The sequence below is a fragment of the Glycine soja genome, chromosome 9 (genome assembly GCF_004193775.1).
Source record: "Glycine soja cultivar W05 chromosome 9, ASM419377v2, whole genome shotgun sequence".
NCBI classification, from domain to species: Eukaryota; Viridiplantae; Streptophyta; class Magnoliopsida; order Fabales; family Fabaceae; genus Glycine; species Glycine soja.
The window spans coordinates 28102241-28169856 of NC_041010.1; the positions used below are offsets into that span (position 1 = coordinate 28102241).

General features: G+C 34.0%; 2 protein-coding genes, 1 long non-coding RNA gene and 1 pseudogene across 3 annotated transcripts; 3 read left to right on the forward strand and 1 right to left on the reverse strand.

Moving 5' to 3' along the window:
• Positions 1 to 17901: 17901 nt before the first annotated feature.
• LOC114368309 (scarecrow-like protein 5) lies at positions 17902 to 18991 on the reverse strand. The gene has a single exon (XM_028325620.1). The coding sequence runs from the start codon at positions 18961 to 18963 to the stop codon at positions 17902 to 17904; it is 1062 nt and encodes a 353-aa protein (XP_028181421.1). The 5' UTR covers positions 18964 to 18991.
• Positions 18992 to 21135: 2144 nt separating this feature from the next.
• Positions 21136 to 23269, forward strand: LOC114368310. The gene is made up of 3 exons (XM_028325621.1): positions 21136 to 21875; positions 21955 to 22588; positions 23048 to 23269. Exons 1-3 carry the CDS (start codon positions 21136 to 21138, stop codon positions 23267 to 23269), a joined length of 1596 nt encoding a protein of 531 aa, XP_028181422.1.
• Positions 23270 to 34323: 11054 nt separating this feature from the next.
• LOC114367449 lies at positions 34324 to 38078 on the forward strand. Its single transcript, XR_003657205.1, has 8 exons — positions 34324 to 34394; positions 35338 to 35392; positions 35474 to 35543; positions 35778 to 35862; positions 35941 to 36064; positions 36938 to 37012; positions 37088 to 37701; positions 37788 to 38078. It is a non-coding gene; the product is annotated as an uncharacterized LOC114367449 (long non-coding RNA).
• Positions 38079 to 40966: 2888 nt separating this feature from the next.
• LOC114367560 lies at positions 40967 to 43481 on the forward strand (annotated as a pseudogene).
• The last annotated feature ends 24135 nt before the right edge of the window (positions 43482 to 67616 follow it).

Here is a 67616-nt window from a genome sequence, read left to right on the forward strand (position 1 = left end):
TTTGGATGCTGCTCAAGCAAATTACACTACCACAGAGAAGGAGCTATTAGCAATAATTTTTTCTCTTGAGAAATTTTGTTCATATTTTCTTGGTACTCGTGTTATTGTTTATACTGACCATGCAGCTCTGAAGTACCGGTTGAAGAAGGCTGAATCAAAGCTCAGATTGATCAGGTGTATGCTTTGGCTCCAAGAGTTTGATTTGGAGATCCGTGATCAGAGTGTTGCACAGAACCTCATGGCTGACCACTTGAGTAGGATTGAGCGTGCGTCTGGGGACTCACCCATTCGGGATGATTTTTCGGATGACCATTTGTACATTCTGTATAGTATTTCTGATTCTTTCCCCACTCCTTTGTTTGCTAATATTGTGAATTATTTGGTTGCCTCTGTTTTTCCTCCCTTAGCATCTAAAGCTCAAACTGATAAAATTAAGAGCGATGCTAAGCATTATATTTGGGATAACCCCTATTTGTGGAAGTTGTGCAGTGACCAGGTTATTAGGAGATGCATTCCAGACCATGAGATCGACTCAATCCTGCAATTCTGTCATTCTTCCGCACCAGGTGGCCATCTTAGCATATAGAGGACAGCTCGCAAGGTGCTTGACTGCGGTTTCTATTGGCCCACCATCTTCAAGGATGCGTGGAGAATCTGTAGCACTTGTGAGCCTTGTCAAAGAGCAGGCGGCTCACTTTCATGGAGACAACAAATGCCTCAACAACCCATGTTTTTCTATGAGGTGTTTGATGTCTGGGGTACAAATTTTATGGGGCCTTTCCCTGTCTCTTTTGGTTTTGTTTATATTCTCCTTGCTGTTGATTATGTTTCAAAATGGGTGGAAGCCAAACCCACAAGAACTAACGATGCTAAGGTTGTTGTGGATTTTGTTAAATCTAATTTGTTTTGCAGGTTTGGAGTCCCTAGAGCCATCGTTAGTGATCTAGGCACCCATTTCTGTAACAGATCCATGTATGCCTTGCTCAAAAAGTATGGGGTCGTGCACAGAATTCCCACACCTTACCACCCCCAAACTAATGGGCAGGCTGAGATTTCAAACAAAGAGATAAAAAGGATCTTGGAGAAGATTGTGCAGCCAAACATAAAGGATTGGAGCACCAGGCTGGATGATGCTCTTTGGGCGCATAGGACTGCCTACAAAGCACCCATATTAATGTCTCCTTATCGGGTTGTCTTTGACAAAGCATGTCATCTTCCTATAGAGATAGATCATAAAGCCTATTGGGCTATAAAGACCTGTAACTTCTCTATTGATCAGGATGGAGAGGAAAGGAAGTTGCAACTAAGTGAGCTAGATGAGATCCGTTTAGAATCCTATGAGAATTCCAAATTCTACAAGGAGAAGACCAAGAAGTTCCATGATAGTTTGATAGCTAAGAAGGAGAATGTGCATGTATTTGTGGTGTGGTTGTCAATTTTACAGTCTTGCCAAGTCTACGTGGTGTTTGTTTTCATGGGTGCTCTGAGAGTAAACAGCAGCCTAGACACTTGAGAGATAGAGTGCATATCTTATGAGGCTTTATCACTTTTCATTCTTGAGCTGATTGACTATCTTGCCATGTTTGAGATGCTTGGATGATTTTCATGACTGTCTTGATTCTTTAACTCTCTACATGTTGGATGTTGCCCATTCCTTTCATTCCTTGAGATTCATTGAGAAATATGTAATTGTTTTTGTGTTTGTTTGTTTCTCTTTAATGTCTCTGGATTTGTTCCTTGCTTTGCTTTTTAATTTTTCCCAGGAGTGCAAAAAGCTAAGTGTGGGGGGATTTGATGTGTCATTATTTTCTCCTATTTCTTAAACCTTTTTGTCACCATTTTAATTACTTATTAGCCTTAATTGTCAAATTAATTATGCAGTTTTATCATTTGGGCCTACTGGACTAATTTTGTGTTTTTAATTTAATTTCAAGAGAATTATAAGCAATTGGGCTTGAATCCGGAATTGGGCTTGAACTTGAAGAGAGCAGACAATTTAATTTTATCAAATCTTATCTTATCCAGATTTTATTTCATCTAGATATTATTTCATCCAATCTTATCTTATCTTATTTAGATTTTATTTCATCTAGATTTTATTTCATCCAATCTTATCTTATCTTGTCCAGATTTTATTTTATTTATGGGCTTGGACTTAAAACATATTTGTAAGCTTTGGGGCTGAGGACCTATATAACAGCACCAGAGTTTTAGTTTAAGAGTTTTTCGAAGAGGAGAATAATTCTAGGATTTTAGAATTCTAGTTTTTACTGTTCATGCGCATTGTTCATGTAGAATAAAATTCGTTTTCTGCAATTTCGTTTCTGCTTCAATCTACAATTTCATTTTCTACTGATTAATGGAAGGCTAAGTCTCTAGCGTTGTTTTCTCTTGAGGATCAAGCACAGCTCTCTTTGGGGTTTTGTTATTACTATTGAATTCTGATCAGTTTTTCCTCTTCACCAATTGCTTTTTATTTGTTGTTATTAATCCATGCATGCTTAGTGCTTGATTAATTGTCTCTGCGCTTAATTTACGTTCATGCTTAATGATCAGTTTCGTTCATGATCAATTGGTGTATGTATTGCTTAATCACATAATGACATCCTTATATTAATTTTCGCTTAGTAATTTAATTTTGGGTTGGATTAAGTGGTTGAACTGAGTAAGGATAAATTCTCGTAACCTAGGATAAGAGACTTGCTTGTGAATCAAGGGGGAACAACATGTTTTAATTCTGGCATAATCTTCATGTTGAACTGAATGGAAATGCCTTCATCTTCACATAATCTTCATGAATGCCATATGGTCGCATGGTGGAACACACTACATAAAACTCTTTCAGATGCTTGTGTCGATCTTCACCTGCAAGACCATGAAACTTTGGCAGCAAATGGATTAGTCCAGATTTTACCTCATAACTAAACTCAATCTCAGGATATTGAATACACCAAGGTTGATACACAACATCTAGTGTAGCCAATTCCTTGAGAGTTCGATTGTTATCAGCCATTATATCAACACTATTGTTTTCAAAACTAGAAGCAATAAAAACAGGCTCAAAAATAGAATTAGCAATGAATTATGTATGCACTACACTACTTTCCAAAGCTACACTATCATGCACATCTACACTATTATGCACAACCACACTATCATGCACAACTACAATTCTACTCCTGTTATTTCTACTCAACCTATGAAATGTATTATCTATCTTAGGATCATATGGATGCAAGTCACCTGATTTGGACCTAGTCATTCATAGATAAGCTCATTAATGATAGCACGAACAAAAATAATAGTCAGCTACTCTACTAGGACACTATTCACAATATATGCTTAAATGCTACAAAAAATGAAAAAGTGCCTCAAATTTTTTTAAAAAAATTCCAAAACACTACAGTAAATGTCTAAAAATAATTTTTGATATTTGGCAAATTTTTGGTGATTTTTAAAAATCATGAAAATAGAAAAAAAAATTCCAAAAGTGGTTCAGATCAATGAATTTGGAAAAAATGACTCCTAATGCTCGTGTTCGTCCTTGATAGAACACCTTGATGCATCAATTTTTTTTACATTTTGGCAAAGTTTAAGCCCATTATGATATAGTAGTGTGTGAAATGACCAATATGCCTCTACCGCTAAAACTCATATTTAGAGGCAGAATTTGGCAATTTCGACCCAAACCAAATCCCAAGGGGTTGTTTTTGCTCTAATAATAGGGGATAAACTTTGGACATCAAGCTACGCAAACAAACTTCACAGGACAACTCACTTTCACGACACACAGTGAACACACTACTCTGTTTTCTCTACACTACTCCTTTGTTTTCTACTACCATGTTCTACTGCTAACACTTATTCTATATAACAAAATTAACAAGACCAATGCAATATGTCAAATAGTTAGTGTGTGAAGAATGATAATGCAAAATGCATAAAATGCAGAACCTACTATAGAATGCAGAACAACATGTAGAACATTCACAAATGTGTATTATTTTTTCTTTTTCCAATAGATAGATGCAAGCCTATACTACCATACTAATGTCAATTATGAGTGAATCAAGTTTGGCACACAATGAATCATATCCCCGACAATGACATCAATTTTGATAACAACTGTTGAATCATTCCAAAAACAAATAAAACTAGGAAATTCTGCATTACAGGATTAACCTACGTCGACTAAGAAATATGATTCAATTTGTTTCCTACGTTCATTCACTTATAAGCAACAAGGGTGGATTTCATCAAATAGTTTGTATTTGATTGTGAAGGAATGCAAAAACACAAAAACAGAGATGAAGAAACAGAACATAACAAAAACATAATACAAATCAAGTTTAATAGCATCAATCCAATTCACCAAACCAATGCAAATCAAATTATCACAGTTACTATGAATGATGTTGTTTAGCGTAAAAGTTTAGTCAAATGCATTAGAGATAGTTCAATCGAATCAATCCCTAAATTGTTTGAGATCACAAATTAGGTTGAAAAATCATCCAAACAATTTGTGAATAAATTTTGGAATTAGGAAATGAATCCATAACCTAATCTATTTTCAATCCTAAGCATAATCATAATCATAATCATAATCATAATCATAATCATGAAAATCGAAAATAGGATTGAAGAAAAAGATGAATTCACAAAGATTAGAAATACTAAACAGGAACTCAAATTCAGCCTTGCTTGGAGTGGATCCTTGGATTGATTAAGTGTTCAGTCTTCCATGATAATCTCAAATGGAAAAGCCATAAATTTTGTGCAAGAAAATGGAAGAACAAAAGTGAAAGAAGAAGAAGAATGAAGAACAGTTGAGAGAAAAAGAGAGTTAAGAGTTTGATCCTAAAACTTGAAAGTAACTAATTTTGTGTTTTTTACAAAATGAAGTAACTAACTAACTAACACTAATATATATAATGACTACTCAAAAGGAAGGAATGAGCCTTGATTAGGCCCATCTAATCTACCTAATGAAACTAATTACACAAAATAAAGCCAAAACTCGCAGCCCAATTATTCAAGTGCAAAGATTCTCACTTTGAAGCTTAATTTGACCCTTTAAATGGCAGAATTGACCAAAGCTTATTTTGACAAAATTGAATATCTTTTCCTTAGCTTTCCAGGGACTACTCACATGCTCCATTTGGGTTTCTGTAGTGTCCTCTAGGCCCTGCATAAGGCTGATAGGTCAAGTAAGCACAAAATCTGAAAATTAGCTACAATTCTCAATTAAGCTCAATGCCTAAGACCAAAACTGAGTTAAGGTGAGAAAATAAGGGTCAAAGAGATGTCAATTGACCTAAGAAAAATATAAAAATATTAAACTACAAATATTTAATCAAGAACCATGTACATTGAAATAGAAATATATATATATATAAATGTAATCAGCTTGTTTCTATTTTCACTTCATTACTTCAAATCTCAAAAATTAAAAACAATAAATAGAAGAAAATTAAATATGATCCATGTTAAGAACATACCTCTAAATCTATCAAAATGAACTGAATATAAGATATTTATGTTTCCCATTGATAATTTGGTACACTGGCAAATATCTAATAATTTGACATTTTAAAAACCATTGCACTTGATCTGGATTGATGTCTTTAACTTTGATTTCTCTTAAAGTATTTGAAGACATAATTGAATATCAATGAGAACAAACAGAATAATAGTTAAATCTTATAAAATGAGATGTGCTTGTAGGCAAAAGTAGGAAAATATGAAAGAGGGAAAACTTCAAACCAAACTTACAACCAGAAGTAGCAAAATGCGAAAGAGGCCACAAAGAAACACTTCAAAACCAGTCTCCAATAATTCAACAGGAAAAATAGCAAACTCAACCTCTATCCAAAAGCAACAAAATATCAAAGCATCCACATAGAAAACTTCAAACAGGTATTTCAAAATAGGTTTCAAATAGAATAATCACTAAACATCAATTAGGATTTTTTAAAAAGGAAAAACAATCAACCCAACCTCAACGAAACCATGTGACTCCTCAACCTCAAGGGAAAATATTTTAAATAGTAGTATCTAAGATGAAGTGACAAAATAAAGGCCGATGGATTTTACAAATGATAAGGCTATAAAGGCCAAATAAATCAAACAACTTCAAAGGCATTAAATCATTGTTCACCCAACCCTTAATTGAAGAGACTAAAACAAAAACCTATAACCAAATCAACACCTAAAACTAACCCTAATAAAAACTTCAAACTCCTAACATGAAATAAGGAGTGTAAATAGTGCATAAACTATTTACCTGGACTGAATCGAACATTCATACATGTCTAATCAATTTTAAAAAAGACACCTCACTTACCAAATGAACCTTCGGAGCCAAGCTATGGCAGCCCCAACAATAGACTCTAAATTTTTTTTTTTAAAAAAAAAAACCTCACTTACAAATGAACCTTTGAAGTAGTAGATTGGAGAACAAAAACAGTAGGTTGAAATGAAGAAGTAAAGAAGAGATGAAGAATGAAGAAAAATGTCGATGAAGAATGAAGACGTAAAGAAGAAATGAAAGATGAACTGAAGAAGCTCGGGAGCTTGAGCGTGAAGTATGCTTCAAATTTTAAAAATTCCCATTTTGCCGAGGACAATTGTTGAACATAGGAATGAGGGCAAAAGTATAATTTCAAGGCCTAAACTCTTCCTAAATTATAATAGATTGGGGTATTCCTTCAATTTCACATGTTTTGGTTAAAGTGTTGTTGATCTCACTTAACTTATTCCTATTTTCTTATATCTAAGCAACTTGCTAATATATTTACCAATTTTTTAATGAACTTAGTACAAAAATCATTTTACTATTATCTCGCACTAGATATGTTGTTTTAGTTTAACCATTAATTTTGATTCCAAATCCTGAGAATATAGAATTTTGATATAAAAAATTCCATTGTCCATTGTAGTTCTACGTGTTCCAAATATAAATAAGGAGAGCAAAAACCAAATTATGTTAGAAAAATTAAAAACTTCAAACCAAATTAAATCCTATTTTAAACCAATTTATTTTTATACAAATATTGGAACAAAGTCAACAACTGCATATGTCTACTGCTAGTTGTTTCTGCATTGTTGCACATCATGGGCAACCTTGTTTTTTATTTTTGAATTCTCTTTATCTTCTATTGTTGTTACTCGTGACAACAATTTTAATTTGATTATTGAATTATTTTTTATCTTCTATTAATATTACTCATTAGAGCTTTTTTTAGGGAATACTCATTACAACTATATATATTTGTAAATGTACCATGGTGAAAATCAATAAATCACACCTTTTTGTAACCTTTACAACAAACATGTATAACTACCCCGATCTAATGTCATTTTAGAATAGCTTTAAAATTCCAAAACATATTTTATTGTATATTGTCTAGTACCAAGAGTATTAGCTAAATGTATACTCATATGCATATATCAATTTTTATTTTGTCATTATTTAAATGAATTTTAGTTTTATTTTAGTATTCAAAATAACATATTTTTAATTTCATTATTCAAAAATTATTTAATCCTACATTATAAACCAAAATACACAACTTGAAGAATAAGAATCAATTAGATATTCTCAATATTATCTCTCTTCTTTTTTTTTTTATGCATTTTGTAACACCCTGATACTTCATCTTAATTTTATTTCCTAGGCCTTGTAAAGTTACACTGTGAAAGACTAGACAATGTAAGTTCACACTATGTAAATTTACTATGTGAATGTATGAATTTAATTTATAAATTGTATAATTCTAAGCCTTGAATTCCGTGCTATACATAGATATATAACAAGGTGTATGTGTTTTGTTTGATATAGAGATATGAAAATTGTCTAAGCTGAATTTCTATCTATCAAAGAATTGCATTGTGCATTGAGTGACTATGTAATTTAACTTTGTGAGAGTGGACTTTGTGCAAGGTTCACTCTGATTACACATCCAAGGAAGGTTAGCACATCCATCTACAGGATTATGATAGGGTTTACCAGTTTTAACAAAAGCAAAATTTTCCATTTTTGGTTTAAACCTACTTTAGCCATTTTTGGTTTAAACCTACTTTAGCCATTTTTGGTTTAAACCTACTTTAGCCATTTTTGGTTTAAACCTACTTTAGTCATTTTTGGTTAAAATTTCAAAAGCAACAATAACCCCAAAAGGCATAGCTTGGCACATTAAACTTCGGCTGCCAAGGGGTCAATCATGTTGTCAATGAAGCTTGTCAACTTAAGCCAAATCAAGTTTCCTTTAGACAAAGCCTTAAACTTCATCTTCATGTTTCTTTAAAAACCAATTTGGAATCTTTTTCTTCCTTGTTTGCACGAGTTCACCAAGAGGGAGAGGAAGCCATTCTTCTTCATTTTTCAAGCTTCATACAAGTGCTCCTGAGGTTTCTTCCATCAAAGCTTTGGTAAGGGGTTATTACACTACTACAATAAAAGCATTCTACATCGGTTATTTGTGACTTACTATATCGGTTATCGACTGTTATTATATCAGGCGTCATAAAAAGTGTAAATGTCTACGACGACAGTTGTATTGAACAGTCATAGAATGTAAAACATTCTAAGACAGGTTCTTGTCCATGACCGTCTTAAAATGTGATACATTCTAAGACTGTTAAGACCGTCTTAGAAAGTATTTTTTTAAAAAAAATTAATTTCTTTTTTTGTAGTCATTTTTCTTTCTGATTTTTTGTGCCCCAAACTAACTTTAAAAGTATTACGTGTTTGAAATTAACATTTTGTGTGAGCTAGGTTCTTCAAAAAGATAACAAAAAAATACACAAACTAAAGTTTATGGATTGCACTTACTAAAATATAATGAAATAAAAGGGTGTGTGGGTGATAACCATAAGCATGACAGTTATTATAACACATTGTTCAACCATAATATCTAGATTATTTGTTGATTGATAAAACATTTCACAAGCCAAAGCATGAAGATTGCAAAATGATATAGTCAAAAGCATATTAGTTATTTCCCTCCTAATAATGTTAATAGTTATGTTAGAAACTAACTAGTGATGGCTGGCACAAATGAACTGTTTATAAGGAAAACCGATAATGATTGGAAACAATATGTACCTGGACCTACAATTCAAAGTAGCAAATTCCAGCAAGCCACCGATGTGTCTTCTCTTAAATGTAGGTAAGATTCTTCATGTCTTCAATACATGAACCAACACTACTACAAAAGCAGTTTTTTAAGTCACGAGACCTACGACGGTTGTGAAGAACCGCCTTAGTATAAGGCACGGTGGCAATTTTGTAATTAGGGGGAGAAATTCTATTTTTTAAGTCGTACGTTCTAAGGCGGTTACGAATAACCGACTTATAATGATGTGTTATTGTAAGACAACGACGGTCATACGGTAAGCCCGTCTTTGTTCCTCACCTAGCCCGTACTTCAACTTTTCGAATTAAACTCCTAACCCTTCTCTCCCTCAACCTTTGTTGCCTCCACCATTGTTCTGCCTAGGTCTAACCCCTCTCTCCCTCAACCATTGTTGCCTCAAACCTCGAGCTCTCCCTCAAACCTCGTTGTCCCTCAAACCCCTCTCTCCCTCAAACCCTTCTCTCCCTCAAACCTCGTTGCCCCTCAAACCTCGAGGCCTCCCTCAAACCTTGTTGTCCCTCAAACCTCGAGGCCTCCCTCAAACCTTGTTGTCCCTCAAACCTCGCTCTCCCTCAAACCCCTCTCTCCCTCAAACCTCATTGTCCCTCAAACCTCGAGGTCTCCCTCAAACCTCGTGGTCCTTCGCCAACGTCCATTATGTGCAGTGGAGCTCGCGCCTGCCGTGACCTGTCTGCCATCTCGAGGAAGTGTATCTACTGTGCGCCTTAGGTCATCGTATCGGTAAGTACCCATATTCATGGTCCAAACATGCTCACATGGGATAGTAAACAATTATTTAACGTTTGCTTAGGGCACATCTTCTGTGCTCCATTGGTTTTGGTTTTGGTTTGTTGCTTGACCTGAGAAGTCATGTGATTGCTTCTGTTTATGTCTCTAGTTCAATGATGCTCGATTTTTGGGCTTAGCTTCCTTAGCTTGTTTGGCGTTATCTTTTACCACTTTTCTCTCTTGTAATTAAGAAACATTTTACTGATTCTACATGAATCTGTGCACATGTTGAACTAGACAAATACTTAGCTGATTTGATTTCTCACTAATTGGGGCAATCAAATTCTCCTTTCTCTGTTAAGTCGTTTACTAATTGAGTATTATTGTTCATTGTTGAAAATGTCAGTTTTTTCACTAATTGGGGCAATCAAATTCTCTTTGTCTGTAAGTATAACTTTAACATAAATACTAAATTATGGAATTTTTAAAACATATTCCATTGATTTTTTTAATCAATGGCTGTAAGTATAACTTTACACTTTATCCTCTAAACATATCATTAGTCACATTACAGGAACTAAATCCAAGTTTAATCATAACCTCAGGAGAACATTCTCACAGCTAGGTAAGAGAGCATATTACATCATATATAATTGTTAATGCATGTAGCATTCTTACAAACTGCGTTGTCCCTTTTCATGATGGCAGTGCAAGGATAAAATGAATAGTGAAACCCATTTATTTATACTTGAGGCTAAACAAAACATATTATTAATTTAGTGTGAAGAATAAGATTAATGGATTATTGACTAAGTGAAGAATGAAGAAAGGTAGTAAAAAATAGCTTTATTGATATGGTTCATGCACATGACAGGATAGTATGGTCTAGGTGTTGTTGAATTTTTTTAACAAAAACAAAGTGTAATATAAAGGTGATTTAAAAAATTTTTAGAGAAAAGTTATTTCCCCTTTTCTTTTAAGTTATTTCCCCGGTTTAAATTCCCCATTGATATGACATTTTGTGTTACAAATCATACCATTGTCTGAGAATCATTAAGCACATGAAGCTTGCTACATGCTACCATTTTTGTTAACTTTGATCAACTCCATATTCTTAAGCTTTTGTTTAGACACCAGTTTACTAGTTTTACATAGTAGACATTGGTTTCTGAAGAAATTTGTTATCTCATGTAGTCATATTCTAGTTTAGGATAGGAAATTAATTTGTTTATGTAAAATAGGATAAACTGAGGGATATTTGTGTGTAAACTGTGACTCAGAGAACACAACAGATGCTCGTTTATATAGATTGATAATAATAATCACACATAATTAGAGGAGTTAAGTTTCTCCTAAATGGGATATGTTTCCTACAAATCACATCCTAATCAAATCTATACATTAAATGGGATATGTTTCCTACAAATCATATCCTCATCATGTTCTTAGCATAACCCAATATCTCAACTTTGGCTTCAATTTCTTCTTCCCTTACCATCCATCAAAGGATGAATCATCATTTCAATCAGTATTAGGTGCAACAAGTTTTTCAAAAATCATCCCCTGCCTTGGATGGTTGAGGCTGAGGGTGAGTTACCACAACTGGAGCTGCTGTTTTATTTTCTTTGACCTTTTTGGCAATGGATAGCTTCTCCTTGGGCTCATCTATATCCATTTCAACTTTACTCTAATCCTTATTAAAGTCTCCTTCCTCTGCAGCTTCAGCAAAGACATCCTCAATAAACCACTTATTCATGATCTCCTCCTGGGTGAGCTCTGCCTAATCATTAAGTAGCACCAACAATGGATGTGCTTCTTAATCACCCTAATCTTCATCCGAATCATACTTGGATTGAACAATATCATCATCCTGACCACCCTGAACAACCAAAAGGTGATAATATAAGTGTAACAAAATTATTTTGCACCCACTCAGCAAAAGAAAAAGAAAAATAAAATAATAATGGTGTTTCTTCCCTTCGAATGTTTAAATATTGAAATCTTTGCATTTTTCTATTCAAAGGTTTTGTAAGTTTCTTGCTATCTGTTATGTTGATCCTTTGAATTAGTCTAACAGGTGTTTGCATAGGTTCTGTATTTCATTTGTCATTACTTCCATTTTGTCTTTTGTTTTGCTTATTGGCAACTTCAATTCCTGATTCTTCTCCAAAACAAAATTTGTACCTCTTCTTGCAATGGCATGAACTCCTTATGAACAAAATCTGTTTGTGTCAAAATTGTTTCCGCCTTCTGCTGAATCAAGGGACCAGTATTACTGCCCAAAGTATTAGCTAAATCTCCAAGCACGACAATTGTTGTCTTAGCAAACAACATCATCCCTAGAAGGACAAGAGGCACCAATAAATTAAAATAACAAAAGAATGATCAAAACGAATGCATGTGATCTACATGTCCAGTTCTATCTAAAATAGTAGGACTAAATTAAAAAAGTCCAGCAGACAAACCTTCCCTTGCTAGTTGTTATAGCATGGTGTTGTACATACCAATGTTATTGAATATTAGAATTTTTTTTGAGTTTGGACGATTAGTGAATTTAGTTCTATAAAAAAATGAGTTGAATTGATAATTTTTATATTTTTCTTGAAGTTCATATAATTATGTTTATTTTTGTTTAAAATTATCACATATATTATTATATCGAGGATAAAATATATTTTTAATACCTCAAAATATCTCAAGATTCAGTTTTAGTTTTTATAATAATTAATACACTTTAAAGCTCTCTTTGTTTGCTGATTGGAAATTTAGGAGGAATTGAATAGGTGGAGAAATGAGACAATAAGGTCGATTAAGTCTCATTTATAAGTGGAGTCATAAATCTTTATTATATGAAGGGGTTGACTGAAGAAGAAGGATCATCCTTACCAAAGTAAGAGAAGAGAGTCATCCCTTTGTATTTTTTTAACAGCATTTTGATATTAGGGAATCGTGCTCTTAATATATATTGAGCCTCTACGGGATCCATTCTAAGTGGCTGGTCTTACCTAATTATAGATTTATATAGTGCTGATTATCTGGTTTCCGTTTCCATTTATGTCCCTCGATGCATTGTTCTCTCATTTTCTCTCTTTTGGTTGAATATATTTTTAAGGATGCTGGTTTGATTGTTGATTGGTTATTCAAGTGTGAAACATAATTAAGATGTCAGTAATTTTCTCAGTCATTCCTCTTTTTGGCTAAAAAAATCAAATTAAGACAATTGTCAACTTTTCAATGATAAGAATTATATATATATATATATATATATATATATATATATATATATATATATATATATATATATATATATTTGAGATCCGTAGTGCATTACATGGTTGCATTGTGGGTAGTACTAGGTGTGAAAAGATTGGAAGTGATAACAGCCATGCTAGTATAGATTTGACCTTTAAATTTGCCACGGCCCCACTGAATCTTTATTTTCACATGATCATGAATTCTAGGTGTGAAAAGATTGGAAGTGATAACAGCCATGCTAGTATAGATTTGACCTTTAAATTTGCCACGGCCCCACTGAATCTTTATTTTCACATGATCATGAATTGTTTTTTTTAAAGATCAAAAGTATTTCATTTATAAAAAACAATATTACTGAAACTAGATATTATTATTATGAGTAATAAAATTCTCTTTATATATTTAGGCAGTATTTGGTTTAATTAGACTTTAATACATTTGAGATGAAACTATATTTTAAAAATTAATGTGTCTTATATTTTCATATTCAACTTTAATTTAAACATTTCACATTTTTTATCTCAATTTAGTTTCACACCTTTTATTCTTTTAAATCAAACAATCATTAATGTTGTTATATATTCAAAATTTAATCTCAAAATCACATTAAATTATAATAATTTTAACTCAATTAATCTATGTGCATGTATTGTTGTTCATCAATCATGGTTTGATTGAATAAAGATGCACTCATGTTTAGCTTGCCAACATATTTCAGCTTTCTTCCTAAATCTGCTATTTTTTTCTCACATTCAGTTTATTGCTTACGATTTGGAATAGTGACAAGTAAAGACAAATCACAACTCACGGTCATCCAATTCCAAGAATAGAGGTTTGTTCCTTTCTTTATAGCTAATTATATTGGCTACTTCTTTTGTTCATTTATTCAAGATTTAAAGAGAAATAACATATCTAGAGTCTCACTTGTAACACACCAACAAAAAATGATAGAGATATGTCTGCTAGTTTTTCCACTGCAAGGACAGACGAAGAAAGTGCACATAATGCCTACTCTAAGACAAATAAAAATGACCTAGTTAAAGTATTAACAATATTTCTATTATCCAAAAAAGTGTTCAATATTAATAAACTAAATTTAGTTTTTCTATCATGTAATATAAATAATTGTACGTTCTTGATTGATGCTCATAAGAAAACTCTGCTCCTTGGGCTCATTGTTGTGGAGAAAGAGATAGAAAAGAGAATCATATGCTGAAAATGTGTTAATGGACACTATGGAAGTACGGACAAAAATTTATATATGAATCTAATAATGAATATGCAGGTCCTGATTTCCTTCATGAAAATATATGCGATGACTTGGACCTAAAATTGTATGCATAATGAACCTGTAAGCTATATTAATAGATTACTATTGTTAGATATATAACATAAAACCATGTGTGTCTTCACCTAACAGGCTAACAGCTTAATCTTTTGACAGAGTTGGTTCATGACAATTCAACTTTATAACAAGCCCCCTTAAATGAGAGCATATAAATCATATGCACCAAGCTTGCTACACAAATAACCTTTGATTGTGTCAATCTCCTGTGATTGTGTGTAGGAACTAGGAAGTAGGAACCATTAGCCTAGGTGACATCTGGTAAATAACCAGATTGAGATAGTTTGGTGTGGCCATGACTATAGTTCTAATAGCAGCCATGATATTAAAAGTCCCTTTTTGTCAACCTAAATTCAGTTTAGTTAAAAAAAATTCAGTTCCCTTCTCCCTAAATTTTATCTCCTGTTTCCCACTTTTTTCTCCAATCTCTCTTCATTATCTGATTTTATTTCAATGATTCAACTCTCTCCATAACTTTTCCTGACATGTTGGAATTTTCTTTAACCTAGTTAGATTGAAGACGAGGAATATCAATAATGAGGCATAATATTTTGCCTAAATATAGTTCATTCTATACTTCAAATTAAAATTTGCAAACCTTTGTTGCTGCTAGTTAGAGCACAGGAGAAAATGATCGAAAGCACTGGAAAAACTAGATTGGTAATTTGGTATTACCACCTACTGTATTATTCAATCATAAGAGCCAACACTTAAGAAAATTGAACACAATACCACACTCCAGAGCCTTCAGCTCCTTAGTAGAAGATCCCCTTCTAATTGGCTCTCAAAAACCATGCTTCCATCCCCTGTACACAGCCAATATTCCTACTACCTGTACAGTAACTAATTGCCACCTCACTATTAACTCCTAACAGCCCCTTATTTCTTTCTTTTGGAATATCCTTTATGTACAGTTCAGTGGTTTTCCTAGGACCCAGGTCCAACCCTTGGTCCACAGTGTTGGATCAAGTGGCCTCAGAATAATTAAGAAGGGGGAGTTGAATTAATTATTCCTAAACCTTTACTAATTAAAAATTACTCTTTTAAGGCTTTTACTAAATTGTTAAGAAAAAGAGGAGTAGAAGAGAAACTTAACAGAAAGTAAAAGCGGAAATTAAATGCACAGCGGAAAGTAAAAGAGTAGGGAAGAAGGAAACAAACACACAAGGATTTTTATACTGGTTCAGCACAAACCCGTGCCTACCTCCAGTCCCCAAGCAACCTGTGGTCCTTGGGATTTCTTTCAACCTTGTAAAAAAACCTTTTACAAGCAAAGATCCACAAGGGATGTACCCTCCCTTGTTCTCTTTGAACCTAGTGGATGTACCCTCCACTAGAACTGATCCACAAGAGATGTACCCTCTCTTGTTCTCAGTCAAACCCAAGTAGATGTACCCTCTAGTTGTGCCACAAAGGATGTACCCTCCAATGTGTTAAGACAAAGATCTTAGGTTGTTACACCTTTGATACTTTGTGAATGGGGATACAAAAGAATTCTCAGGCGGTTAAACCTTTGAACGCTTTTGTATTAGGAAATGGGAAGAATCAAAAGAATTCTCAGACTGTGTCATTTTGAATTCTTTGACAAGGGAGAAGGGAGACACAAAAGAATTCAGGCGGTTAGTCCTTCCTTCTTTTGGAAAAGAGAGAAGAGAGAGACAAAAAGAATTCAGGCGATTAGTCCTTGGTGAATTCTTTTTGGCAAAGGGAGAAGAGAATGAAAAGGATGAATAGCACAAGTTTTCAAGGTTTAGAAAACCAGAAAAATTCAGAAAACTTTTGGTACAAAGAAGAAGAAGAAGTTCAAAGAGATTCAAGGCTTGTAAAGGATTATAAGAGATTGTTAGAAAGACTTGGAATAATTGGCTTGTAAAGGATTGTAAGAGATTGTTAGAAAGACTTGGAATAATTGATTCAAAATTCAAAACAAAGCCTTGCTTTTATAGACTCTTCATGTCTGGTCAAGAAAGTCATTCAGAAGAGTTATATCTTTTAGAAAAGCTTAAAACTCATTTGAAAGAGTCAAAACATTTTTGAAGAGTTACATCTTTAGATTTTTCAGAAACAAACACTGGTAATCGATTACCAAATATGTGTAATCGATTACATAAAGCTTTTGAATGAAACAATGTGACTCTTCACATTTAAATTTGAATTTCAACGTTCAAGGGCACTGGTAATCGATTACCAAAACATTGTAATCGATTACAGCCTTTTGAAAATATTTGGAACGTTGTAAATTCAGTTTGAAAACATTTTCAAACTCATTTTGCTACTGGTAATCGATTACAACAATATGGTAATCGATTACCAGAGAGTAAAAACTCTTTGGTAAAGGTTTTGTCAAAAACTCATGTGTTATTCAAAGTTTTGAAAAACTTTTTAATACTTATCTTGATTGAGTCTTTTCTTCATTCTTGAATCTTGAGTCTTGAATCTTGATCTTGATTCTTGAGATCTTGAATCTCTTAAGTCTTGAATCTTGATCTTGATTCTTGAGATCTTGAATCTTGATTCTTGTTTGTAGGCTTTCTTCTTGAGTCTTGAATTCTTCTTGATTCTTGAACTCTTTGACTTGTTCTAGATTTTCTTGAGATGGATGTTCTTTGATTCTCTTGAGCTTTTTGTTCATCACTTTTGTCATCATCTTTTGTTGTCATCATTGTTATCATCAAAACACCTTTGAATCATTGTTGATTCATCATGAAGCTTTGCTTCCACACACAGCCTGCTCCACTTCCCCTGGCCCATATTTTATTGTAAGGAATTATTCGACATTAATTTTATCTATTGCAGTTTGGTGCTACCATTTTCAGATCATATTTAAACTAAATTTGTACTGTTTTTTGTTATTTTAATTTCAATCTTACTCCTAACCTATAAATATTGTGAGTTTCATCTTATTTCAAATAGTTTTCTCTTTTCTTTAGGCTTCTGAGTAGGGGTGTCCAAATCCAATTCAAACCATTACATAATCGCTAAGCTGATCCCAAAAGATCGAAAACCAATCAAAGTCTGAAAATTGAAAGACCACCTTTTTTATTTTGTTTGGATTAGTTTTTGGATCTCATTTTCATGACTGAATCACTTCATCTATAATTTTATTATACTTTATTTATTCTATCCCCTAGTAAAACCAAGTAATCATCCCTTATAATTGTTGAAAGAGGCCATAAAACTGATTCACATTACATTAGTACTAAGCAGACTTCTAGCCTTTAAGTTGTGTAGGTATTAAAAAATCAAAATCTGAACATTGTCCAAAAAAAATAAATCTTTGGTCCTTATAATCAATTACTTTTATACATTTAAGTGGTGTTGAAAACAAGCTAGTTAATAAAGTAACTAGTTCTTTGAGAAAAGTATGAAAAGCAATTAGACTAAAGGAAAAATAAAAATAAATACAAAGGGGAAATTTTGATATTTTGAAAGTGATTAGCAATTAGACTCAAAGGGTACATTATATGATTGTGCAAGCCTTGATAACCTTGCTCCAACAATTTCAAGGCCTCCTTCCATGGCATAAGCTGAAGTGGAGTCATCAAAACTTGTTATTCTAATCTTGGGGGGTGCTCCAGGTCTTCCAGCAATAGCTTGGATTAGGCTTACCCACTGAATTCCCTGGTTAATCTGAAAATGAATAATGTGGACTTCACTTTCCTCCTTCATGACTTCAGCAATAGCTCCATTTGCTGACATGTAACCAAATTTGAGATATGGACAGATTTCATAAAGTAGATGCATCTGTGAAAGGAGTTCACTACTAGTAGGCTCTTTACATTTCAAGACTTTGAAGATTGTGCTTCCTGAAGAGGCAAGCCTTGCAACAAGAGCCTCCAACATGTATGCTCCCAATCGTTGGATTGGATTGCCGGAGACAGAGACCATTTTACGCAACTCTGACATCAACCATTCAGTTGTCTCCATATCATTTCCTGCCACTGCTTTTGCACATGTACAAAGCATCTCTTTTAAATCCCCTCTAGATATCATTGCCATCATCCTCTTCCACCTTTCTGCCTCTTTCAAAAACGAATCAGATTCTTTTGGAATTATGGTATCATAGGTATCCAGAATATCTGTATCATGTCCCAACATAGCACTTTCAAGCTCTCTTATCTTGTGCCTCAGCTCATCATCGTTAAGTGTCAAGAAAGATTTGTTTTCTAGCGATTCATTAACAATTTCAAGCAAATTTTGTGAACTCAACACATATGCTTTTGAATGCAGCTTTGAGACTGGGCTATTGTTAGGTGAGAAACTGACAGTAGATGGAGAGTTTAGGGAAGGGATATTGTTGTTTGTAGAAGATTCCAGGGTGCAATATTGTTCGAAAATACAAACAGAAGGGTAGGTTGTATGGCTACCGTTATCAGAGGATGAGGAGTAGTCTAGGTTCCCACTTTGCAGGAAGCAACATGACCCCAGATTTTGCACAGGCTCAATGCTGAACCTGCTAGAGTCATAGGACATTTTATGTTTCTGAGACATTTGCATTTGAAAAGTAACTGGTACTTTGAATATATGCAAATAACACAAAAATGTTTTTTTGGTATAAACACTCTTGAATTTTCTGATTTCTCTTTTTTTTGAACAACAAACAACAGGTACTTCTATTTAAGGTCTGTGATCGTTGTCCACATTTTACTCTAATTCCAGCTGGCATGAGCAGTGTTCTCAAAATCTAAGATATTCAGCAGAAAGGTTAACACAAACTTGTATATAGCATATTATATTTTCCAAATTTATTATATGCTATTCCAAGTAGCAGCACGCCAAAGGGACAGTCTATTTTTCATAATCCACATGAACAGAATATAGTTCTTAACATCTGAACAAAACTGCAATTTTATCATTTTATTTGAATCTTTTTATGATTAGTCTCTTCTTTAGCTTTTCACTTACCACATGTTATTGTTTTTGTTTGTGCTTTCAAATTTGATGCAATCAAGAAATGGAGATTGACTTGAAATTGTTGGAGCAAGGTTATCAAGGATTGGATGACCTTTTATCTAAAATTCATTCCAAATTAGCAAGTTGAACCGCAAACACTTCTAGTCTTGACTCCTGAGCCTACTTTCCTCTTTAACTCAATACACGCTCTTTTCCATGTGGGTTCCAATCAAACAATACAATAAGAATGTATGATTTCTCAAGCCAAAAATCATTTTAACATGTTTCTGTTGGTTTTATAATGTACTACAATTCTGAAAATAGGCTTTTGTAAATCATATTTGTTTTCATCTTCTATTCCAATTATCACCAAACAATGTTCTTCTCATCCATCATCTCCCTAATCTAAGGCTCATGACTGACTAGAATTAGAGATGTCTCCCTAGCTCTGAAGTTTATCATATTCCCTTTCAACCAAGTTGAATTCTCAAAATGAGTTTTGTTTATCAAAATAGAGAGTACCTTGAAGTAAAGTTGGTCTCACTATACAAAATCATTACCGAAAGTCTAAAACTTTACAAACTTATAGAACATAAGATTTAGAAAAAGAACATTCTAAATTCACAACAGCTTCAGATGGTCTTACCACGGCAAGCGGGTCCTTAAAGAACTAGCCTTGGTCATCACTTGAATAATGAAAGACAACTAAGGAGTGATTTTTGTAACTCAACTAGGCAACTCGAATGGCAAAACTTGAGAAATTGTAATAAAACCAAATTCCTAAAGGATTCTCTAATCCTCTAAAATGTCATATGCATATATGACATTTTGTGTTACAAATCATATCATTGACTAAGAATAGAGGTGACACATGCCTGCAAACCGTATTTGTCGATACTAAACCCCACCACAATCAGCACTCCCTAATGTGTAATTACTATTACACATAGGAAATAAAAACATAGTTTCTTTTATACACAATTTCTTCCTTAATGTGTTAATTTGAAAAGGCATATGCAAATGTTTTTGTGTCATTGAATTACCTTACAGCCATATGTTATATGTGTGTTTAAATTTTTTTTGTTGCAGAACTATAATCTTGTTGTGCTATTAAATATGAAATAATTCTTAATTTGTAGGTACCGATTGTTACAGATTGGCAAAAAGTACTTGCTCCTTTAGTGTTACTACTGTCATCTATTCATCTACAACGTTACTGCAACAAATAGTGTCATACTGCTCATCCTCGGAGGTATGTATGTCATTCTTAAACTGTTGTGGTTAACTATTATATTTTTGCCCCTGATGTAACTATTGTTTATTATTACATTCTACCTCATTGAGTGAGCCATAGTTCCCCGTTTGAGCTTCAATACAACGATTAATACGGATAGTTTGGATTAATTGTTGTATTGAAACTTGAATTGTTCGTTTGGACAGTTTGGGAAGACAAATTTTTTTTACTTCGTTTTGACTTACAAGTCAAGTATGTTGTGTTATTTTTTATTATATTTCGGTCACTGCATCTTGCTTTGTTCTCCGGGTGCATACATGATCGGTGTCAATTGATGTCACCGCTTTCATGTCGTGTACTTGGGGACCAAAGCGAAATGCTGCCAAAATTTAGTCAAATTTAACATAACCGCCTTAACTTGTTTGTTTGAATGAAGTAAAAAATTGTCTTCCTGAATGGGGTAGGGTCACACCTTTTTACAATAAAAAAGAGAGGTTCGCATGCATATCAGATAATGAACCTCATTTGACAGTACACCAAATATGGATCGGAGTTGGATGAAAAGACCATGCATAACTGAAGAGTACGAGAATGGGGTTGAAGATTTCTTGCAATTTTCCAAACAAATTGCTCCAGACTTTCGTGGGGTATACTTCTGTCCATGTGTGAAATGTTTGAATGGTCGACAACAATCTTTGGATGACATTAGAACACATCTGATATGTGATGGTATCTGTCCTACTTATAGAAGATGGATATGGCATGGTGAGTTATCAGAAATGTCATCAACCCCTCGAAATGTTGGAGTTCATGAAGAAGTCAGTGATCGTATAGAAGACATGCTACGCGATCTTGGACAAGAGGGTTTTAGGCAAACACATGCACCATATTATGAAAAGTTAGATAATGATTCAAAGAAACAGTTGTATGTCGGATGCACTAAGTATACACGATTGTCAGGGGTGTTAGCTTTGGTGAATTTGAAAGCAAGATTTGGGTGGAGTGACAAAAGCTTCAACAAATTACTGTTATTATTGAAGAATATGCTTCCTGAAGATAACACGCTACCGAAGAATCATTACAAGGCAAAGAAGATATTATGTCCGGTTGGAATGGAATACCAAAAAATACATGCTTTCCCTAACGATTGTATCTTGTATAGGCATGAGTATGCTGAACTGCGCAACTGCCCAACATGTGGCGTGTCACGCAACAAAGTGAATTCCAATGATTGCGGTGAAGATGCAACCACATACAAAGATCGTCCATCCAAAGTTTGTTGGTATCTTCCAGTAATACCAAGGTTTAAGCGATTGTTTGCTAATGCAGAAGACGCGAAAAACCTAACATGGCATGCGCAGGATCAAAGATGGATTGCTCCGTCATCCTGTTGATTCTCCTCAATGGAAAACAATTGATCAGTTGTATCCAGAGTTTGGCCAAGATCCCAGAAACTTAAGGGTTGGTCTGGCTTCGAATGGAATGAATCCATTTGGAAACTTGAGCTGCAATCATAGTTCGTGGCCTGTTTTGCTAATGATCTACAACCTCCCTCCTTGGTTGTGCATCAAGCGGAAGTACATTATGATGTCTATGATGATAGCCGGTCCAAGACAACCAGGAAATGACATTGACGTGTATCTTGCTCCCTTGATTGAAGACCTCAGAAAATTGTGGGTAGAAGGGGTTGATGTGTATGATGGGAATGCTCATGAGACCTTCAAGTTGAGTGCCTTGATATTTTGTACCATTAATGACTTTCCAGCATATGGTAATTTGAGTGGATATAGTGTGAAAGGCCACCACGCATGTCCCATATGTGAGAAAGACACAAGTTACATCCAATTAAAGCATGGCAAAAAGACAGTGTATACAAGACACCGAAGATTTTTAAAACCTTTTCACCCATATAGACGAATGAAGAAAGCCTTTAATGGGACATCTAAGATTGACAGTGCACCGATTCCTTTGTCAGGTGTTGAAGTTCTTGATCAGGTGAAGAACATTACCATTATCTATGGGAAAACACAAAAAAAGGATGGCTCCGCAAACAAAATTTGGAAGAAAAGGTCCATCTTTTTTTATCTGCCTTACTGGTGCAATTTACATGTGAGACATTGTTTAGATGTTATGCATGTTGAGAAAAATGTATGTGATAGTTTGGTTGGGACATTGCTTAACATTAAAGGGAAGACAAAAGATGGTTTGAAATGTCGTCAAGATCTAGCAGAAATGGGCATACGACAACAGTTGCATCTAGTGTCAAAAGGGCTTCGAACATATTTACCGCCAGCATGCCATACGATGTCAACGTCTGAGAAAAAAAGTTTTTGTCATTGTTTGAAAAATCTTAAAGTCCCACAAGGATACTCTTCAAATATCAAGAGCCTTGTATCTGTGACTGAAATGAAATTGGTTGGTTTGAAGTCCCACGATTGTCATATTTTAATGCAGCAATTATTGCTTGTTGCCATTCGTGGTATATTGCCTGACAAAGTAAGGGTTGCAATAACTCGATTGTGTTTTTTCTTCAATGCCATCTGCAGCAAATTCATCGACCCGAAACAGTTGGATGATTTGGAAAATGAGGCTTCCATTATCATTTGTCAGTTGGAGATGTATTTTCCACCAGCCTTTTTTGACATAATGGTTCACTTGGTTCTTCATCTGGTTTGAGAAATACGGTTGTGCGGGCCCGTGTATCTGCGGTGGATGTATCCAGTGGAGCGGTACATGAAGGTATTGAAAAGTTATACCAAGAATCAATATCGGCCAGAAGCAAGCATTGTTGAAAGGTGTAACGACCCGCCTCGTCGCTACGGTATCCACATTCTAATATTCGATAATTTCAATTTTTATAAAAAGAACTCCCTTAATTTTTGCTTATGAAAATAGAAGTGATTTTGTCACAACATAAATTCATCCAACAACACGCCATTACTTAAGTGAATATGCATAATTACATAGAAACAATAATTCGGTACATGTCATACACATAACGAAAATTAAATATGTTCATATATATAATTAAAATTCCAGTTTTACATCTTTAACTCAACAAAATAAAACTTAAAAACCAACTACGGAGGAGTTGATTACAAAACACAACTCCCTCCCAAAATAACGTTCACATCAACTCGGCGGCTCCTCACTAGAATCTTACTCCCTACACCCTGCCACTGTCATTCTGCTCCCATTAACAAGGTTCGTGATCATCACAGGTATCAACCACACGATACAAAATTGCAAGGGTGAGTTTATTATAAAAGAACCAATACCAATTCCAAATAACCATAATTAGCAAGGAACATAGGCAAACATGATAAGCATACACAACAATCATTATTCAACACTCATATCCAACAAATATTCATCATTCACATCCAACAATTACTCATCATCCATCCATGGACCCAATCAAGACTGCACAGAATGATGCATGCACCTGACTCAACACTCAAATGCAATGTGGTACGTACCAACAACAACCAAACCTCAGGAAATAGCCTAAGCGTGTCCACACGACACTCTCACTTAGGGAACTGTGCTGAGTTTGTCGAGACCACCCGGTTGTGCACGTAACAGCCCCCCTCCCATAGGTGATCAGCCTGGGAGCCCAAAGGTGTTCCCTACCAGGTGACAAGCCCTCTAGTACAAAGTACACTTGGCCATAGTTACTCTATTTCCTGTGTCGTATGAGCTATGATCACAGCCAAAAGTAAGTGCCAAAGACCATGGACCAATTAAAGCGCCTAAGCATCCCCTCATAAATGCTTAGATTCTCTAACCACGCTAGTTACCCACGTCTGGGCCATCCGACAAGGTCAGTGCACTCTACCCCCCATGACATACACTCCATACGACGTATGATTGTGGCCAAAAGCTAGTGTCAAAGACCCTGGAAGGTCAGTGCACAGTGCCCCCCACGAACATACACAACATGCACATGCCAATGCATTTCCAACATCAATCAACATTCCATTTCCATGTCATTCACAACATAAATATCATCTCATCCCAATGACGTTATCAACAACAACAACAACCTCATTTCATATTCATATATTCATCAATAATAACAATTCATGTTGACATGGTCTTTATTAACAACGTCATCTCAAATCAATATCATCATAATTATCATTATCATCACATATCAATTAAAATCCTCAATAGCAACATCAACAACAATTCAAACAAACACAACAATATCATTTCCACACACACGGTCTTCAAACAAAACATTTCAAACAACCAAAACAATATCATTCATCACAATACATATATATATATATATATATATATATATATATATATATATATATATATATATATCGCATCCTATTAGTTAAAACGTAATTTTCTTTGAAGAAAAATCAGCATGCAACAGGGACAGGTAGATATCCTCATAGTTAGGTTCCCTGACCCTAACTATGGTGTTAAAACGGTAAATTTTATAATAAACTCCCCTTACCTATCGTGAGCTACCCCGCGGATTCCTCGTCGCGTCACTTGAAGTTTCCTTTTTGTCCTTGCTTGTCAATTCCACACAAGCCTCTACCATGCCAAAACGAAGGAGACTTAGTATGGATTTCAGAAAACAAAGCTAGTAACAGTGCTCTGGGTCAAACACCCACATCACTACATGAAAAGAGTTGAGAGCATTTCGGGTTTTACAAAGGAACATCATTTGGAAATTCCGACCACGCCAATGTGACCAGGATTCAGTGTAGGTTATGAAAATAACATGCATTCATGAAAGAATAACGTTTACAAAGTCTCTTTCTCTAAGGTTTTTCAAAGGAAGCATAAGACATGCAATGGCGGTTCCAAAGTCAGAAAAGATGCAAAGATAAGATGAAACTAACAAGAAACAAGCATAGAACCATAGTTACCTCAAAAGAAAATGAAATTTCATATTAGGGTTTTGTTCTCTACCGAAACCGCAAGCCAAGTTGGAAGATTCCGCTTCGGTTGAAGGGTTCCTCTCGGTGTGGGGTTTCAATGGAGAACAACGATGGTTTGTGGTGGCTAATGGTGGCTATGGGTGATGCAGAAAGTGCTTGGGACTTTAGAAATGGCTTTGGAAGAAAGAAAGGAGAAGAAATGACGTCTTTCCTAAGCTACACGAAAGCAAAGGCTGAAATGCTTAAATAATAAATGCTCTCGGGAACGGAAGCTTCTAGCACACTCCAGACATCTTCTCAAAGATCCCAACGGTCAGATCATGGGCAAGTGTCTTGTGAAGTTTCAGACCAAATTTCGAGAAGATCCAACGGTTAACGAAGGCTGGGAAGCGTTTTTACCGAGGCAGCTTCATGTAGCTTTCTCTAGAAGCTTCATTAAGAGGCTTCCTCCAAAAGCTTCCTCCAGAAGCTTCCTCGTGGCTTCTTTGAGAAGCTTTCTCAAGAGGCTTCTTTGAGAAGCTAGATCCTTATCTATCCACACCCCTTTATTAACTAAATTAACCTCCTTTAAAATAATTACGGATAAAAATAACACAACAAATAATCAAACATCAAACATAATTACTAATAATATATATACATACATATATATATATATATATATACATATATATATATATATATATATATATATATATATATCAGGGTGTTACAAAATGTACGTGGCAGAAGAAGCTATTGAGTTTTGTTCTGAGTACATTGAAAATGCTTCACCTGTTGGTCTTCCTCAAAGCCGTCACAAGTCTAGCCATCAAGGTAGGGGGACACGAGGATTCAATGTTGTAACCATGGATCGCCAACAGCTGTCACAAGCGCATTTATATGTACTAAACAACACAACTGAATTTATACCATACATAGATGCTCACAAAGAATATGTTGCAGCTTGTCACCCAAACATGAATATGATGCGTGTGTTGCAGGAGCACAATAAGAGTTTCGTCAATTGGTTTAGAAAAACAATATTTGCTAGTGACAACGCTTCTAAGACATTATCATTGTTAGTTGTTGGGCCTAATCTCAATGTCCTGACTTGGAAGGGGTATGATATCAACAATTATTCTTTCTACACAAAATTCCAGGATGATAATAGCACTGTGCAAAACTGTGGAGTAACGATTGATGCTCATTCAGAGCACTTTAGTAGTGCATTAGATAACCATCATATTTGAGCGTCCATGCCTTATTATGGACTGATCAAGGAAATCTGGGAGCTTGATTATGGTGAATTTAGAGTGCCTGTTTTCAAGTGCCAATGGGTTAATGGAAATGCTGGTGTCCGACAAGACAAAATGGGTTTTGCTTTGGTTGACTTTCAAAAGATTGGTTACAAGGACGAGCCATTCATCCTGGCAGCACAAGCAAGACAGGTGTTTTATGTTGAAGATCCCAGTGACTTGAGATGGTCAGTGGTTCTTCAGGGTAAAACAACTGGTATCCCTCCCGATATTGATGCTTCAACCCTTGATGTTAACGACATCCCGACGTTCTGCACAAAAATGCCTTCCGTAAATGCTGAAAATGAGGAGGATGATGTATTTGCAAATCGTATCGATCATGATGATGGTTTATGGGAAAATATTGCTATTTGAATGTGGTATATAACCCAAATTTTTGTTTCTGTTGTCCATTGTGATTTTCAATTTTCTATTATTTGTCTTTCATTATAATTTCATACTTCTATGTTGGGACAATTAAGTTGGCATAATTTATTTTTCTTTTTGATTGCAGCCATGACAAGACGCCCGAGATCCCCTCCACCAACAGATTCTCCTAACGCAACCACAAAAAGGAAGACTAGACAAACTACCAGGCTCCGAAGGTTGGCTGCACGAAGCTTATTTCAATCACGACCAACTATCCACGTCAACACTACTACTGGTAGAGGATCTGGCCCGTATAAAGAAAAATTTCATAGTTACTTGGGGGTAGTGGCGCGGGAGAAAATCCCTATTGTTCATGCTACTTGGAAAGATGTCCCCGAAACTCTAAAAGTTATTGTATGGGATGACATTTTGGTAAGTCCACTAAACTGGTAACGAGTTTACATTTGTGTATATTTAATGTTTGTGGAATTATATTTTATGCAGTTACTGATTGAAAAGTATTTATTATTTTAGGCAAAATTTGATATTCCTGAAGGTTTAACTGCGAAGAAGAAGGTTATGTCCATGGTTGCGACAAGATGGAGGCAATTTAAGTCCTCCCTGACCTCCAGATATGTATACACTGACAAAGACGATCAGCAAAACATTGATCCATCTGCTAAGTATGGTTTCGATCGAGAAACATGGGAAGCATTTTCAAAGACTCGACAAACACCTACTTGGAAAGTTTAAATTTAATTATTTTTACTCAGCATTTAACTTATTTAATTGTTGTTAAAGTTTTGATATATTGACTTGTATTTAATAATGCTAATAGGGAATTCGCAAAAAAGCACAGGAAATTCAAAAATTCAACGACTGTCCCCACGTACTGTCTCGTGGAAGGTATGACATGCTTGAAAAAAATTGATGGCCGAGAAAACAAAGTCAAGAGTGAATCAAGGTGACGGTACTGACAATACAAATGTGGTCGTCGACCCTCCATCCCCTATTGCAAGACATCTGAAGTGGAAGAAGGCTAGAACTAACAAATTTGGGCAAATGACATCTGCTGCAGCTCAAGAAATCGCAGACAAAATTGTAAGCTCAATATATGTCACCCTTCAAAATTGTAAGTTGTAATGACACTTATGAGTTTACTTGTTGTGATTGTTACAGGATGATTTACAGGAACAATCAACACAGGGAACTTTTGTCCCGCACGGTCGTGAAGACATTCTGGACATGGTGTCACTATAGGTAATTACTATGGACCGCGTGGTAGTGGCTCCAACAGTTCTTCGGCGACGATGACCACAGATAAATTGGTGGAAATCATAGGAAGGATAAAGCAAGAGTTGAGAAAAAAGGTAGAAGACGAAAACAAACGGATTATTGACATAATGCAAAAGCAGTTGGATGCGATCAAGAGTGAGTTATCACAAATTCAAACGCAATAGTCAACTCCTTTTAGACCGTCTATCCCTGATGTATTGGATGCACGTGTCAGCACCAAAGAAAGTTGTGCCGAGGCTGCTGCAAATGTTGTTGCTAAGGAGCGGTCTACACTTGATGCTTCTATTGTGCGGTTATACATTGTGTGTGGCAACAGTACACAGGTGGTGGCTTTGGGAAAAATGTATGGAGTTGGTGGCATTATACACAATGTTGCTTACGCAGATGATGTAGTAAGGGTTTGTGTTGAGACAATTTACGATGGTGACGCCAGTGTCCCGTTTCCCACTGCAGAGATTCAGTATGTCAGGGACACGAGTAGCACATTCATTGCATGGCCCAAACATCTAGTGAAGCCTACAACTGATGTACGTAATATAATTATCGCCTTGCCTAATGTCATTTAATTGAATACAAATTTTCAATACACCATTTATGATTAACTTTACTTCTTATTTTCTTATACCATATAGGATTCAAATCATAATGTGCATTTGCCACTTAGACGTCTTGGTGAGGCTGAGGTTGTAGCTGAAGTTGATCCGTTGGGCGAATTGATGAAGACATTGTTTTGTGTGTACAAGAATCCAGTGGAAGTGTCGTGGGAGGCGACGCAATTTGGACTTCCTGATGTTGGGGCAAAATTTTTCATCACACATGCTGATCTAGCATAAATAATATCAGGTGACAAGTGTTTGAACATCTCTATCCTGCAGCTGTGGACCATGTAAGTCATTTTTCATCAACCTTTATGTTTGATTACGTCATAACCAACATTCTTAAATGTAAAACATTTACAATATTCATGACTTGTGCTGGAAATAGTTTTGTGGTAGAAGCAAAGCTTATCAGTCACTGTATGGTCTGTTCGAGCCTCAATCTATACACAATGCTAAGGACAGACGTGAACAATGCTAACAATACATTCAATCATGGGTCAAGGAATCACAAAGGCAGTTGTACTTAGGAGCTTACTTGCATCAGTAAGTTGAACTGTTGTTGTAATTGAAGTCGTTTTTTTTGCTTGAATAAAAACCTAATTGTAATTATCAACTTTAGGGCACATTGGCAACTATTTGTTCTGTGTCCAAGGGAAAACATGATTGTTTGGTTTTGTTCTCTAAGGAAGAAGCCAGATATTAACATCAAAGCCGCAATTAACAGGTTCTATTCAAATATACAAATGATGGTCTGTGGAGGTAATTGTAATTACATATAGAGAAATAATGGTTGTCATATATATGGTTTTTTGTATTTTTTTTACCAGTACAATGAAGACAATAACCAGTTCTTCCGAAGGCATGTCTAATCAAGCTGCACCTCGGTGGGTTGAACCAAAGGTTAGCAATTATTGAAGTTATACCTGTTTCTAATGAAGCGTTTGTACATCTTGAAGTGTTTCATCTTAACTAACAATTCTCATTGTTAAATTTAGAGTCATGTCCAAACTGGAGGGTACGAGTGCGGATATTATGTCATGCATTGGATGTGGTGCATAGTGACTGGTGGATTGAAGGATGACTGGAACAAGGTATACGTAATGCATGGACTTACAATTGTAGGTTTGGTTAATATTTGTTAACTTACTAATAATGTCATCAATTCTTAATTTTGTAGTGGTTTTTTGATGGATCACCGTTAGACGTGGAGGCCATCACCACACTTCGCCAGAAATGGGCAACATTCTTTTTAAGTATTAGGAAAAGCGGATGCTAAAGAGGATTTTCATTATGTAGTAGAACATTTTTAGTGTGATTACATCATTTTGTTTAAAATTTCAAACAATTGTTTCATGTGACATTAATGGTTGCAAACAAACTACTTGATGGTTCGGTTAGCTGAGTGTATATGAAAGGCACAATTAAGGTCTCCATTGTTTATGCTTAAATTGTTTTAGTTTGTGGTTTTATTTTATTACAAAATATTCATTTTAATAGGATCAACGCAATTGCCTCGTTCATAGATTCCCTTATCGACCATATGAGCTCTCTATTACAAATTTTATTTGTTTTTCTACATGGTAATGTCTTAAGCAACATAGAAAGGTGAATTTTTTTAGGCCTCATGTTTACTATATGATTAATTAATTTTAGCACTTGTTTAGCTTGTTTCAAGTGTGATGCACTTGTTCAGTGTACTTGCATGGTGCATGTTAAATAATCGGAAGAAACAGCTAATGTGACACCCTCTACCCCTCACATATATATACTAATATGGAAAAATAAAATTCAAATATTAATTAAAAGTATTTTTAAAACATTTTTTTTTACAAGTCTTTCAAAGGGGAAAAAGGCTCACATTCATTTTCTTCTACATCATATTCAAACTTGTCCAAATAAATAATAACGTATTCTCGACTCAAACAAAGTCGTCTAAGCTTCATACAATTAATATAGAACCTATATCCTAATGTCACATCCTATCAGAGCGTTGTGTTCCTGTGTCCTCTAGCATGAGGTTCTTCATAGTCATCTACCTATTCATCTGCTCCCCCGAACACAAGTTCAAGATCATCACAGGATCCAAACACAACAACACACAGGGAGTGAGTTATCACATTCCTAGCTAATAGAGAAACAAGACAATTAAATATACATATTATATAAATGAGATACCACTTGCTTAAACATAGCTCACGTAACTTCACCACTTCGTCATTCAAAATTCACTTTTCAATCATCAATCACATTACACAAGAATCCCACACTTCGATCAAGATATAATAACACATCAATTAGCAAGCATATGCAACAGTTATGCTAAGACTCAATCCTATATGCAATGTGGTACCATGTCAGTGAAAAACCACCCTGGGGCGCTTAGGAGTACATAACAAGACACACCACACCATGGGTTTGTCAGGTCACTCTCACTAAGTAAGATCATAGGGAGACCAGTCATGGTCACGATGTTTTGCGAGAATGTTCCAACCATATGGAATCAGCATAGGCTTAAAGGAGCACTCAAACCCGGTGACCCCCAAGGCCTACACTCCGAAGAGTCCGTAGGGCCTCTCCCACCTGATTCAGGTCCAACCCCTAAAATAATTTTCGCATGCAGACACTGCTCATGAATTATACAATACCCACGACCTTACACTCATGTTTTAAACACGTTCAACACAATTGCGCTACGATTTAACACTGGTTCTTAAATAGGAAACCTACATTTTCTCTTTAACACTGCTCATCAACGCTTTTCTCAAGATAACCCTGGTCGGATTATTGTACAATTCATAGCTTACAACACAAGTGATTTCACATCAAGTGTTAACTACACACTTATCCACAACTAGAACTCATTCACAATTTCACATCTCATAGTGTCACAATCCACCATCACATGTTTACACGTATCTCACAAATTAACACATGTTCAACTTTACACTTATACTCAATCTCAATAACAATATTATAATCTCAAAGCAACATGTTATTCTACAATTCATCACATACTCACAATTTGAATCATCATTTCATATCCTCAATATAACAATTTATATAAAAGACTATCACAACATGAGGACTAAAATCCCTCAAATAATATTACACAATTATATCAAAATCATAGGTCGAAATATACAAATATCAAGAACACAATTTATCAAGCAATTTTCATTAGGACATCAATATTTTATTTGTAACCATAAAGGAAAAATTGCAATTTAACAAACATCCCAAAATAAAATCCTCTAAGGATCCCTACACATGTTCTCACTAATCCCCAACTGTGAATAACTCATCTCTTACCTCTAAGTGGACTCACGTGTCTTCCGATAGCGATAGCAGCATCTCTAGCGGTTCCCTAAGATTCCTCCAGTTTCTCCTCCGACTGCTCCGATAGAGTTCCCAAACGTCAGAGAAATGTATAAGGGATTGAAGCCTCCATTTGGACTATCTTCATGCGCAATTGAATTTCGAACAACATATCCAAAATTCACAACAATCCAACGGTTAACGAAACCGGGATTGTAGTTTTACAAAGACAGCTCTGGGTTTCTGCGGGAAAGAAAAAGGCTACAATGCGAAGAGTATTTCTCTCAGTTCAGACATGATATCGAAATTACCAACGGTGAGAATGCTCGGAATTGGGTTACGAACGTAGTGCTCAAATTTCACGACGATCCAACGGTGAATGAGTCTGAGATCCTCATTTTTCTGAGACAGGTTTGGTGGACTGCGGAAAAAAGAAAGGGTTTTGAGAGGAGAAGGGAAAAAACGAAAATGAAGGAAAGAAGAGACAACGTCAGTGTGAAAACTGACCTAACACTATTTATAGCTAGGTTTACTCTATTTATTTATTTATTTATTATTTTATAAAAATAAACTCTATTTTATTCTCTATCAAACAAATAAATAAAATACCCTTTTTATTTTCTCTCAAATCATTATTTTAATTAATAATTATATCTCCTTATTTATTTATTTATAGAATCTCATCATTTTTCTAAAACTCTATTTATTTATAAATAAAAATTATTTTTTTAAATTAGCTTACGAAAAATGGGATGTTATAGCTAACAACGTAGACTTGGATGGGCTTGTCGTTATTGGTGGTGATGACTTAAACACCAGTGCGTGCCTTCTTGCTGAGAATTTCAGGTTTGTAGCTGAATTTTATTTCTGTTGTAATCTGTGTCTTAGGACATTTCCATTCATGAATATGCATAGTCATCCTGCAGGAGCTAAAATTTATAAATAAGTTGGTAATATAATCTTGATGATCTACCATAACCAATTCTAACTGGTTTTATATGGAAATGTTGTCAAATTATTGAGATGTGGTTTTATTTGTTGTTGATGGCATCTTATTCTTTAATTATCAATGTTGAGTTTTGTAATATGGGTTTTAAAGCTGATTATTAAATTTACGTTTGCAGTTGAAATTTGGTAATGGGGAGGACTTCAATCCTAGAAATGGGAGGTGGAACTTCAATAACAAGGTATGTCATTCTACTCTTCCATTAATTTCATAAAAAATGATTTGAATTTTCTAATAATTGATTTTTTTTCCTCCAGAAAATTGTCAAGCCAACTAAAATAGAAACATGGGTTGTGGTTAACTTCTCTGCACGCTGTGATATACGAGGGCTTGTGAGGGATCTCATTAAGTGTGGTGGAATGAAAGGCATTCTAAGTTTTGTAATTGCAGATTGACTCTGAAGCATAATGAAGTTGCTGACTATATTTTTCTTAACTGCAATTGGTAGGTGATAGATCAGCCGTTTGATGTGTTTGAAGAAAATGGTCAGTTTAGGCGTGCACCGCCAGTGGTTCGAGTTGAGAAGATGTTTGAGTTGGTCCAGTCAAAACTTCCTGGGGCTCCTCAGTTTCTTCTTTGTCTGCTTCCTGAGAGGAAAAATTCTGATCTTTATGGTAAGTTATTTGATAAGTTTTGTCTTTTTGAGCTATCTACCATTTTAAAAGAAACCAGAATCATAAAATGAAAATATCGGTGAGAAATAAATTTTCAAGGACTCATGTGAATCACATTCATGAATGATTAAGCCGTGGAGTAGAAACGGCTAACTTCATTTATATGTCTATCTAAAATCTTTTAAAATACTTGTTAGATTAAACTTTAAAGTAGTAGAGCATGCACTTTTTTCCTTGAGTAAAATTTCTAACTTCTTTCTTTAACAGTGGAATTTATCTTGAAGTCTGCAAAATCTTTATCAACTAATTTGCTTTTGTATTTATTATTTTATTATAAGGTGCAACAAAAGCATGTTTATGATCTAAGGCAATTAATCTTAACAGGAGATGATGAAAGTTGTTCCCAACATATATTCCAGTGAGTGCCTTTAAATTCTCAATCGTGCCTGTTAGATTTAGTAGTTTAAGTTATTACTGACTTGTAGGTGATTGTATAGTATTAATTAGCTCTAACTTAGGAGATTATTCTGTTAGTAATTAATACTGTACATAGCATAAAAATTTACATGTGTGGACTGATTGTATCCACACTGTTCTATTGGAACCCTCGTCTAAATCTATAGTGCCTAATTGCCTACTTTCTGGCGCCTGTCTCATTTGATAATGTCTAAAATATCAGGGATGATGAATCATGTTTTGTTAAGGAGTTCCATTTAAGTTCTTGTGTTATTGATACTTTTCACAGTAGTATGAGGACTAGTCATTTCTATCATTTTGATCTTTTGCTATTTTTCAGGTCCATTCATTTATACTTTAAATTTTAATTTTAATGGCCATCATGTCTCATTCTATTTGTTCAAACCTTTGGGCATTTTCAGTCTTATTTTATTATTCAATATTAGGATGAAATTTATGTAAGAAATCATCAGACTTAATCTTCCCAGCTAAATATTATTCCAAGTCTTTACTATTTCTTGGAGCATGAACAATTTCAGTTCTTGATGAGTATGATATTATCCCTGACTAAGTCCTAACCATACTTTACACTATTGATAGTATGATATTTATAGAATGAAAGTATCACTTAAAGCACCTCTGTGAGATGAGATACACAATAATGACAGTCTTGGTCCTTCTCTTTCTGCTTATAACTTATGTCTTATAGTATCCTGATCTGTGGCAAGAAAAGTATGCTGAATTAGCTTTGGTTTTCCACTTACAAGGGTGTTGACTGTAAAGACTAGAATAGTCATTGGTTTTTGTTAATTTTTTGTGACTGAGGTTTATTCTTATATAGTTATATTTCCTCTTCTATTGCTCTTTCCTTCTTTCTTTCTTAGATTTGTGTGTACTGCTTATAGGTACATGCAAGCAGTGGTGGATGAGATTGTCTTCAGTAATATTGATCCACTGAAGGTGGTTCGGCTGTCTCTCTAACATGTTGTATATTTCTTTTCACAAATTCCTTTAATCTTTTGATTTGAATGGATTTTGTAGCATCCACGTAGCTGGGGTTTGAGTAAGCTCTTGAAAGAGTTTGTGACTGTTGGTGGAAAGTTGTTGCGTGGTATGCTTGTTTGCTACGACTATGGTCCTTAAATTTCATCTGCATAAATGTCTTGTCCTCTTCATTTGCTGTGTTTTGGCTCAATCAAATTTACTATTTTTATTGATATGCTCAAATGGGTTCTGGTAGAATCTTTAGGAGGAATTAGTGATGACACTTTGCTAAATTCACTTGGGCTAGTGAATGATTTGAGTTTAGTTGATATCATCAACTTTTCCCTTCCGAATTTGCCAGCACCTCCAAATGCCTTCAGGGGAATTCGCAGGAAGAGTTCTTCATTAAGATGATGGCTTGCTATTTGCACTAATGATTTAATTGGGTAAGTTACTTGATTTGCTGTAGAATTGTGAAGTTAAATTTAGAGTTCTCATTTTCACTGACTGTAAGCCTAATGTAGGAATGGGAAGTACCAAACAACTTCTAATCTTCTGCGCAAGTATCTTGGAGATTTTCTAATTGCTTCATATTTAAATGTTGTTGAAGAGTCTGGTTATGATGAGAGACATACAAAGGAAATTGAGGTAAAGATATTCTATTCAATTGTTTCTTCTTGCAATTGAAAATTTGGTTGCTATCTCTAAATCTACTAACGTAAGTAGTGTTAGTACGATACACTAATTATTTCATATTACAGCATAATTGCATCCTAAAATTTTGAAATCAACCACAGACATCAAAACACACCATGTTGAATTATGTATTATTGCAATAAGGCAATGAAAATAGAGCCTAGAGAACCATATTTGCTATAATGACCTATGAAGGAAAATAAAATAGAGCCTAGAAAGTAGAGAACTATAGTTTAGCTTAAATTAAGAAGAAATGAAGTGTGTGCCTAAGGTTTTGCACCATCTGCTCATCAGTATTACCTACTGTTTTTTTAACCTTAAACATCCACACTCAAACAGAATGAAATTTTAATTGTTGACAATCACTTGGTGATATTAAACTTACGAAGTTATGATCCAAAATCCATATTGTGGGGAAATGATACTACGATAGTACTGCTACTGTCCTACACAGTCATTGCCCATGCTTAAAAGTAGAAAAGGAAAAATTGAGTCTTGCTACAAAACTAATGAATATAATTATCCCAATAGTTGCTTTTTACAGTGATCAATGCTCGTCCCTTTCTATTGATTTAAGGGGATAGATACATGAACATGCTGCTCCTTCATTTGCTAATTTGGAGTACCTTTGATGTGTTTGACCAAATGATAATTTTTGCATTGAAACCAATTACCAAACATATGCATAAGGAGATTGTTGTTTTCTATTATCTGTTTTGGCTCACTGTATTCTAATTGCTTCTTGTTCACCCATTTCTCGGGAGTTTTCAGTTTCTCTATCTTAAAAAATAGAATTCATTATATTTAATATTTTTTGAAATACAGAGAGTTGTTCTTTTGCAAACTCTTGATTGTTTCTGGAGAGATCATCTTGTAAACATGAATAGGCTCAGCTCTGCGGTAAATTTTCCTTTTGCTCCTATGTATCTTTTTGGTTCTCTTAACAACAAAAGGCTTATATCAGAGTTGTGGCAGGTGAACATTAGGAGCTTTGGCCATAGAAATCCTCTTGAAGAGTATCAAATTGATGGTTGTCGATTTTTTATCTCAATGTTGAGTGCAACTAGAAGGTTAACTGTAGAAGCACTGTTGCGGTATTGGACATCTCCAATGGAATCCCAAGAACTATTTTTATCATGAAAGTAGATAATTCAAGAAAATTCTGCAAGACCTATTTGTTTTGCACAATGTTATTGGTGTTTCAACTAGTCAATTGGTCTCGTGTGTTGTGCATTACCTCTTTGCTTTAAAGTATTTCTTGCTACATAATATTAAGTGAATGCCAGTTTAGTTTCAATTTTATAAATTATAAACGGTATTTTGTGGTACCCGTTTATTTTTTGGTTTGTATTTTTTGGAATTGGACGGTCATTGGTGTGTTGTATATCTGCAGGGAGCTTCTACTTGATTTCTATACAAGTTCTGGAAATAGAAAGCCTGATAATATAATCATATTCAGGTTACTTTTTTTCTCATTTTATTCTTGAACAGGCCAAGAGGACATTAAAAAACCTGAGGATTAAATCGAGCCCATCTAATCAAGAATTCAAAATCACTGGGCTTAGTGAACTCCCTTGCAAAGATCAAATGTATGCCATTAATTCTGCTTTTGTTCTTGATAAGTAATTATTATTAATTTTAGAGATTTTTAACTATCAGGGTGTGAGTGTTGTAGGTTTACATTGAAGAAAAAAGGTGGTGATGATGACACTGAGGAAGAAGTGACAGTATATGATTATTTTGTTAATATCCGCAAGATAGATCTTCGATATTCTGGGGATCTCCCATGTATCAACGTTGGGAAACCAAAAAGGCCAACTTACATTCCTCTTGAGGTAGATTTGGTGCTTTATATTTTTGTTCAGGACTTTCAGTGTAAAATATTTTAAGTGGCAATGGCAATGGGAATGGGAATGCCACCTTTCACTCTTTGGATGGACCTCAGGTTGTGGAACACATTTCTAAGAACAACCCTTCTGTGTTGAGCATCACTTTTTGGGTGCTGCAATGATAATGATGAAAATGACTTCATTGTGATTAATTTTTGTATACTAACAGGTCGTGCCAATGAGTTTCAGAAATGAATTGCATGGTCCACGCCAAAATCTACGACATTGGTACAAGAGCTGCTACATGAGACAAGGAGCACTAGCCATACACAAGGCAATCCCAAATTTAGTTAATGTGTAATTCTGGTTGGGTACTCACTTTTCTTCAAATATTGTTAGTTAATACAGTTTTCTGTACATTATTTAGTTGATGTCTAATTCTTTTATGTGTATCAGGAATATGGCTTCTGAAACAATAAAGCAAAAATTGGTTTTTACTGGAAGTGAAGAAGGAAAACTTGTACCAATTGGTCAAAGCTTTGCCGAGGTAAATTGCTAATAATATTGCTTCTGATAAATAACACTAGTCTCAGTCCAATTTTCTATCAGTATATCTGTTTGAAAAGAAATTACAATTGTCATTGCAATTTACTATTAATATGTATTTCGTATTTTGAAGTCTGATGTTTGTTTTACTGCTTATGTGCTGCATATACTATATATAATTAAACATTCTGCTTATTCTAAGTTTGGTGGTAGATAATGTGTCATGTACATAATATAAAATGACTTGGAATGCTTATTGTTGTATCAGCTTTGGCTTCACTTTGGAACTTGCGGAAACCCTATAATGTTGCATTCCCTCCTGAGTCATTCCTATTAGTATTTTTAAGTTTGTTTCCTTTTTTTTACCTTTTTATTTACTGCAACAATTTTTTAATGAGAGTTTCTATAGTGCTCCTAATTTGGAGGGTTTTGATATTGTTAATTTTTTAACCAATTAAATTACATGTCATTTTTTGTTTGATTATTTTTTTGTTTTTAAAATTTTTAAATTGAATCTTTTTTAAATTAAAAAATATAATTAAAGATAATTTTAGAAGTTTGAACCCTACAATCTTTTTATTAACTTTGAAGATAACTTTTTTTAAATTAGAAAAAGTGTTGAAAGTAACTAAAAAGATTATGGGGTTTACACTTCTAAAGTTATTTTTTATCATATTTTAAAAAATAATAATTAAGGAGTAATTTGAAAAAACAAAAAATATTAATAAGAAGACAACATCTAATTTGATTGATTAAAAAATTAGCAATATCAAAATACTTAAATTATTGGAAGTACCATAAAAACTCTCATTTTTAGTAGTTTATAATATTATTTTTTTTGAAGAATTCGTGGATTATGGTGTTCGAGGAGGTTGAAACTTGAAATTAAGAAAAAAAAAGGTAAGAACCATGAGTTGTCATTTTGATGTCTCTGTATAGCAAGTTTCAGGCTAGGATTTGAAATGTGCCAAAGTATTTGGTGGGAGAGAATGTTAGTTAACTATTGATCTATGTAGGTGCATAAAATATCCTGTTCTCAATTGTTTTAATTGGTATACATTAGCGTCAACAAAGTTAAAATTTAAGATCTTCAACTCCCATTCTTACGAGTTTCTCAATTGTTTTATTTAGTGTTCACGTTATTTTATTTTTCCATCCAAGGTTTTTTAATAAGGTAGTAAATTGTTAATAATTTAAAATTGATAAATACGTGATTTGTTCAACAATTTTGCATGAGAGCTAAAAGGTGGGGATTATAAACCAATTTTGTTGCATCTTGTAGCAAGACAAGTCACATTGTCATGATAAATGCATGAGGAAAGTATGGTTGTGCTAGCTCATACTTTCATAATGTTACGAGTTAAAAATTATGGTGCTTATTTTGTTGTAAAATGACTATATGATCAATTGCGTATAAGCAATATCGCATTCATCACACTGGTTGCTTGACGTAGATGATGGATTGTCATAGCAGAGAAATATTTTGTGTGTGTTTTTATTTCCTGTTACAATCAATATGCAGCAGCAACAGTACGTAACATATTAACATAGAAAATAAATGGGGTTTTGACGCACAAGTTACAAGGTATAATCCAACACCAATCCCCGTTGCGGCACATCCTCAATTAATGTTTGCAGTTCCAAACGTGCGTATCAGTATGAGAGAGAGGGAGAGAGAGGTTTCAGAACATGTTAACAGTTCATAACAAGTGACCCTTCAGCAGAACAGCATCATTGCTCCGCTCCCCAATATCAGGGCATCTTGGGTTACATGTGGTCTAGGGGTGTAGCGTATCCAACAGTGCATGGCTCAACCTAGCTAACCCACTACGATGCCTTATTATTTTATTCCTCATATTGTTTATTTAACATGCTCATTGCTCACACCACTATCACAAACCACCGCAGCAGTCATATGTGGGCTCGACCCTCTAAGTGGGGATCGGTTCCCCTAACTATCACACGTGTAACAATTTTGCATCTCTCCTTTCCCAATAACCTAACACGTTTACTACAAGACCATTAATAATCAGCACACCCTGACACCTTATAATGCCAATGTTCCTATTTCCCAATCTTCCCCATTTATGTTATGGATGAGTTACGACTCTATTACTGCCTGCGATCCGGATTCACAATAATTAATTTGATTATGTGTTTAGTAGATGTTTCAGTCCAATCAGAAAATGTTGCCTCACTTGAATGAAATTAAAATGTGCATTCAACCACACATTTTATACTATTAGAACATATAACATGGTTTTCCATCGCATACTCAAACCCAAATATGGATTTCATATGATCCAGTTGTTGTTCCCATAGTTATAATTATTTTTTTCTTTTTACATACAATTACTAGGTTGGGGTTGGTGGGAGCAAGAGTAGTAGCGTGTGTGTGTGTATATATATATATATATATATATATATATATATATATATATATATATATATATATTTAATTGTGATACTAAAACCATTAATTTATTTATCTCCTCCTAAGATCACGAGCCAGAAGAGGAGATGGAATATATTTGAAAGCCGTAGTTAGTGAAAAAGAGAGAAGACAATTGGCAGAGAAATGGTGTTGGCTTTTGGTTCTCGATGGCCAATAATTTAAACTTTCAAAATCTTAGTTTAATTCAATCTGGTGGACTCCATCTTTCCATGTCCGACACAAATTAATAGCTGAGCGTTGTCAAAGGTTGGAGCCATGTTGGTGTCTCTATTCCAAATATCTATGTTATTCCTCCCATCAAACATCTCCTTTTGAGTGGATTCCAACTCTTCATTCAACCATGTAGATTCCCTAACCCAAAAGTTTAACCTTTCTCCTCCTTACGAACTAGATTCCCTAACTTAATAACTTTAAATGCGATATTGCTTATACGCTAGCTCAATTGGGTCAGGTATGAGTGGATTCCCCTTCTTACTCCACCTCCTCCTAGTTTATATTTCATAATGTTACGAGTTAAAAATTATGGTGCTTATTTTGTTGTAAAATGACTATATGATCAATATTCAATTACTTTTAGTCGGACAATAGTGCAAGATGTAGATCCAATTTCTTTTATAGCCGCATAATATGATGATTCGCTGCATATGATTGATAGCTTGTTAGCTGATACTTGATATTCTTATGGCACACACCTTTATATAAAATATATCAATTGTTATATGTAGGATATAAGGATATAGGGACAATTAGTTAGTTAGAGGGGTTAATTAGATATAAATAGGGGAAGAAGGTTAGGAGAGGAGGAAATCTGTTGATTTTGTAGATTGAACCTTAGCTCTTTGTGAAAGGAGAAATCATTTGTGAAGGGGAAACCTTCGAGGAGAGTTTTTTCTCCTATTAGGGGCACATCTTAATTTTGTTTATGTTGGTGCTAGGATATTGGAGTTCTTGAGTGCTGAAATAAGCCGAACATCATTGGTAAGCAGTAAGTGAACTTATACCTCTACATGGATATTTTTTCTACAACATCAAAATAGCATTTTTCCTTCTGAAGTATCTGTTCCCAATAAAATTGTTAACTATGTTTGCTATTTTTTTTTTCATCCTTTAATCTCATCCATTGTACTTAATTGATTGTTCTTTTTAGTTTCTTGTATAGAAAAGAAAACTTAGAACTCCTTTTGGCCCGTTTATCTGTTCTTATTTTCTTCATTGTAAATAAATGGTCATGGGCAGAATTTTCTCGTAATGCGAGCATTTTTTTAGTAGGTTGGTATTGTCAAATATATATGTTAGTCTATGCTTGAAGAAGTTGATTTTTACAAGGAGGCTGCAAATATTGAGGCTTTCAGGAGATATTTAGAAACAATGGGACTGACAGGGAATGCAACAGCTCCAAAAGTGTATCAATACTGCAGTACAAAGAAAGTTTTAACTATGCAAAGACTATATGGAGTTCCTCTTACTCACCTACACTCCATAAGTTCATTAGTTTCTAATCCAGAAACCAGCCGTATAACTGCTTTCAATGTGTGGTATGACTCTGAAATTCTATTTTGTAGTTAGCAATCCTATACTTCTCCTTTTAACAAGAACTTTGTCTATCTCATTATAAAATGTTGCAGATTTGGAAGTTTGCTTGCATGTGAACTGGTTCATGCAGGAAATCTGTGGCTTCTACGTGATGGCCATATTGGGTTTCTTGACTTTGGTATGTTTCACGTTTATTTTCTTTGTGCATATTTATAGATATGATTTTAACTTTTTGTTGTGCATTTGTCATCTATTAATTTTCTAATGTTTCAAAATAGTCTATACATTTAATTTGAAATTTAGGTGTTTTTACATGTTTCTATCAATCACTTTATTTATTTGCTAAGCTTATTTCTCAGGACATCCTCTTGCAAACTCTAATAGTTGTTGCTTTGCTTTATTGTTTGAGCTCAGTCTCCATTTATTTTCTAAAAACTAAAAGTTTTACAGTATTCAGTTGTATGTATTCACATATATATGTATGACATTTTGTGTTATAAGTTTGAATCTACATTCTATTAATAGATTTGAATCTATAGGAATTGTTGGTCGTATATCCCCTACAACCTAGGCTGCTATGGAAGTCTTCTTAGGACCACTGCTATTGAAGATTATGCCTCAATGACATCTTCCTTAATTGAAATGGGTGCTACAAATCAGGATGTTCATGCTAAGGCATTTGTCAAAGATTTGGAAAAAGTATTTTCATCAATTAAGGCAAGTCTTGTAACGCACATATACTCACTTGTCAATCATGTGTGACTACGTAGGTGAATGCGTATTGTTGCTTATATTTTTGCACTACTTGTGCGTACTATGCAACAGCAGGAATTGGACACTTAAATACTTGTAGCAACCACAACTAGAACGCAGATTTTAAGGCTATGGCTTGAGAGACAAATTTTTCCTGGATCAGATGTTCGTCGTTACATGGATGATATTAGACTAATTTAAAATGATGTATTATTGTATTGTAATGGATATAATATAAATATTAATTTTTTCACACTTGTTGTAGTAAAAAATCATTTTAAATATTGAAAATGATTATTATAGTTTTGATTCCCATCAAATTCAAAAAAAAATAAAGCTAAAAAAAATTTTAAAAAAAGGACAAAAAAAAAGGAAATACTACGACGATTATTGTATAACCGTCTTAGTATATTGAATTTACTACGCCGGTTATTTAACAATCGTCGTAGAAAGTCACTTTTGTATGTCACATATAACGACAGTTCTAGATAACCTGTCGTAGAAAGGAAAAATATACAATGACGGTTCAAAATCACCCGTCATAGAAAGCTGAAAAATACAACGACGTTTCAGGAACAACCGTCTTAAAAGTAATATTTACAACGACAATTTAGGAACAACCGTTGTAAAAAGTCATATTTACAATGATGGTTCACAGACCCATCTTTATCATATTTTCACTTTCTACGACGGTCATTGTTACGACAGTTGAGAGCCATTGTAAAAAGTACTATTTAACCGACTTAGAAAGTCAACCAACTTAGAAAGTTATATCTACATTAGTGCAAGGAAGAATAAACACATAAGTCATGATAAAAAACCATAAGATGAAATTTCAAAAATAGGGGAATAGTCACGTGAATTCATACGCACAAAAGTTAAATTAGAATACTAATCATTGATGGTGTTGCAGTAAAAAAAACCTTGTTAAATTCAAACTAGACAAACCTAAAGCAGCATCCACAAATTGTGGAGTGATACTAAATAATTAACATTTAGCTATTTCTATAGTTAGGCGAGCTAGCTTCTCCATCTTCGTTAAGATTTTTTTTTTATCAAAAACGTGAAGACAAAAAAATTAGATATATATAATTTCTAATATTGTTTTCATCAAGATCTAAGAACCAAAACAATCACGGTGATAGCTGGTACAAGTTAAGTGCATAATCTTTTCTTACCTTTTGTGTGTGCAAGGTGCATCATATTTATATATTTATTTTTGGAACATTGGCATTATCACTGTCTCTTTGTCAAATTGGTGAAACTATTATCTTTAATATTGCCTCCTTTAAGCATACTACCTTTCATTATCCTTGCGTTCTTTTTCAAAACAACACTCAATTCTTGTCTCTTACTAAATAGCTTATCAGTTAAAAAAATTTATATACTAGGCATTGGCGTGAGTTTTTTATTTTTATTTTCATCCGTTAATAATAATGGTTAATTTTTGTTAATAAAAAAAATTAAACTTCAATAATATAATAGAGTATATTATTATATTTGATTGGCAAGATAAGCATACTCAACAGAAAAACAGGTTTGTGAAAAAATGAAAATAACAAATCTAAAAAATGAATTGAACTAAACTTTATCACTAAACACGAAACAATATAATAATGTGTACAACTAAAAGTTAAAAACTAAATGAGAAGGAGGAGGGGTATTGCTATAAGAATACCTCTCTGTTCTTGAGGGTTGAAACATGGCTCAGCTCATAGCATTAAACGCTCTTTAGGATAAACTAGTAAGCACTCCATGTAAACCAGTGATAGTAGCATAAAGCATAATAAGATAAATAAATTTTTAACAAGCCAGAATTTCGTATTGACGGCAGACATTGGATTTTTCACCACTTGTTTGACTTAGAGACTAAGGCATTGGCTGCAGGTAGTGTAACAGAATCAAATAATTGAACAGAAAACCCCAATGTAAAAACTCGTCATTATACCTATCATGAATTAGAAAAAACTACCAATAAATCCTTATTATAAATTAACACAATAATTAAAAAAAATAAAAAAGCTTACCGTTGAAGTATAAGGTAATGTTCCAGCATTGGTTGCCCCATAGGGTCTATGTACAGGGATTGGAAGCCTTCCATTGTTCATCTACAAAAGACGGGATAAAGGAGAAAAAGTAAGAAAATAGTATAAATATGAATTTGAAGCCTTCCATTGTCTCAATCACCTTATTAGTGATATTATTACATGCCAAGTTTTACCTTAAAAAAATTACTAGTATTTTTGTCAAATCAATTATAATTTTTTTAAGAAAAATCTAAGTACATACCGCTTTATTCCCGAATCAATTATACACAGTTTTAAATTTTTAAAAGCACTATCATTCTAAGTCAAGTTTATACATTGTAACAAAAAAAAAAGTTTTTATATACACCTATCCAAACAAAGACTATTGCACTATAACTTAAGCACCTGCAAGAGTTGATTTATTTTTATTCAACGTTCGAGAGTTGATGGAGAACGGAAAAATAATCGATCCCTGTCTAACTATCAAACTAGCTGTTAGCAAAAGGTGGCAAAAGTTACGTGGCCTCCCAATAACTCAATATATATATATATATATATATATATATACTAAAATTAAAATTAAATCATTTGAATATTATTTAAGTTTCAACTTCAAATTAGTTCATATCTTTTTCTCTTAATAAACCAAAATATTAGAAATGAAAATCATTTTCAGTGCAAATAATAATAATTCATGAAGAGGCTGGATAACGTCTTTTGAGTGAACCTGGAGTATTACTATCCGAGATTCAGAGACTAATAATAATAATAATGCAATACCAAAAGCTTAAGATATTATCTAAGTGCTTGTAGGTCTAGGAAAATGGTTACGTGAACAAAAAGCAAATAATGGTACCAGCATTTCTTAACTTACTCACTGCCTTAAAATAAATTTATCTCATGGTTATAAAAATAATTTTAAATAGCACAAATAATGGTGCTGCTTAAAGTGATATGTTGTAAGTGAGAACTAAGAGCATGTTTGGATCTAAGACTAGAAGTACTTTTAAGAGCTTATTTACTGAAAAATGGTCTATATTTCTAGTAGAAAAGATGTCAAAAGTACTTATGGCTTGTATCCAAACAGATCCTATATAGTATACAGTAAGATTCTAACCTCCAAAGCAATTCAAAGCCATTTGTTTGCTGCACATAAAGCTGAAAAAAATGGAAGAGTATGTTCAAAGCAAAGGTTGTGCCAATCACTGTCACAATCAAGTTTAGATAAAATTAATGAGCATCAAAGTATATAGTCTGATTCAACTTATATATATAATCGTCAACCTTATGAAAAAGCCTTTAACAAAAAATGTAATTATTTAAAAAAAAAAAAACAAGAAAGCAATTCCAAAGCTGCTAAGAATAGTACGTACTACCTTGTTATTTGCTTATGAATAATATTAGCAATTCCAAAGCTGCAGAATTCAAATCACAATAATTATTTCTCAATGATAAAGTATATATCTCAATATGTCATAATCTTCACATATATTTTATATAACTATCCACTTCTCTCTCATTTTTCTACTTGCATCAATGGCTCATGTTTCCTCTAGTTAGGTTTTATTTTTAGAGTGGTTACATATGTTGGAAATAAATTTATATGCTCACAACTCAAGTCATCATGTAATCAATTCTAATTTTAATAATAAAGTATTATTTTATTTTCATTGTCATATGTCACTATTTGACCAAATGGTGTATTTGATAATGTCTTTAATTAAAATTAAAGACTTGTTATTATAATAGATATTATGATAATGAGAAACAAGTTTGTTCTAATTTTAATTTAAATCGTTCTTGATCATAGGATTATTGTAAATATGATATCAATAATCCGGATAGATTAATATATATGTGATAGTATTTATTGGATAAATATTAATAGATCTCATTTATTAATTTGCATATATAAATGAATCACATATTGATGTGATCATTGAACTGACTCAATTGAAATTTTTTAATGGTTAAAATTTAGCATAAATTGTCAATAGAAAATTCTCAAGAAGAGGTATAATAGCATTCTTTGACCTAAGATTGTCATAGTAATTAATAAGTTATTTGTTGTATTTTGATTCTGAACACCTAATACTTTAGAGCACTTGTTGAATGGATATTGGATATGATTAAATACCTATAGAATTAATGATTAATCAAGAAGGAATCCATCAACTCTTGGTAATGAGTTTGAGCTCTATGAATAAAATTATATCCTGACCAGGAAAATTAAATGAAAGAAGAAATGAGTTTCTTAAGTCATTATGAGTTAACTCAAAAGGGTTTGACAGTAATACCATACTCTAGAGTTAACCCAGAGCTGTAAAGATGGAAGAAATTATTACACTACTCTTCTAATGGTTCTTGAAAGTAAAATGTTACTTCATGCTATCCGGACGTTGAGGAGTGTTGCTAGAAGCCTACCTTGATTAGTATATTAATTTGATTAATATATTATCGGCTTAGTATTGAACCTACGGGGTCACACACAAACGAGTGTTTTAATATATGTTAAAGAAATTATTTTAATATTTGATGATTAATTAAATTAGAGAATTTAATATGATCAAATGATTAATTGATTTCAAAAAGGTGGAATATTATTATATTTTTGCTAGCACTGAAAATATAAATAATATGAAAGATTTGGTGAAAGAAGAGAAACAAACATGTATGATTTTGTATTTGGAATTTGGGTTGAAAAGGCGGCTAGATACAAGTTTGACTTGGTCAATTATTATTTCAATTTTAATTTAAATACAAAATAAATCCTTTTATTCCGCTATGTGTGTTTTTGAACACCCTTTTTTCCTATAACATATCACAAGTACAATCTTAATTATCAAACTAGGTGAGAACTTGTAAAACAATATATATGAATCATTCTGTTATATATATAATTAATTAATTATTAATCTGTGCTTTGGTCATTTATGTTCTTTGAAGCATCCAATCACACATGCATTTTGCAGTGTTCATATAGGATCTTACCAGTGGTTACGCCGACATTTGTAGCCAATGATTGAATTATAAGCACAAACACGAGTCCGATTAGTATTACCCACAACAACTGAATACAACACAACATATAATTTCAATTTTATAGCTTATATATATATATATATATATATATATATATATATATATATATATATATATATATATATATATATATATATATTTTGTGCCATAAAGGAAGACACATATATTACAAAGTGAGAGAGTTACTGTTCCCAGGATCAAGGTAAGCCAAGGAGACCAGAAAGTCGGGACCTACATGTGAAAGGAACCTTTTCCACCCAGGTTTCTATATCATCATTAATGCATAAATGTTAACAATGTATATATCAGATAGATGAAGCTAATTAATTAGAGTCACCCTATACATAAGTGCACCAAAAAAATGTGACTCGAGAACTTATATCTAAAAAAACACAACTTAAATGAACTTCTTTAGAACAAAAGTTAAAACATGAATAACTGATCTAAGTTTTGTATAAAAAAATTAAAAATAAAGACAAAGAAGGAGAAAGACCTCGTGATTTGAGGAGTCATTGTGATGAGATGATGTAGGAAGGTTATTAGAGGGTGATCTACAACTTCTTTGGCATTCAAACAAGCCAGTGTTCCATCTTCATGCCTCTTTCAAAGAGCTAGCTAACATCCACGTCAGTGTTCCAACTTCTTTGGCTTTCTCTTTTGGTTTTCACTTTCAGATCTGAAATTTATCGATCTTCGACACTACCTTCATGCTCCAACCTTCTCTGTCAGAACTCAAAATCACTCTTGCAACATTAACACACTCAGGCAACCATCACAATAAAGAACAAAAAACAATAATAGAACCCATGAGCCTCAAAACCCCCAACTATAGATGCCAACACAATCTCTGTCAAATAAAAAAATTTGTAACGACAAAAAGAAAATAGTGCAAAGAGAAAAGAAATATAGGAAAAAAGAAAGAAAAACCATCAGTTGTCGGGAACCTCCGTGAAGCGCTGCCGCCGCGATTACCGACATCCAAACATGACACTGTCGTGATTTCCAGCCTCCATATGCGGCGCCACAGTGATTTTCGGCCTCCATAGCATCGTTGTTCACACTCTCAGAACGCTTCCCGTTACCCCCAAATGTGAAAGTGCAAATGACGCCATCCTCTTCCAGAGAAAGAAAGCAAGAGAGAGAGAGAGAAAGAGAGAAAAGTGAGATAGAAATTAAGGGTTTGTGCTGCCCGATAAAATAAGAGAGAGAGAGAGAGAGAGAGAGAGAGAAAACAAGAAAAAGTATAGCCATTCAAAGACGGTCGGGTAAAACCATCTTTGTACCCATCCTTAAACTTACAATTTAATTATGATACTGCCATTTTATTATTTTCAAAGACAGGTGAGCACGCGTCACGCACTAAGCCCGCGATCCAACAGAAGCATGCGCTAAGCCTGCGATCCAACAGAAGAACGCGCTAAGCCTGCAACACGCGCGCTAAGCCCGCGATCCAACAGAAGCACGCGCTACGCTAAGCCAGTGTTATTCTTCTTTCTCTTCTTGTTTTCCTTACCAAATTCGTGCAAGCAGAGTTCATGGTTCAATATTTTAACTTTCATTATTAGAAGCTTGAGACATCAAGGATCTGAGAAATTTCATGTAGATTCATCAAGGTAAGGGGGTTCTATCCAATTCTTGAGCCTTAACTTTGTTGTCTTTGGAAGTTAAGCTTCATTGAATGTTGTTTTGATATTCAAAATTCGTAGCTACTGCCTTGGGTGGAACTGTATGATGTGTTTTGTTTCGTTGAATTTTAAGGTTAAAAATGACTCCCTTGGGTGTCAAAACTTAGGATTAGTCTTAAATTTCACCTAAATTGAAGTTTTCTAGTAAAAGTTATGAACAAAACAAGTTTAAGGATTTTTTTAATTTTTTTTAAGACTAAAACTGTCACGAAAATTGTTGGATCAAGTGGCCATGGAATAATTAAGAAGGGGGGGTTGAATTAATTATTAATGTACCTTGACTAATTAAACTTATCATTCTTATTGTTACTACATTTAATTAGGCTTTTACTACCAAGTTAAGAAAGTAAAGAACAGTGATTGAAACTTAACCAAAAGTAAAAGCGATAATTAAAAGTGCATAGCGGAAATTAAAGAGTATAGGGAAGAGGAAGACAAACACAAGAATTTTATACTAGTTCGGCAACAACCCGTGCCTATATCCAGTCCCCAAGCAACCTGCGGTCCTTGAGATTTCTTTCAACCTTGTAAAAACCTTTACAAGCAAAGATCCACAAGGGATGTACCCTCCCTTGTTCTCTTTGAACAACCAAGAGGATGTATCCTCCACTTGAACTGATCCACAAGAGATGTACCCTCTCTTGTTCTCAATTACAACAACCCAAGTAGATGTACCCTCTACTTGTACCACAAAGGATGTACCCTCCAATGTGTTAAGACAAAGAATTCTCAGGTGGTTAGTCCTTTGAATCTTTGTAAGGGGAAACAAAAGATATCTCAGGCGGTTAGTCCTTTGAAATCTTTTGTTTAAGGGAAAGGGAAGAATCAAAAAGAATTCTCACACTGAGTCCTTTTGAATTCTCTTGAAAAGGGAGAAGGGAGACACAAAAGAATTCAGGCGGTTAGTCCTTCGTTCTTTTGGAAAAGGGAGAAGAGAGACACAAAAAGAATTCAGGCAATTAGTCCTTGTTGAATTCTTTTTGGCAAAGGGAGAAGAGAATGAAAAAGATGAATAGCACAAGTTTTTGAACTAAGAACTTTTCTTGGAAGAGAAAGTTTTGAACAAAAACTTTTAGAAAGATGAAGAGAAATGAAACCAGAAAGTTCTGTTGAAAGAAATGAAAGAAGATAGATTGAAAGATAGAATGATTGAAAGAAATGATGGATCATTTAAATTCATGCCATGGTCACATATTTATAATCTCTTGATGACTCAAGTCAAGGTTTGTGACTCTTGGCAATTTCTTTTAAAACTAGTCACTTAGAAAAGTTGTGACTTTTGAAAGAATCTTTAGAAACAGGTCACTTGAAGAATTGTGACTTTTGGAAATGAATTTTTCGAAAACAGTCACTGGTAATCGATTACCATTAAGGTGTAATCGATTACACATCAATAGATGTGACTCTTCATTTTGAATTTTGAAAATCTTAACGTTTTAAAACACTGGTAATCGATTACATGATTATGGTAATCGATTACAGCTTTGTAAATTAGTTTGAAAAACAATGCTGGCTACTGGTAATCGATTACTACCTTATGGTAATCGATTATCAGAGAGTAAAACTCTTTGGTAAAAGATTTTGTGAAAACTTCATGTGCTACTCAATGTTTTTGAAAAGCTTTTTAGTACTTATCTTGATTGAGTCTTCTCTTGATTCCTGAATCTTGGGTCTTGAATCTTGATCTTGATTATTCTTGATTCTTGAAACTTGATTCTTGAATCTTTGCTTGAAACTTTGCTTAACTCTTGATTCTTTGGCATCATCAAAATAACCTTAGAAGACATTGCTTCCACAAAAATAAACTTGTTGTTATGGTTGTATGGACTATTTTTATCAAATATTTGACTTCAAAAATGAGTTTTTTGTGATTGAAAATATGGGGTAGCATATAAAATTTATGAAAAACTGATTCTCGAAACACCTAGAAAAATTGAAAGTATGTTTTGGAGCGAAACTTTGCAAAACTGATCAATAGTTTAATTTTAGATAGTAGACGACTTATCTTAATAATTTGTACCTTTGGATGAAGTGACTTTATGATTACTTATTTGTGTAGGTCAAATTGCTAGATTATTATTGAGATAGATTCTAAAACCTTATCATTGTTGTATGTCTTGAATTGTGGTAATTCTTTGCTAATAGAGCTATTGTGTTAAAACCTTAGGGGAATTATTGAGTGGTGACTACCCGGCATTTGGTGTGCTCATTTGGCACAGGAAACTCACATGCCTCACTTTTCTACTCCTGACAGGCTATGAGACTATGCTTTGTGTTAGGAGCTTGGAAATCAGTGTATGTTGTATTTGTGTGTGGCGATGACTCCCGATTGTCATCCACATACTTGTATAATAGCATCAAGACCTAGGAGGCTTGGCAAAAAATGTTGGGCCCTTCTAAGTGACAAGTGTGCTAGTTATGCACTTAGGATCTCGAGAGTGTTGTTTGCCTAGAAAAGTCACACGTAGTGGTTAAGTAAGTTGTCTTTCCTTGTTTGTTTGTGGTGTTTTTGAGGAGTGGAGGACTTACCCCAACAACCAACAATTTTCAGGTATCAATGACATCGAGAACATTGGTGCCCTTGCGAGCCTGGCCTAGTTCATAGAGGGAATGGGTATGGCATTATGAGGTAACACATACTACGTGTTATACATGCCGCATCTAGGTACATGTTGTGCTAGTAGAGCATTCAAATGAGATGCCCACTACTGTAGACTATATTATATTCTGCTACATTTCATGGGTATTCACATCTTCTTCAGAGCTTCAGTACCATAAAGTCACCTATACTTTGTACTTGAAGAGCCTCATTATGATTTGGAGTTTAGGTTGACTCCAATAGGGTACGACAATCAGGGAAACGTTCTTAGCTACCGCATGGAGCTAGTGAGAATAGTTGAAGTTATCAAGGATAGAGGAGACCATTCTGATATGAAGACCAAGGAGATTGAGGAGTACAAAGAACTATTGTGTCAGTTAGAGCCTTCGTCTGAAAATGAGTATGATGATCTTCCTAAGGTCATGTCCTAGATATAGTTCAGTACTTTGAGTTGGGTGGTGGTATGCTCTAGTCTTAGGTTTCTTTTTCTTATTTTGATGTATTCTGAGGGATCATTTCTTCGAGTGCATGTATTTTTTTGTAACTCATTTCACTTACTTTTAGACACTTATGGGTGGTATTCGTATGTATTCTTATGTGACACTTCTTATGTTACATTATTTATGCATGGAGACTATGTCATTTTATATTCGTACTTATTTAATTCGATGTAAAGATTTATAGTTTTTCAAATGACACGGTTATTATAAAAAAATATCTTACCAAATTGGAAGATCGTAGGTACAAGTTAATGACTTTTACCTACAATTGAGGACTATAGGTAGAAGTTAATGACTCTTACCTATCCACACTATAAATTGTAGGTACCCTTTATAGTGACACTGAAATGTAGTTGTAGGAAAAAGTATATTCGTAGGTAAAACCTATAGTGACAAACTATTGATAGTCTATCACTATACGACCTCCCAAAGTTGACGGAAGAAACGTCCGTAGTGCAAAGTCTATCATACATTTACCTATGGATTTTTTTTACTTATAGTGACAGTTTTTGTCCATAGGTATAGATCATTTTTCTTGTAATGTAAAGAAAATATCGTAATAAACATTCACTTTGTGACTAAGGCATAAAGTGATAAAATAATAAATGAATCATACAAAATAATGAATTTAGAAAGAAAAATAAATAATTTAGAACTTGTTATAGTCCCTATTATCTACTCACAATTTTCTAAGACGATGGACTACAAAGACCAAGATTGGTGATGTGGATGCACACAATCTAACATAACATAAAATTAAATTAGAACCTCAATTAAAAATAAAAATATAACTATGAATAATTCTTAATAACTCTAGAAAGTTGCTAATGCTCCCATACTAAAAAACTTCTAATCTTTCTTTTAACAAGTATATAACACTCTAATATTGCTAACATCCATCAATGACACAAACACATACCTTGATCCAATTGTACATGTAATATATAGAAGCTTAACTAATTTGGATTTTGATAAGAACTTAGAATGTATTTTTTTATATAAAAAATATTATATTCTATATTTTTGTTCCCACTTATTATTTTTTATTTTTTATTTGCATTTGCCCCTATTAAAGAGGATTATCTTCGTAGGTATTTCTCAAGAAAAAACAATCTTGGTACGTATTTAATAATTTTATTTCCTAAATACATGTTCATCTATATGCTATGTTATTATTATTATCTTTTGTAATAATTTATTTTAATATACATTGATATGTATGTTAATTTAAATCTTAATTCATATTTTCACCACATGTATCACTTCATCCTTTTCTTTTTCTAACTAACATTCAATAAAAAAATATTTTATTTTTTCATTGCATGCAATTAATAATTATTCATTTTTTCCTCAATCAAAGATCATGGGTGTCTCATAATCTACTAGGTCAGAAACTAATCTCACTTCTAGTTTGTAGTTGTCGTTTGCCGAAGAAAATTTTGCACACGATGAGAATCGAATAAGGTTCTCCTATTAAATAGATCGTTTTCACTTATGTGAACACAACGGAATTTTACACTACTATATCAACCCTTTGGGTTTTAATAATTATTCATTTGAGTTTTTAATAATTATTCATTTGAGTTTAACCTTTTATTATTTCTTTTAATATCAATCGAGTTATGTGAGTATCTTTAGAGAACGACAAACGTAACTTTTTTGTCTCTTTGTATCCAATACACTTTTCCTTCTTTTTTTTCATGCTATTTCGCTACAATTTTGTAAAGAAAATCCGCAATACCATTTCCTTAAAATTAATAACAAAGTCAATTATAAATAATTAAAAGTGAAAAATATCAAAAAATTAAATAGGATCATAAATTATATTTTGATATAGTAAGAATTTTTCCCATTCAACTTTGTATACTTTTAATTGGTTACGTAAGTTTTTAAAGACCTTTTATAATTACCTATGTAAAATATTATAAGCCTATAATGTATCTATAATGTTATATTATATAATAAAATATTTATGATATATATTATAGATTTAAATATCAAAATTGGTCACTATAAGTTGGAGTTTTTTCACTTTTGGTATTTTTTCAGTTTTAACCTTTGTAAGATTGTATTTTTTTTTTTAGTCTTTGTTGTTAGTCACCAATATAAAACGTTAATGTTGACATCATGTTGATGTCATAGGAACTAAAAATGAAAATAATTTCCAAGAATTAAAAATAAAATAAAAACTTACAAGGACGAAAAATTAAAAAAAAAATATAGGGACAAAAAATAAAATAAAATACATGGAATAAAAATAGACATATTTATAGACACAAATAATATTTAAGCCTTAAATATCTTGTATAAATTTAATTTAAAATTAATATAAAACAAAAAAATTTAAAATATTTACTATGGTAAAGTATCCTTAAAGCTATGCATGTTCTTGTTTTCAAATGTTTATGTTTTGCAAAAAAAAAATATTGAAAACAATTAATGCAAAAGATAATAGCAAATAAATCTAACAAATTAAATCTTATGTTTTTTTTTTTTGTTGAACTATAAATACAAAAAACAAGAGTTAAGAAAGCCTAAGACCAAGGGACCAAGACAAGTTTCAAAAATACATAATTTGGATGCATGTTTTGGCATGAAATAAGCAAATTAAATTTTGCCGCATATAGGTGGATCATATGATAGACATGATCAAGGGAGTCTAACTTTGTTTGTTACACAAGATGTGTAAGTATTATAAATCATACCGTGTTCAATTCCTATAAATAAAATAAAAAAATATGATAAACATGATCGAGGGACAAAAATTGAGTTTCAAAAATATTATTGCATCTTCACTTCTATGCCCACCAAGTCAAGGTGATAGGTTGGAAAGTGTGAGGTGACGAGATAAGAGATACTAGTCATGGGGGACATTAAGACCAAGAACGAGATCTTTGACATGTGTCTTTTAGTTAATTTCTTCATATTTTTAATATATATTAATTTTAAATTAAATTTATACATGATACTTAAGACTTAAGTATTTACTTGTGTCTATAAATATGTTTTTTTTTTCATTTTTAATCTTGATGGGGTCAACATTAGCAATTTTTTTTTTGTAATGATGACTAACGGTAGGGACTAAAATTGAAAAAAAAAAATACTTACAAGGACCAAAAGTGAAAAGGTGCCAACTTACAGGGACCAATTTCATATTCAAGCCAATATTATATTATATACGTTATTTTATAATAATAATAATAATAATAATAGTAATATGAATTGTATTAAAATAATTAATAGCAAAAAGGGTATAATAGTGAATTTGTCATTCTTTTACTTGTACGGTTCATTATCCACCAAAAATTTGTCGTGTAACTTAAACCATTGTTTTGTTTTGTTCTCCTTGTGTTGTGCCATAATAGGTATCAAATGGACCCTTAGTGTTCTCCTTTCTTCACCGCTCCTGGGGATACTTGCCCAAATAAACTTCTCTCTTTTAAAGTAGTGTAATATTTTGTTTGAATGTTCAAATACTTGTCTTTCCCCATATTGTAGCATCATGGTTTTCTTACTTCCATGCTAAAGCGTTTGATTTAAAATGCAAGAGGAAAATAAATTTAAATTATGTTATTGATATGATAATGATTTATTAAAATAAATATTTTGTATGTACCATGATGTTATTGATGGATTTTTTTCATGGTTTATTGGGTTTAGAGTGTGGGTTGTGAGATTGTTGAGATTTATGTGTGAGTTTCCTTAAATTGAACAAAAAAATGGGGTGTCTTTAGAAGTAACAAAGGTGTAAAGAGTAAGAATTTAGAATCCCACCAGCCTGTGAGAAACACCACTTCCTTTCTCATCTCTTAATTTCCTTCTTCTTCTCTAAGCCTTATCTTCTCTCATGAGATGAAATTGAATTCTTCACATCTATGGCAACTTGAACCTCCTTTGTAGCATCTTTAACTGGTGTGGTGTTGGTAAGCTTATTTCCTTCTTCTTGACCTCTTGGTTCCTTTCTCATCTCTCATCTAGAAACTCTTAAAATGGGTTTTGGTCAAATTTTGGTGGAAGGGATGAAATCTTGGTGGAAACCTTTTTTCATGTTACTATAGGCCCTTCTAGCTAATTATATACCCTAGTTGGAGGAAGGATCACTCAAAAGCTCAAACTTCTTCCCATTAGTTTATTCTACAAGGTTTTGGGTTAATTCATAGGGTAAGGGAAGCTTCAATTTGATTGAATACTTTGTTTGAGTATTTGAGGATTGGAATGGTTTTATTTGGCATGGAATGACATTTATTTGATATGAATAGAATGTAATTTGAATTGGGATTGATTTAGAATCCATTTGAGGTCTTGTTCAAGCCATTAGCGAAAAATTTGGCTTAAGCGAGAATAGACCCAGGCTGAAGCAAAAATATCAGAAAATTTGAGATGGCCACTAAAATTCACGCATAAGCAAGATTTAGGTTAAGCTTAAGCCAAAATTCATGTTAAACACTTTATTAAATGGTTTCTAAATGAATTTTAATTGAAATTCTCACTAATGTATGAGGATTATGAAAAGGCCATAATTGGATTCTAGAACTATGTTAGGAAATTCACATTTTCTAAGAATTGATTATGTGTGAGAGTGAGGATTCATAGGGCGGAATGCCTCACAAAGCTTATGGAACTGCTAGATGAGTTCCTAAATGTATTGTTAAGAAAATGGTGAATTTATAACATAGAGAGAACTTGTGGTATTGAAATTGATTGAATGTATACATGCATACATGGCATTGCATGTGAGTAAGCACGTAAATTGAGAATGCTAGGTGAGATCTCAACCTAGTGTAAGATGTTTTATGGTGGCTAATGGAAATGGGCCTAGAATAGATGAGTGGGAAAATTCCTATAGATGTAAGGTCTTGCAAACCTAACAAAGGTAAGCCAACACTCACACTTATCTATATTTGATAAAACCACAATTTCTCCACAGGGTTAGCTTAAAGGATTCCCTGAATGGCCAGAGAATGGGACCATGGTAAAGGATGGGGCCTATAGGGACAACCCAAAAGTTGTAGAAATCTCCATGGGTTCTGGTGAACCTGAAATCAAATGATATAATTGCATATGACATTAAATTATAAATCACTGTATGTGTTATTTTATGATTGTTGATTGATTCTAACTTTCCTCTCCAAATGTCATCCAGTACATGCACCTTGCGGGATTGTGGTGGTCATCATCGAGTAAACCAATAAAGTTTAGACTAACGATTTTACTATGTTGATTTTTGTTAGGTCTGGACGACCATGCGTCTAATCCACCTTAGATTTTGATGCATAACAATAATTATAAATTATGGATATTCTAATGAGTTTTTGACAAGTGGGTAGGATTATTATGTTAAAGGGTTTACAACATTAAACATCATCCACAACTATAGAGAGCATTCTTTGTTCTTTAAGCAAATTTCCAATACGCTATATTTAGTGAGTGTCCACTCTTGTGCATAAAAGCATAACACGTTGTCATAAGGTAAAATTGTGTGTTCAGTCTCAAAGACTGAGTATCACGAAAAAGGAAAGTGTACATGTACTATTTTATTCAAATTCCATTTGTCTTTATTACATTTGAATAGCTAACATTTGATTTCAAGAAAAAGACAATATAGAAGAGACTAGAAGGCCTTCGTGGAATATCCCTTAGAAGGTCGCTTTCAGAAAGGTCAAAAAACACATGGCATTGTCAGTATTTCATATAAAATCCTCACCATTCAGAGCTTGACACATCGACCAATTCCTCTATGTGAGACAATGATCCTTTCAAGATAACGACGCAAATTCCACAATGAACACTTCACTAAAGTCTATAAAAGGACATCTCTCAATGAAGCAATTGACGAAAAATGTGAAAGAACAAGAACGAGAGTGCAAGAAATATTCTGAAAGTGAAACTCTACTAAAAACACTACACACTCTACATTTTTGTTATTCTTTGCGAAGAAAAAAAGTTTGTGATAGTGCTTAACTATATATTCACTTTTTGAGTGTTAAGAATACTTGTATTCAATCAAACATTTGTTTGTAAAAGCTAGGACTTAGTGTTAAAAAATACTTGGGTTCTTAGATTCATGAGGAGTCCAAGAAGATACTAGAAGTGTTATTAAGAATACTTGTAAAGGCAGGAGTATTCTTATTATATTTTCTAACATCACTTTACACCAAGTGCTTATTTGAAAAATCATTTTAAGAACCTTTTTATCTGTGACAGGACTACCACTCAGTTCTTCACTACATATTCTTTTTATCCTCAGTGGATGACTAATGTTTAAGTCTGTATTATCCATACAATTCTTGTTATCGCGAAAAGTTTTTATCTTTGATATACACACTATTCAACCCCCCCCCCCCCTTCTTTTAGTGTGTTTCTTGCATTTCAATTGGTATCAAAGCTTGGCCTTAAGGATTTAGTATCTAAAAATACTAAGGAAAAGATCCTATATATATATCAAAGATATGGAAAAAGGACTTGCCACCAACAAACCACCTCTATTCAGAGGCATAAAGTACAACTACTGAAAGGAGCATATGATAGCCCATTTGAATCTATTCATATAGATTTATAGGATGTTGTGGAAAATGGAGATTGCATACCATATGATGACCAGCTGAATGAGATCTCAAGAAGCCAGTGGATGGAGCAGCAAAATATTAGACTTTTACTAAACTCCAAAGTTAGGAATGTGATGTTACACTTTCTTTTAGAAAAGGAGTACACCAAGGTACGCAACTTCAAGAGTGCAAACAAATGAGGGACACTCTAGCTATAACATACAAGGGCACCTCACAGGTAAAGAGGAACAAACCTAGTCTCCACACCCATAAGTATGAACTCTTCTCCATGGAAGAAAGCAAAGACATATAATGTATGCTCGGATGTTTTCAAACCATTCTTAACAAACTAAGATCCTTAGGTAGAACTTATGATAATTATGACCACATTGACAAAATTTTGAAAAGTCCATCTAGGAAATGGAGACCGCGGGTAACAATACTGGGAGTGTTAAAGAATCTTGAGTCTATGTCTCTTGAGGAACTTATTGGTACCCTCAAGGTTCATGAGCAAGAGCTCCAACAAGACAAAGGTCTTAGAAGAGAAAAATCTATGGCTCTCAGTAGTCGGAAAAATAAGAAAGAATCATCTTCTAGAGAACAAATTCAGAAAAGCTCCTCCGAAACACTTAAAGTGAATGATTCATCTGATGATGAATATGAAGAGGACTCAGATGAAGATGAGATCACCTTCATCCCTCGCAAAATCTGCATGATGTGGAGAAACAAAAGTGGGTCAAAGTGGAGAAGTTCTACAAGAAGAATGCCCCGAGACAAGAAGGATAAAGACAAAAGCTCCATAGTTTTCTATGAGTGCAAAAAGCCTTGACACTTCAAGTTGGAATTCCCAGATCTGGAGAAAAGTCAAGATAAGAAGAAATTTTTTAAGACTAAAGAAAAAAAGGGGCTTATGATCACGTAGGAAGACCTGAATGACACCTCATCTGATGAAGACGATGAAGAAGCAAACATATGCCTGATGGCAGACATAACTTCTGAAGAATCCAAATTAGACTAGGAACATGAGTTAAATTTTGATGACCCTGAGTCTCTTAGAAAATCTTATCATGAACTTTTATCTAACTCATCAATTCTCTCAAAAGCTTATAAAAACCTACGAAGAGATTTCAGAAATCTATCTGAATATCATTTAAAGCTTGAGAAAACCCTTCAAGATCAAGTAGATGGTTCACTGGACAAGTCTGCTGAAGCATGTAAAGCTTGTGAAACTTTTAAAGCAAAAGAGTCCAAGTTATTCATTAAGATAGAGACAAATTCTAGCAAAAAAGCTACCCCTCTTAAGAACTATCAAGAGTTGGAAAACAAACTGAAAGATCTTCAAAAGGATCTGAAGGAGCTTAATGAACTTCACAATCATCAAAAGGAAGAAAGGTATGATCTTTGGAGAGAATGTGCACAACCATACAAAGATTATGATGAACTCAGAGTGAGTAAACATAACCTTTGGGTGGAATGTGAAGAACACAAAAAATCTGCAAGTTTTTTGAAAGATGAGCTTCTGAAGTATCAAGAACTTAAAGGTCAACCTCAAGATGTTGTAAAACTTTATGAGGAGAAATGGGTATGAGGGACAGGTATATGTTCATGTTGATGATACAATTGTATGTTATTTCTGTGGAAAAACTAGACACGTGATGTCCAAATGCAGAATAACTGGTGTGAATAAGATATGTATTCACCCTTATCCCTCCATTGATAATGTTTTGTTTGATGAAGGTCTTAAACATAATCTACTAAGCATAAGTCAATTATATGACAGTGAATATGGTGTATCTTTCAACAAAGATGAATGTGTTGTCCTATGTGAGGATGGGTCTCCCTTATTCTCTGCAAAGAGAAAAGGCAACCTTCATAAGATAAGAATGGGGGAACTCTCGATTCAAAGGTGTCACGCTGATGGTTTATCAAAGAAAATCACTGGTTATGGCATAGAAAACTTAGCCATGCAAGTTGGAGATTAATCTCCAAACTTAAAAAAAAACTCGTGCGAGGTTTACCAAGTATGTCACATAAAGATGATTTACTTTGTGAGGTGTGTCAAAAGGGGAAACAAATTAAAAACTCTTTTACCAGTAAAAACATTGTTTCCACCTTTAGACCTCTCCAACTATTACATCTTGATTTGTTTGGTCCTACCAGAACTGCGTCCACCAGTGGGTAAGAGGTATGGACTTGACATAGTGGATGACTACTCTAGATGGACATGAGTTATGTCCCTAAACCACAAGGATGAGCCTTTTGATGTCTTCTTTAAGTTCTGTAAATGAGTTCAAAACAAAAAAGGAGTATGCATTACTTTAATCAGAAGTGACCATAGGGGCGGGTTTGAAAATGAAAGGTTCCAACTATTGTGAGGAAAATGGAATTCTTCACAATTTTTCAACACCAAGAACTCCTCAACAAAATGGAGTAGTTGAAATAAAGAACATATCTCTCCAAGAGATGGCTAGAACTATGCTAAATGATAACTCAATCCCTAAGCACTTCTAGGTTAAAATAGTGAATATTGCGTGCTTTCTTCAGAACATAATTTATATAAGATCCATCTTGAAAAATGCTCTCTATGAATTGTGGAAGGGACGAAAACCCAACATATCATATTTTCATTCTTTCGGGTGCAAGTGTTCTATTCTTAACACAAAGGATAGTCTGGCAATTTTGACTCGAAAAGTGATTGTGGAACATTCCTTGAATACTCTGAAAGATCAAAGGCATTTAGAGTGTACAACTCAAGAACCTTAGTTATTGAAGAATCTATCCATATAATATTTGATGAAAATAAGCTTAATAAAGAATTATCATAGCTAGATGAGTGTTTTGCAGATTTGCGATTGGACGATAGCTCCGTAGCACTAGCTTGTCTAAATAGGAATAAGAGATTATAGCATCCACTCAACAAGAAGCTCAAGCTGAAGTCAGAGAACCCACTAGACACATTATGAGAAGGAAACATCCAGAGAATCAAATCATAGGTGATCCAGTAGATCATGTTCAAACTAGATTGTCATTAAAAACACAAGGACACGCTGCATTGATCTCTGAGGTGGAGCCCAAACACATTGAGGAGGCAATGCAATACAATAACTAGGTGAAAGCAATGCAAGAAAAGCTTGACCAATTTCAAAAGAATGATGTTTGGAAGCTCATCAAACTACCAAAAGGAAAAAAGACAATTGGAGCGAAATGGGTATTTCGCAAACAAACTAGATGAAGATGGTAAGGCTGTGAGAAACAAGGCAAAATTAGTTGCTAAAGGTTACTTATAAATAGAAATGTATAGACTACATAGAAACCTTTGCACCTATTTCACATTTAGAAGCAATACGCATCTTACTTTCATTTGTAGCTTATAGCAATATAAAGCTATAGCAAATGGCTGTAAAAAGTGCATTTCTAAATGGCTTAATTCAAGAGGAAGTTTATGTTGAACAACCTTCAGGATTTGAAAGTGAAACTCTTCCTCAACACGTTTTTAAACTTAAGAAAGATTTATATGGACTTAAACAAGCTCCTAGAGCTTGGTATGAAAAACTAAGTTAATTTCTTTTAGAAAATGGTTTTGAATGAGGAAAAGTTGACACAACCCTCTTTCATAAGAATTATGATTCTCAATTTATATTTGTACAAGTATATGTAGATGATATCATCTTTAGTGCTACTAATTGTTGCAACCTACCCTTCAGTGGGAGGGCAAGGCAAAATAAAAAGAGCATCTTTCAAAAAAGGAAAAACGCACGGGAGTCGCCACCAACATATTCGAGGAAAATGCTAGAAAAACCAAAGGGGTATGCGAATTTTGAAAATAAGGGTTCGGGAGTTGTTTACGCATGGGGAAGGTATTAGCACCACACGTGTCTATCACAAGGGAAGGCAACCTTTAATCGAGTGTGCGTAACATGACTTCAGAATTATTTACTTTTCCCTTTTTAGATTTTTTTTATTTTTTTGGGTCGACAAGGGTGTTACCCTTGCTCCTACGTATCCTCGGGTGCGATGAGGAATTCATACCTACGTAGTTCTTTAAGTCTGAAAGTTTGTGTGTTAAATTGATTTTATCTTTTGAAAGATTGATTTTAATTGCGAACAAAAGTCATTTAAGGCGTTGGACCTTGAAACGATGTTTAAGAATTTGAAAAGTGGAGAGAATCATTAAGGCGTTGGACCTTGAAACGATCTCAAGTGATATTTGATTAAAAGAAGTTAGTTATGAGTTGGTTTTATCTTGGTTTTGTTTATTAACTTTCAATCTCTTTTAAGACAACTTTACAACACTAGTGATCGGTTAAGATTGAACTTTACAAAAGAAAACGAGATCGCCGATGATAGATGGAGAAAATGAATATGCACAAAACAACAAGATAGACCCATATGGGTGCATAGATCACATCAAAATATTAAGAAAACAAAACTAAGTGACGGTCGCATGAAGAACACCGAACAAGAACGATTAGAGATTGATCACAGTCGCGATTCGGTAATGCCTCGGCTTCATTTCCTCTTCTTTCTTCTTCTTCTTTCTTAGTTCTCTCAATTCCCTCCACCTGAACCTTGGACCCTTTCTCAACCTCCCTAGCATGCCTATTTATAGGAAAATGAGCACTTGGGGGCAAAGGCAACTCGTCCTAGCGAGCTGGAGCTCACCCAGGCGAGCTGAAACTTAGTGCTGAAGCAATGAGCTCAAGCAGGCAAGCTGGAGCTCGCCCAGGTGAGTTGGTTTCTTCACCATGAAGTTATTTGGTGGCCTAGGCCAGCCAGAGGCTAGCCTGGGCGAGCTAGGGTCCAGGAAAACCAAGGAAAATACCATTCTGCCCCCCTTTTTTTTAGTATTTTTCGTATTCTTGATCAAAACAGTGAATGATTCTCTGTTTCGCACTGTAACTGGTGTTCAACACCGTAAGTCGACTAGCAAGGATCAAAATATCAATGAACGATAGTCCCCAGACGAAATTAGGGTATGACACTAATGAAATACTTTGTGAAGATTTTTCTAAGTTAATGTAGATTGAGTTCGAAATGAGCATGATTGGAGAGCTGAAGTTCTTTCTTGGACTACAAATAAAGCAAACACCACAAGACACTTACATTCTCCAAACCAAGTATGTGAAAGAATCATTAAAGAAGTTCAACATGAGTGATGCAAAAGAGATGAAGACTCTTAGACTCCTATGCATCCCACTACACATCTTGGACTGGAGGAGGAATCAACAAAGGTGGATGTGACCCAGTACAAAGCAATGAATGGCTCACTGCTCTATCTTACTGCGTCTAGGCCTAATGTATTGTTCAATGTTTGCTTATGTGCTAGATTCCAAAAGGAACCAAGGGAAGTTCACTTAACTGCAGTTAAACGTATTTTTAGATATTTAATTGGAACTCCTAACCTTGGTATTTTGTTCAAAAGAAGAGAAAGTTTAGACTCACAAGCTATTGTGATGTAGACTATGCTAGTGATAAAGTAGAAAGAAAAAGTACAAGTGGAAGCTATCACTTGATAGGAGGCAACTTAGGCACTTGGATTTGTAAAAAGCAGGGCTCAATTTCTCCACTACTGAAGCAGAATACATGTCAGCAGCAAGTTGTTGTGCTGAACTACTATGGATAAAGAACCAGCTATGAGAGTAAAATTCCTATATATTGTGATAGTAGAGCTATTATAAGTCTTTCAAAAAATCCAACATTCATTCTAGAGCAAAGCATATAGAAATTAAACATCATTTTACGAAAGATCATGTTCAAAATGGTACAGTGGGTTTACAGTTTGTACCCACTGATGATTAGCTTGCTAATATTTATACAAAACCAATAACTGAAGAAAGGTTGATTTTGTTACGGAGTCAACTTAGGATGATCTCTATTAATAATTGATTTAAAATATATATGTCATCTACTAGTGCATCGAAGGACATGTCATCCATTGGCCATTACCACACACTCACAACATTCAATATATGGACAATATGTCATGCATTATTTTTTTATATATGAAACGATGTGTTTTCCTTCGTGAAACATTGTAACGCTTCAAGCTAAGCTAGTGTTGGGAACCGAGCCTAATGATTATTTTTGAAAAAGCCAAAAAGCTCACTATAAAAGCCCCCTACATTGAAACTCTATGGATTACACTCTATGTGCAAACACTTCAACTTCCCTCTAGGTTTTCAAACCCTATCTTTCTTCCCTCTCAAATGGCCTCTATAAACACCCCTATTGTTGAAGCTATCCCCACCATGGAAATTACCACCATACACACTAGCAATGAGTCTTCCATTCATGTAAAACAATTTTTGATATTCAAGAACTCAAAATTATGGGTCTAAAATTGAATGAAACCATGTATTTTGTGGTGCAAGAAACTTTTTCAATGAACCTCAAACCATCTACTCAGAGCTGATAAGGACCTTTTGGTGACATGCAGAGTTCGTCAACAAGAAGACCATAACCTCCAAGGTTTTAGGAGTGAAGGTTGTACTATCAAGCGACATTATTGCTAAGGCAACAAGGTGTCATTGCAAGGGTAGTACTTACCAAGAATGGTAGAAGAGGAACTACAACTCCCACGTCACCAGAGCTCTCTACTGAGACAATGCTGACAAGGCTAGTGATCATCAGAAGGCCATCATCTACAACTTGATGTGTGAAAAGAAAATCTGGGTCAACATTATGAACAAGAGTGTGCTTCACAAAACTAGCTCCAAGATGACACTTGATGCAATCCTACCCCCCAATGGCATTGGATAGAAGACTCCAAGAAGATTAGGCTAGAGATGCAAGAGAAGACCTTAAGGTTCTCATAAGCCTTAGGGTAGATTTCGAGCCCATGGGCTAAGTATGAGCCCACTTATCTTTGTACATATTAGATTAAGGTTTCAATAATTTTGGGCTTTGTATTTAGGGCTCCATAATGCAGGTAGGGTACCCTAGAAATGTAGGATTTTTTAGCCCTTGTATTTTAGGACACCTAGACTAGTTTTTGTATTAAGGGTAGTTTTGTAATTTCACATGAATTAAGTGAATATTTGATGTGTGTGTTGGAAAATAAATTTAATTGAATTGGGAGAATCCCAATCCAATTAAATTTTAGAGGGGGATGTGAGTATTTGCTTGCTACACCCCATTGCCACATCATATAGTCATACTTTGTGCATGTCCTTCATGCTTTACATGCCTCATGACACATAAGCACACTTAGTGGAGAATCTTGGACTTGATCTTGGATTAGTGGGCTGAACCATAGCTAAAATTCACTAATCATAATTAGTGAAATTTTGGCTCCACAAATTCAATTTCAAATTCAAGTGAAATTTGAATAGAAATTCTAATTTCCCTCCAATTTTGTGTGACACTTAGGCTATAAATAGAGGCCATGTGTATGCATTTTTCAACTTTGATCATTTGAGAATTACACTTCAAAGTTCAGACCTCTTTTGAGGCACAAAATTTTGTGCTCCTTCTCTCCTTTTCCCTCCACTCATCTTCTCCTACCTTCAAGCTCTTATCCATGGCTTCCTATGGTGGTGAGCTTTCTTGACTCATCTTTTCCTTGAACTGGCATCTCCAATCATCTTTCTTCCTTCTTCATTATGCTGCCATTAATCTTCAAGAAGCAAAGGACTCCATTGATGAAGAAGATCCAAGGCCTACAAGCTCTACATGGAGCTACATCAACATTTTCTTACCTCCATAAGTTTGTGTTGTTTCACTTGATGGAGAACCTTCCATTTGACCTTCCACACACTATATACATAAACATTCTGAGGAACCTCAAGGGCTTAGGTGGTTTGGATGACATCTGCTATGCAACCCTCATCAACAAGCTTCTATGAGATCAATGAGTTTATCATGTGTTCAATAAGATAAACAAGGACTCCAAGCACACCCAAATAGTTAAGGGTTTATTGGTTGCTAAAAAATAAAATTTTAGCAAAACTAACTTGAAGGAGGCTCCAGAAGTGGATGTGGAAGCCATCAA

Excerpts from the sequence above, each read along its gene's own strand:
- LOC114368310 (XM_028325621.1), top strand. The coding sequence starts at position 21,136 with ATGGATCGGAGTTGGATGAAAAGACCATGCATAACTGAAGAGTACGAG. Across the intron at positions 21,876-21,954 it reads CGTCCATCCAAAGTTTGTTG|GATCAAAGATGGATTGCTCC; the intron begins GTATCTTCCAGT and ends TGGCATGCGCAG. Across the intron at positions 22,589-23,047 it reads GTGTTGAAGTTCTTGATCAG|CAATTATTGCTTGTTGCCAT; the intron begins GTGAAGAACATT and ends ATTTTAATGCAG.
- LOC114368309 (XM_028325620.1), bottom strand. The coding sequence starts at position 18,963 with ATGCAAATGTCTCAGAAACATAAAATGTCCTATGACTCTAGCAGGTTC.